This window comes from Apus apus, chromosome 14, assembly GCF_020740795.1.
Source record: "Apus apus isolate bApuApu2 chromosome 14, bApuApu2.pri.cur, whole genome shotgun sequence".
NCBI lineage: Eukaryota > Metazoa > Chordata > Aves > Apodiformes > Apodidae > Apus > Apus apus.
The window spans coordinates 6279099-6350602 of NC_067295.1; the positions used below are offsets into that span (position 1 = coordinate 6279099).

Below are 71504 nucleotides of genomic sequence, written 5' to 3' on the forward strand. Positions count from 1 at the left end.
TTAGATGAGAAAGGGCTGTTATTTAAATCACAATGAGTTCAGGGAGATGTCAGGGTGCAGCAGGCACCTTGTGCCAATCTGCGCTGGGGAAAAGGGGGCATGTTCCCTCCGGGGCGGCTGGGAGGGAAGGAGGATGCGAAAGGACAGCGAGCTGCCACCGCCCGGCTCCGGCACCGATGCTCGGCGGGCTGGCTGCGGGGGTGAGGCGGGGGTACCCGGGACAGGCTGCGGGGCGGACCGGGACCGGCTGCGGAGGGAGAACCGGGACCGGCTGCGGGGCGAAGGGGGGGGGAACTGGGGCGCCGCGTCTCCGCGGCCGCGGTGGGGAGCCCCGCACCCGCGCATGCCGCAGCCAGGTGCCGCAGGGCGGAGGGCGCCGCTGCCCGCCCCGCACCTCTCCCCCATCCCCCCGCACCTCTTTCCTACCCCCCCGCTGCTTTTTATTGAGTGTGTGTGTGGGTATTTCTTACGGGGAGGGCTTTTCTCCTTTGCAATGAAGGCTGCGCTGCAACAGCGGCGAAGAAGCTACGTTAAAAACACCCTAACACAACCCATCGCCACCCTCCCCTTCTGCCAAAAAAACGACCCATAATAAATAATAATAATAACAGCGATTAAAAAACAAAACAAAACCCAAAAAAACCCCCAAACACCCAAACCGTCCATGGTGATGGCGATCTCTTTCGCCTTATATAAAAGGCAGGGGCACAAGGTGGATCCCGTAAGGTTACACGGCGGCTGTGGCGCAGCAGCTCCCAGCCCTTCCCAGTGCCGCAGAGGGCCCCGGCCCCCCTGCCCCGCTCCTCCCCGGCCCTCTGCCTCTTTTATTTTTTTTTTCCTCTTAGCTATGGGCAGAGCCTCTCTCGCCCCACGAGCAGGGGCTGCAGCTGCCGGCAGCCCCCACTACTTGTTGTTTGTGGGTTTGGTGCCGGGAGTACCGGGAGGAGGGACGGGGGAGGCGCATGGCAGGGAGGGGAGCGGTATATGCTGCTCCTCGCCGGAGACACGCTCCAGACAGGCCACCGCTTCGGAGCGAGCCCGGGAATCCTCCCTCCGCCAGGAGTTGCAGTCCGTCTCCGATCCCCTTGGGATTTAAACCTTCTTGCATATATATATGACATATAATTTTTTCTTTCTTCCTCCCTCTCTGTTTTTTTTTTTCCTCCCTTGCAAAGTGGAGAGGTAACTGCACCAAGGCAGCCCGTGAGATCTTGCAATATTGCTCCGATTTTCTCACTGCTGTTATTCGTAATTAATTATTATTTTTAACCTCACCCCTGCCGGGGAGAGAAGTGGGACCATTCTCAGCAAGAGAAACATTTCGATCCGTGTCAATAAAGATTTTTTTTTTTTTTTTTTCTCTTCCCTTTCTGAGAAAGGGTGAGAGGGTGGAGGGCAAGCGTAGCGGGGTGGGGGAGCAGCCGGCAAATCGAGCAATCCTCCCTCCCTGAGTCCCGGCGCGGAGCGGGAGGCCGTGGCGGCGGGGGGAGGCGGGCCCCAGCGCCGCCCGCCGCCAGGGGGGCCAGCCGCCCCAGACAGGTGATGGGCGTTTCGGCTGCGCTCCGGATCGACTCCTTGGGTTTCACTTTGGTCTGATCTAAGCAAATATGCAGAAGTACCGGCTGGTCTAGTCCCAAGAGCCAAGAGGAGCGAGCGAGAGCAGCAGAAAGGAGAGCAGCCACGCTCCCGTAGCGAAGGGAACATACAAACAGCGGCAGCGCCGTAATTAAACCACCGCCGCCCCGAGGCAGCCCCGACCCACCCTGGATGCGGAGGACCCCCGAGCCACCCCGCTGCCTTTCCCCTGAGGGATGGTACTGAATTTCTGCGCGGCAGGAGCCGGCCTGCAGCTCCTCTCCATCAGCGTTGCCTTCCCTCTGTGTCTAAAGTGCACTAGACCGCGATGAGGACCTGGGCTTGCTTTTTGCTGATAGGTTTTGGCTACCTGTCCTTTACCTTCTCCGAGGTAGGTGAGCGCGGCTTCTAGCGTCCTCGGTCCCCGGGGCACGCCGCAGCCGGGGGTGGTTGCGAGCCGGCGGCGGAGGGCACGGGGGAGCGGGCTGCCCACCTGGGCTCCGCGGGCATCTGCGCGGCCCGGCCTGACCGGGACCGCCCGCCCTGACCCAGCCGCTGCGCGGCCGAGGCAAAAAGCAAGTTGCCATTTCATGCATGCCAGAGGCGAAGAGGAATGACCGTGCATTCCGCTCCGCGGCTGCTAGCTGCCCTTAATATTTATATATATTTCACACACACACATATTCAACGTACATATATTCACGCCCCGCGGGTGCAAACGGGCTGCGGCTGTTTGCAAGCAGAGGGAAGCGCGGAGCCGCCTGGCAGCGGCCGCCCCCGCGGCGCACGGCGCTGCTCACCCGCGGCCGCGGGCACCGTTAGTGCCGCGGGCAGAAGTTGGTTGAATAACCGCCCTAAAACCTCCCTCCCCGCTTTTTGAAGCTCGCTTGGCTCAGAGCGGGCGAGGGTCGGAGCCAGCGGGGACGGAGTGGGGCGCGGAGCCGCGTCTAGGGGGTTGCTACAGGTGGCCCTGTTCGGCGCGGTGCTCGGCGCTGCACGGCGACTGTAACTTTTCCCCGGATCAGGGGGTTCTCCTTGTCACTGGGAACCGCGACGTGGGAGGTGGTAGGATGGCAGTGGTCCCGTGGGATACGGTTCCTCCTCCTCCCCGGCCCGGGGGAGCCCGCGCCCACGGAGCACTTCACTCCCACTTGGGCGAACTTCAGCAGCCGGCTGCCCAGGGTGGGTTCTCCGGCTGCCCGGGGTGGGTTTTCATCCGTCGAGTCGGGCTCGGAGGCGCAGCCCTACCGGGCACAGGCTACGCCAGGACGGAGCCGTGGGGAGCTCCCGCCCGGACCAGCCGTGGCGCAGTTGGGCGGGCGGCGCGCAGCGCCCGCGGGCGCGCAGGCGGGGAGCGCTCCAGCGCCCGGCGGAGCTGGAGAAGGCGGGGGGTGAGGGGAGTGTGGATTTCTTCCCCTGCTTCATCTGGCAAACACCCTGCACCCTCCATAAAATCCCAACCCCCCCGTACCGAAGCACTCAATCCCAGGTGCAGTGGGGGAGTGCTGCGCGGGGCTGCGCGGTGACCCGCGGTGTGTGTGTCTTTGAAGGAGGCCGAGATCCCGCAGGAGCTGATCGAGCGGCTGGCGCACAGCGAGATCCACAGCATCCGCGACTTGCAGCGCCTCCTGGAGATTGACTCCGTAGGTAAATTAGTCCAGTCCTCCTTCCTTCCGCGCCTTCGGCCGCCGCCGCTCCGGGGGGGGAGGCACCGCGGGCGGCCGCGGCGCAGCGCCCCGCACGCCTCTCGCTGCTTCGGGCTGCCTCGCCCCGGGGACGAGACCCATGCAGGGACCCAGCCTCAAGAGCCAGGCTGCCCTGGGCAAGGGAGCTTTATTTCAAAGGGAGGCGGCGGCCAGGGGGCCGATGGGGAATTAAAACTTCGGGGGTCCAGGGGGTAGAGGGACCTAGTGACCCTCTGTGTTTTCAGACCTCTCTGTCTCTCAGCGGAGAAGAATTTCCATAAGGTTTGTTGTTGGTCTTGCATTGCTCTGTTATCTTTAAACTACTGTCCTAGAGGTATTTAAAATATTTGAAACAATATTTATGAATGAAGTAATGTCTCTTCAAGCACTGGGCTTTATTAAAAAGAAAATAAACCGTCCACACTGATTTTAAACAGGAACCTGCATATGAAGCTTACCCTTAAAAATACACTTTCTTTCCAAAAGAAAATAGTGCAGGGTTATTTTCTGCATCATTAGGCATGCAAATGGGTGTAGTGAGAACGTGCAGTTCAAGCAGATCGTTGCAGCTGTAAATCAGGTCTAGAAGCACTGTGTTACCCTGTTTCTTATCGTTTGGTTTCACTTGCTGCACTTTGTTCCTCCTGATTTCTTCCCTTAGTTGAGAGAGAATAAGCCCGGCACCTTTGATGTGCCCAGGGGAAACCTGCATCTTTCTGAAGAGCAAACATGGAGAAAAATGAATGAGTCCTTGCTTGCATTGGTACTGGGCCATCTCCTTTTAAACCATATGCTGTGTATTTTTGTAAAGTCTGTGCCAGGTTCAATCACCTTCATTCAGTGTTGCAGGAGCCTTCTAGAGTTTAACTGCTTTTTGTGTGGTGCTGTATTAATGAACAGGACGCACTAGGAATGTGTTTTACAGACATAGCTTTCAATTTCCATTTGATTAGGGAGCAAAGGGTTTCCCACTACACTGAAAATGGGAATATTTCTCTCTTGCACAATACTTTACCGTAGAGGCTAATTACTAATTACCAGATCTGCTGGCATCGGTTTAATATTTTTTGGAGAGCAGTGCTTCATCATTATTGCTTATCACTGCAATTAAAGGAGCTTTCACAACAGGGAAGGGGTATGCAATACATATTTCCCCACTGAAGGCTGTTTTGGACCAGACAAGTGCACTGCTGCTCGAATCTTTTTCTCAGTGAACTCGGTGGAAGGCTTGGCTGTTGTTGTGGAAGGGCTGGATCTGAGTCCTAGCATTTTAAAATACTGCCTGTCTCTTCTGTGTTTGAGGCAGTGTTCTGTAGCTACCACAAGACATTATTTTTTCAAACACCCCAGTGTAACAAGCACATGCTTCATTTTTAAATACCACTGACAAGGAGAGCAAAAGTTCACACGGCTCCATTGCAAGAGAATCAAGCAGACAAGTGGAGCAACGGCAGGAGCTGAATAAATTAGCAAATGTAGCAGAGGTGGGAAATTTTTTTTCAGAAAATAATTCTTTAACTCGTGGCAAATATTAACCAGAGCATGCATGATCAAAAAATGAAGAGGTCAGCCACAAGTTTACCATTTAGTTTTGCTGTTTTCATGCAATTTGTCAGTTTAGAAACCATGAGAGAAGCAAGGCGCATAAATATTTTACTATTTCAACATGAAACAGTGATGCCTTCAGACAGGAACTCAAACTATTAAAAAATAAAAACAAAATATTCAGCCTTTCACCCTGTTTTTGCTCATGTTCTCCTTTTCTAAGCCACACAGAAAGGACTGGATCTTCATCAAGAGTAGCCTGTCTTTACATTTTCTGGGCACAGACCTGCAGTCTGTACTGTCATGAGTAATTCTTATTAAGGGTTTATCAGAGAGACAAATTGAACATTGAAATTACCATGTTTTCTTCAGTAAACAGGATCGGACCTGTTCACTATATTTAGTATTAGCTTGGCTTAGCAAATCAAATGTTTTCTTCTTGTCACTGGTAAGAAGATATATCTGAAATTTATTTCCCTAGGGCTGTAATTGTGTTTAGGGCAGGACTAGTTCAGTGAAGGCTTGTACAGTAGGTGTATTTCTATTTTATAGCATATACTGATTTAAACTGAGGGTCAGAATAAAAACTCTCCAGTGATTATTTTCTCCCTTATTCTAGTGCATGGTATTGCCAGTCCTGCATGTGAGTAGCCCTGTTTAAACTCAGTGGGTGGATTCGAGAATGAAGAATGATCTTGTAGGGGAAGAGTTTGCAGAATCAGGCATGCATGCAGAAAATGTCTGATATTCCTGAGTAAGAAGGCAGAATGTGTGGAAAATGAAGGAAGAACAGTCATTTTATCTCCTGCAATGCGAAGCATACATTTTTAATTGGAAAAGTAAGTTTTGTAAGTCAGAGTGGGCAGGTTTTTCTTCTATTCTGACAGATTTGGTCTCTATATTGTAGCGCAGAGATGACTGATAACCCCCTTCATAAAATTAGAAACCACACCCCCAGACCATCTGGCATATTACTTAAAGAAAAACACTACCCAACATGCAGCTTATCATTGTATTCAAAAAAGAAAATCCAGGCCAATTTGTCCGAGCCCAGTGCTGCATGACCGATTCAAAGAGAAATCCCTGTGAACACAACATGAACATTCTCAGTTTCTATCAAAAAACAAGGTGTTACGTTAATTTGCTGTGATTGGGATCCATAGTCAGCGACGGGAGTCTCACTGGCATGACAGAGAGCAGAGTCTGACCCTATTTAAAGCAGAAAGCATGCCTGATCCCAGGAAGTAGGCAGCTGTAGCGTGCAGAGTACAGTTTTACTACTAACAGACTAAGTCACCCAAACGGGGGCATTTCCTCTATTCCGCCTGTGAAGTTCTCTTTGGCTTAGCGCTGCCGTTTTTTCTCCTCGCGCTTCACCTCTCCCATCTGTCCTGTGGGAGGTAGAGTTCATTTCATCACCTATTATGTTTGCCTCCTGCTGGGAACAGATTTTCCCTCAGTCATCTCCCTGCGTGGGGAAATGCAGGGCTGAGTGTGCTGCATTGCATGGTTTAAGGGCATCAACCACAGGGTCACCTTAGGCCATGTGAATTTAATGGCCTGTGATTAAGAACTAGCAGAGCAGCTTTTGTTGAGGGGAGAAACGTTCTCAATTCACAGTATACTTTCATGGAAAAGTGTTAAGATTGTTGTAGAGCTCAATCTATTGGAAAATCTCCTGTTGACTTTTGTGGGTTTTGGAGTGGCTTGCAAATTAAGGATGTTCCAAGGCAATGTATTAGCTTTCCTTGCACCTCTTAAACAACAGGAGAGGCGGGCATCTGCCATATGTGTCCTGTGGTTTCCCTAAGACAGAAAGAGGGAATACTCCGCCTTTATACTTGGTTGTTCACATCTAGGTAAAGGGAAAAAAACTCCAACAAAACAGGGTCTTGCAGGCTGCTACATATAGTTTCTTTAATAGATCAAAGTTGAAAACTTAATGGCATCTATCTCTGCAGTTGGATGTCAGAAGGGCATATTTTGCAGCAGCCTGAAAGAAGATCAAACAAACAGATTGATGTTGCCTTGGGCTTTCTGGCTCAAGGACCGATTTGTAAGACAGACCATTTCAGTTTATTGCACCTTACACTGAATTCCTGAAAGAGATAATGAGAATTTCCTAAACTGCTGCTGTTGGTACTAGAAGACTTGGACATATGCTTTTTGGATGCACATCAAAGTGACATCTAGAAAGGTCTGTGTCAAAACTGCAGGTATTGGGGGACTGTAGCTCACATCAAATTGTTTGGGAAGGAGATGGCAACACAGAAGTGTAAATTGATAAATAAAAAATAACAGTCATCTTCGGGTGCCTTCCACATGCTTATTTAGAGAGAACAGTATTTAGAGAGAAGAGTATTTAGAGAGAAGAGTAATGACATATTGGCAGAATGTGACAGGAACTCTGTGATTTATATTCCATGACCCAGTGGAAAAAAGCCAATCTGACAAAAAAGAACAATTTCAGCTACACTAATGGACTGACCAAGGCTAATTGCAAAAGTTTCTCTAGCCATCATTGATATGTTGTCAGTACATAAAAGATTACAGAGAAATTTCTTGATCAGCTGCCACAAAAACATTTTTTTTATTATTATAATGTTAAAAGAAAGCTGCATTACTCTGGCTCTGTGCAGCATCCTCCATCTTCGCTTAGTGACAAGCAGTGTTCAATTTCTAAACTAAGATCCACCCATCTCTAAGCTTTCTGCTCTAAGCCTCATTTTGTGAGGCACTAAGCACCCATAAACTCCCATTTCCTTTGTTAAGAGCTGAAACACCTTATCCAGCAACTTCATGCTTCTAAGTGAGTCCATCAGGGAGAAAAACTGACGCAAATTAGGCATTAGGCTTCTTTAAAGCCAAATTAGAGAGTGCTGCTTGTAATCACTGTAGCATTGTTGGTTTAATGAAATAAAGTCTTCTGGCCACGCATCTAGTCCCAAGTGTGGGTTTCAAAGCAGATTTTCTGATTTCTCAGTCCTGCTTGGGCAAAATTCCTGTTGACTTACAGATGGCTGAAGTGCAAAGATTTTCCCATTGACTTCACTGGGAAATGGAATTCCTCCCACATGTCTGTGGGGATCAGGGGGACACCAAGTGCCTTTAGCATTATAGTGTCTTCTAGTTCCAGCCATGTGCTCCATAATTCTGTTTATTAAAAACAATATGTTGATAGAAATAATACAATTTGTGTTGCATAATGCACTGAGGTTTGACTAGAACTTGTGTTGCAGTCTGCTGTGCTAGCTGTGCAGATCTTTTTTTTGTAACCCCCACAAGAAGACATGAACTTCTGAAATTATATACATGCCTAAGATATGTAGTGAGACAGTGAGATATAGTGTGCGCCAGAGCCCTTCTTCACCTTAGAAATCATCTTAGAACAACACATGCTCTTCAACATGTCATTTTGCTTTATAAACATGGTGATAGCTAATTGCAGCCGAGTTGAGCAGTTATATATAAGCACATGGCTTAACATATTGGTTAGCTGATCATACTATTCCTTTAGTCTTACCAGTTTCTTTAAACAAGAGAGTAAGTAATCAGGCATGTCAAAGGGAGCTATGCCAGCATGTTGAACGTGGGATTAGGACCTGTGGCTCAGGCCTGCCGTACAGCTGGCATCAGCCACGCTTTCTCCTTTCAGCAAGATGTCTGTGCCCACCAAGCAGTTCGGATTAGAGGCATTAGTTCTCTGTTTAATCTTTTTTAAACAGTGTTTGCATGTGGACAGAGATGCTTCTTGCTCTGAGCCTCGCTTGGATCTTACACTGAGCAGAATTCATGCTGCTTTCTTTTGAGTATCACTTCATTGCCTCAAATTGAGGGAGAGGTTGTGACAACTCAAAGCTGCCAAAAAGGAGGTTGGTATTGAGGTTTTGGGTGGCTGAGTGCTAGGAAGCAGGATAGGGCTGGAAGAACATCAGAACGGATCCTCATTTTGCATAACACCATTTGGGGTCAGGTGGATGGCCTGGTGCCATTGGAATGGGATGCAGGAGACCTGGCTCTGCTCCACGGCTCAGTCGCAGACTTCCTGTGGATTCTCAGACAAGCCGTTTTATTTACCCCACTGATGAGTTTTCTGGAGTATGGGGTCCAATAAAAGAATAATAAAATCCATTAATTGTTGCTGTGTTATGCTTCAGGACTGGGACTGCAAGTAAGGCCCACTATCAGCTAATCAGTAGGTTCCAAAATTTCCCATTGAAATAAATGGGAAACAAGAACTTTAGGATGTAGGAGCCAACTTATTTGGGTAAAATGAGAGTCTGGATTTCACACTGACTTAATTCAGACAAGGATCTGTTCAGCTGATAAGTTAAATAGACAGGAGCAGTGGGTGATCCTGGCACTACCTCTTGGACCTCCTATTTAATCTTCTTTTAGCTAAATACCATAGTATTTTTTAAGAAGTGAAGATAAACCTTGAAGCACAGAGCTCCTTGTGAGGTGCTGAAGATACCACTGTCCTCATGTCTAACCAGGCTCTGCAGGTGATTTCACAAGCTGCATGCTCTTCAGGGCAGGATTGCTTGGAGGGAGGAGAAAAGGAGCTGGTATGTAGAGCAGACCCTTGTGATGTGTAGAACTAATAAAGTTGAGAATAGAACAGGTTCAAGAGCCACTGTCACAGAGAGGATAAATGAGTACTGTGAAACAGCCATTTACATTTTTTAGTACACATCACAGTTTTCTTTTGAGCCAGCAGTGAAACCCTGAAACTCTCCAGTGATGTTACAGAGGACACTCCAAGTAGCAGAGTGCTAAAAATCTTAGTTTCAATGTACTGGATCTATATGCAGTTCTCAGTTCCATCTTCCTGATCCCCTCTGTGCGGATTGTGCTTGTCATTTTCAGAACCCCACCACACAGGACATGACCTGGGATGTTTCACTTAACAAAACCAAATAGCTGGAGCAGTTATTTTGTTATGGTTTTTTTTTTTTTGGTTGGTTTGTGGGGTTTTGTTTTGTTTTGTATGTGTTTTTGTTTGTTGGTGTTTTTTTTATGATAAATGAAATGCCAAGTTTTCCATCTTTGCTTTTTCTCATGGCCCTTTAACCCATGTGGTAGGCTTATTTAAGGAACAAGACAAGCCTGGATACAGTCCCAGAGTTTGCAGTAGCTTCAGATGCCCCTCCAAAGGTTAGCATACTTCACAGGGGATTTGTTCTGCAACAGAGAGGCTAAAAGGAAACGCATGCTAGTTACTTTTTGCTTTTGATTCTGTCCTAGTACTGCCCTGAAAAGCAAGCAAGAGAAAATTTACAGAGGCAGCATTGTTGCTGTTGGGTGTGTAATACCATGTTTTCTACTGTAGCCTCATGCCAGAACTTCAAAAAACTTAGAAGAAATGTTTCATGCGATGTAGGATTGTTCTTATTTCTACACCTTTCTCGTAAGAAAAGCTGCATTATGCCTTTCACATAGAAATGCTACTGTTCTGTTTTAGATACCGTTCTGTGCCATGGAGTTTCTGGGGGTCTTTCAGTAATACAGATGCTTTTTAAAATTGCGCATGCTTATACATGACATTTAATGCCTGTGTCTTCCCTGCCTTATGCCCTTGCAATTGCATTGACAGGAGTTACATTAGACTTACTGCAGCAGGATTTGGTCTTGTGCATATGTACAGAACAGATTTATATGTGTGAAACAGCACTGTAGCAACATGGATGCGAATAACATAGCTGAGGTTTAATATTTTGTTTCCTGTTCTAGGATATGATGATGTTTCAGAAACAAACTTGAAATCTTATAGTATTCATTCTGCTAAACATGTGCAAGAGAATCGTCCTGTGCCCATTCGCAGAAAAAGAAGCATTGGTAAGAAACAAGCTACTTGTACTTAGGGAGTAAAAACAGAGGGGGTGCTTTCGGTCAGCCAAGCAGGACATTTCACTGGAAAAATGTGACACGCACGAAGGAAAAAGGCCATTTCTAGTTTCTGCCTTTCTTTTTGCACAAAACAAGCCATTGCCTGAGAAGCTGCCTTCTGGAGGATGTCCATAAGAGACAGACAAGCACAAATTCTTTACATTCACTTTCTTGTTGCAGCATGTTAGAAAGCTAGACCTTGGTTAGAAAATGCTGTGATATTCAATGTATAATTCATAGTGTGGGGAACAACTACAGCAGTGTGCTTTAAAAAACATCAACAGTTGGTAGAGTTTTCAGTACAGAAGCTCCACAAAAGGAAACAGCTTGACTCTTTATTCACAAGGAAAAAACAGTTTATCCAAAAAATTAAAAGCCATTGATGGGAATGCTGGGGCATTGATTTCCATCATTGCACAGGGCACCAGGCATGTTTACAGGAGACTTTGTTCTTACTAAACAATAACGATGGTGATCCAACAAAGCACAAATACAAATTTAAAGAGATGCTAGCGAATTTTAGAATAGGACTTGTATGCAGCAATTTTTCATCTGATCAGATCTGTGTTTTACCATTCCGTTTGACTGTGGAAAAACATCCATGGTCTTACCCCTTGGAGGTAATTCAGAGTCAATGTACTTGCACTTGAGGCTGTGGTGGATAGCACAGCATGCTGCCAGCCTGGATTTGCAGTGTGAATTGGCAAGAGTGCTCATCACACTGAATGCCTCTAGAGAACAGCGGTTCTGAAACAGTCTGCTACACTTGGCACCTTGCTCTGCAAGGTGTTGAATGCCTCCCCACAAAAGTCAGTGGGAACTGGGTATGCTCAATAGCTTGTGGGAGATGCCTGCTATCTTGCAGTATTGGATCCATTAATTTTCTTGAGTTCAGGGCGTTGGGGATTGAGAAGAATAATTTTCACTCTATTTAGCTGACTGAAGTGCATCTCAGACCTGAACTTCTTGTACTTCACAAGTAACTGAAGAAGAGCAGGCAGTATTCCAGTTCCCTGACACATCTAACCCAAAGCTATCACTGCTTCTACTGTAAGGCAAAAAAAATTCCAAGCTGCCTTTGGAGAACTTATCATCAAACAAGTTGTCTCTGAAGTTGCTCTTATTTTCTGGACAGTTTTGAATTACCAGTTTGACTTCTTAGGCAGTCACTAGGTTGAGAATGATACATGGCTTGGGATTTTCATGGCAGCATCATGTAGCAGCACTGAGCTACTTTTTATGATCTGTATGTGGCTGAAGCTGTTGTCTACAAGCTTACCCCACCTGAGCCCAGCAGGTTATTGCTTTAGCTGCAGGTTTTTCGGTCATGCTAGTCTTGTGGTTTTGCCTCATTCAAGAAATAATAAATTAAATAAAACCCACTATGTACAAAGCATCAATAAGTTCATTCAGAAAAAAAGGCACTTGCCCTTTGGGATGGTGGATGGACCAGACTCCCTGATGTGGGGATGTTAAACTTTTGAAAGTGGAAACCCAAGACTAGAAAGTTTCAAGCTGGTGCAGGTTGTTGCCCAGCTCAGCCAGTTTGGGTGCGATATAAATATCCTCAATGCAACTTCTGTGGTGGTATTTGCCAGGTATTTCATATTTGTGTGATATGTGTGTGCAGTGGTCTCCCCAGTGTTGTAAAGTAACAGCTGCTGTTACACAGTCACTATGAGGCTGTATTACAGGATCATCTAATCTGGAGATGCCCCTGGCTTGCCATCAGTTCTAAAGAGCCAGGATTGTCTTATCTAATGGTATGTGCTCCAAGCTATGTTGGCAGCCAGGCCATTGTAAACCCTCATTTTAGGGCTGGGCTTTTGGGAGTGAGTCAAGCTTCTCCCTAGGGCAGCACACACAGTTTAGGAGCAGGCAAACAGTACTCAGCACCGACTTGTCAGTAAGCAGTGGGAACTGAGGGCACCATCTCAACCAGCCAGCTAAGGGTGCCACTTGTAAATCAATGGTGTAAAGTATCTGGGTGCTCTGAGGTGAGAGCAGTTGCTCACCTGGAAGTGTGAATTTCTTGTGTTTGCAGAGGAAGCCATCCCGGCTGTCTGCAAAACACGGACGGTTATATACGAGATACCTCGGAGTCAGATTGATCCCACCTCGGCCAACTTCCTGATATGGCCGCCCTGCGTGGAGGTGAAACGTTGCACTGGCTGTTGCAACACCAGCAGCGTGAAGTGCCAACCATCACGGATACACCACAGAAGTGTCAAGGTGAGCAAACAGTGGCTGCAGAGCCCTAAGAGGGTCCTCTTCACTCTGAGAACTCCAGGTATTTCTGTAGCTCTTCTGTACAACCTCGATCTTTATTATCCACCCTCCTAGCTGCAGGATCAAGTGATCACGCTCCTCGCCACTTTGAGTGAGCAGATGGCCTTTTCCATGATCACTGGAATATCCTGGGTTTGGATTTGATTTTCACAGGATTCCCTTTAGTTTTTTTTGCTTTTGTTTTGTGGTTTTTTTTTTCTTTTGTAATAAAAAGAAAGTTGATTGTGACTTCCCCATGATCTTACATGTACAAATCATAAAGTTAAGAAGATAGTATGACTCAAGGGGCAGTGGACTTAAATAAATAAATAAATCACAGTATGGAATGCTGTTTTTGTAATTAAATATTAGGCAGCCTAAATTGCGCTTTTATATTTGACAACATAACACTTTTGATCTGAAAAAAATGTGTTTCAAATTATCTTACCCCAGGGATAGAAGACTCAATGGCTTCATGCTGTATTTACTCATTAGACAAAATCCCTGTTGCAATTTTCCAGCAAATACTACGTGAAATATTTCTTATGTTCATTTGGCTTCACTGTGTTCTAATTTTTATCAGTATTTAAACAAGTAATGTTGATCTACATCTGCATATGTTGGAGATTAGACTTACACTTACCGTTTATATTGTTAAGACTGAGTTTTTGTTGCCTTGAGTATTTTAAGAGCAGAATTTAAAAAAAAAAAACAACCAACAAAACAAACAACCCACGTTCTTGAACATAAAAATGCCTACCACAACACAATGATCATTATTTGCAATGGATTTCTTATTTGAGAAAGGTGCTGCTAACGTAGTGCTGTATGTCCTAAACACAAAATAAGGCATCTAAGCCATTGAATTGTTTTCCATACACACAGGCATGAATTTGAACAGGATTTCTTTTCCATTTCTGAATGTCTGAAAAATGTTTTCACCCCTAAATTAGCTGGAGAAACATCTGAACAGACTCCTTCAGCCTTTCAGAAAATAATTACACTCCATGCTTGCTTGCTGCCCTTCCTTTATGGGACATGCTTTGCAGAAGTAATTAAAAATGAGGAAAAAAATTGGATCAGTAATTATTTGAGGGCTAAGAACAGAAGTTGAAGAAGTCTGGGGAAGTTGAAGAACTACAATTGTGAGTCATTCAGAACAGGAGAAGTTAATTTTGTGTAGTAACTAACACCTACAAAGCAGCTGGAGTGGCCCAGCAAAGAGCTGTGTGTTGTGAACTTGCTGTTGGTACTTGTGTCATTGTGTGCTTGTTTCCTACCTCTGCAGTGATGGTGGAGATTTCAGAGAGGTTTGGCTGTCTTAAGTCTCCTCTTTCCCTGAAGTCCTCCTGAAGTCTTAGTTTCTCATTCAATCCACTGATACAGTTGTAGTGCTTTTAGATTTGAATTTGTTTTAGTCCGGTGCAAGCTAAAAGTAGGCCCAGCTGAGCAGCTGCTTTCTGTGGCTGTGTAAATATATTGCCACCAGCAATATCAATATACGTCAGCCAGCTCTTGATTACATTTTTTTTTTCCAAGCTCCAAGACTGTTCCAAACAGTCATTAAGTAGAAGGGGAAAAAAAAGGACAAGAGGTCAAGCAGTAACAGGATGTTCATTGTAAAGGTTGTAGCTGACCCCACTGTCACACCAGCAGTCTCTGAACAGAATCCATATTTATGCCCTCCAGAGTCAGATCCTCTTGTAGCTTTGATATAATTGATGGTTTTATGAGCCTTTTGCCAATGCTATGTTCAGAGCTGAATGTCTGCTCATGCCATTAAGTAGCTGGCCCAGAATGAGGGTCGCTGGAAAGGTAGGGGGAGCAGTTTTGGAGAGCCTTCTCAGCTGTTCTGCAGTGCGGCTGGAAAGCCGTCTTGTGTTTTCCCCTGATGTCAGACTGCATAAAAGCCCTCTTTTGATTAAACATTGAAAAGGCTTTCCCCACTTCCTCCTCATTGACAAGGTAGTGAGATCATAGCTGGCCCATTCACACTAGAAAAATGTTCACCCAGAAAGGTCAGCAAGTGGGTTTGCATCATCCAACAGGCGAAAGCAAAGGGTGTTTTCTTTGTCTTACTGAGGGCCACTGTAGTCAAGGTTAAGAGATGGCTGTGGCAGCGTGGGAGGAGCAGTGGAGGTGCTTGTGTTGGGGCATTCCTTTCTTGGGAACACGATCCAAAGGCTCTAGAGTTTGGGGATGTCCTTACTTCGCCTTCACTGAGCTTTGGTCAGTGAAGTACCATTAATGGGCTTGTGAAATTGGAGCTGTAGGGACGCTCCAAGCCAGGGGTGCTGGTGGAATGACTTCCCCAAAATGGCTGCTCTCAGGTTTCCCCTTCATAGGGTAGATAAATAGAAGGTAGGTTTCCCCTGCACTGTAGCACAGTGAGCTCATGAGAGCCCAGCTGCCTGGTCCCAAAGACATACCTATCCAGCAAGCTGTAGCTGTACAGCACTGCAAAAATCGGGATGAATTAAAGCAGCTTGTTGGGAGTTGCTCTTTGATAGAACAGAAAGGCTTGCATGTCTCTCTTCATAAAAAAACATGGTGGATTGGTGAATTAGGGATGCTGGTGTCTCTTACAGATATATTTCCTCCCTTGTCAGCAAAAGCATTTCAGTAGCATCTGCAGATTCTGTTGCTTCTGCACATCGAGATCAAGTATTTACCAAGTAACAGACCATTATTTATTTGAGAGGTTTCTGAACCAAGTCTTCCCATGAGGTTTCTTGTCACGATGTTCTTAGTGTATGTGGTCATGGCAGCAAAAACCAGTTAATATTATAGAGCAAATCCTGCCTGTACTGCTAATTTTGAATAGCCAAGCTCAGTATTACAGTTGTTTGTAGCAATGCTCACTTCCAAGCTAAGAAACAAGAGTTAAATCACTCTATCTACTCAGCTTTGCCTTCTGCTTGGCCTTGAGCCATAGCCATACCAGCTTTTGTCACTTCTGAATAATCTGTGTAGAGCTGATTTGGGGAAATTTAACCTTGTATATTCTTACAGTAAATGAATATGAGGGAAACACTTAAAAGGAGCTGGGAAGGCAGGAACACAGGAGTAGCTCCTCAGCTGTCATCTGGGAGTTGCTCAGAGAGGTTCTGAAGAGATGGAAAAAATGCAGGAATTCCAAAGTTCTTCAACAGAGCTACCCAGCCTCTGAAGAGGGTAAAAAGGCCTTGCAGGACTAGTTGCGTGTGTAGGTACAGCAGCTGTATGTAATTTTTCTTCATCTTTCCTGTCATTAGAATAAACAGCAGTTTTAGTTGCAATTTAACTGGATGTTACTACCAGCACCTGGTGGGACTTGCAGGCAGACCAGCTGACGAGTATCAAAAGTATTTAGAAATGAGAGAAACAAAGGAAAGCCCGTCAGAGATAAGACGGAGGGCACCAGAGCGAGGTGCCCCCAGGGCACGAGAGGAACCCTGCCACGGCAAGTGGCCCGACAGAGGGCAAGGCTTGGCTGCTCCCTCCTGCCGAAAGAGGATGTGACACGGCACCCCTTCCCCCCGGGCGCGGGGGGGGCAGCGGGTTGATGGCAGCACCGGGCAGCGCTACCCCCGGACCCTTCCCCAGCGCGGCTCCCGCTGCTGCGCCAACAAATGGCGCCCGCGGCCCCGGCCCCTTCCCAGCCTGCCCCGCGGCCGCCTCAGCTGCCCGCGCGGCGCAGACTGCTTTTCCCAGCGTGCCCCGCGGCCGTGACAGGGCTGCCCGGTGCCCGGGGCCGTGACAGGGCTGCCCGGTGCCCGGTGCCCGGCCTTCCCGGGGCCGTGACAGGGCTGCCCGGTGCCCGGTGCCCGGCCTTCCCGGGGCCGTGACAGGGCTGCCCGGCCTTCCCGGGGCCGTGACAGGGCTGCCCGGTGTCCGGGGCCGTGACAGGGCTGCCCGGTGCCCGGCCTTCTCGGGGCCGTGACAGGGCTGCCCGGTGCCCGGCCTTCCCGCAGCCGTGACAGGGCTTCTTGCTGCCCCGAGCGCTGAGAGGGCAGCCCCTTGTCCCCAGAGCTCTGACAGAGCCGCCCCTCTTGACAGGACAGTGCACCCCTGAAGGGAAAGCCTCTGTATCCTGTCATAATAACCGTATAGGAGGCTTTTCTGAGGTCGGGATTTTGCCGGAGTGCCCTGTAAGTGGCTTTGGTGGGTGTGCTGGGATGGGTGGCTGCCAGGCTCTGAGGCAGCTGGCCTTGGCGCTGCTTCCCGCCCTGCCTGCGCTGAGGAGCCATGTACAGCTGGCGCGGTGTGTCCTGGAAGGCACCGTGCCAGTCCTGCTGCCCCGTCCCTGCAGCAGCGACTGGCCCTGCAAACACTGACTTGCCAGGCCCCGCAGGATCCCTGATCCCTGCTCAGGCCTTTATTCCCTCTTGATTTATGTCTTCCTCGCAGACCCAAGATCTTTCAAAACCACAGTTGCAAGGGAAAGATGGCTTTCTCTCCATCGTGCCAGCATGCATTTATTTTAATAGAGAAGTAATGGAGACTTCCAAAAAGCATCATTCAATTGTGTGGGGTTTTTTTATTTTCCGTCCAGTTTTGAGCTATCAGACACATAAGCTTTACTGTTTTGAGGAATTTTCTGCACCAAAATTTATTTTGCAAGCTCCAGTCCATTAGAAACTTTGGTTTTGTGTAGAGATGTTTTGGACACTTCTGCTTATAGTCTTGTTTTTTCCTCTCTGTTCCTCCCTTATTTCATATCTCCTGGAGAAGGTGTTTCCGTGATGTTTCTGCGAGGCCACGTATTTTTATCAGATTTTATTTTCATTTTTACTTGGCTACCACAAGATAATACATAGAGACCACAGTGCTATAAGTGTGCCACTGATTGTATGCCATTTACCTAAGCTAGTAAATTATTTCACTGTCTTTCTCTCAGATTTTATACAGTGATATTTTTTGGTTTTGGAGGATTTGAGGTTGTCACGGTGTTTAGTTCTGTTGCGTTAGAGATGATTAAAAGAAGCTGATGTTGGTTTGTTGAGGATTGAACATCGCAAAGCATTTGGTAACACACTTGAGAAGAGCACAAAAGAAGAAAAAAGATGCCAACACAAGCCCAAATCCCATGCTGTTAGCACAGCTATCCCTGTTTATACCCACTGAAAATCTAACTTGCAGCCTTTGTCATTTTAGCTGAGCATCCAGGGTGGCAGCAGGTGTTAACAGATGATACAAGCACAACAATTTATCTGGTTTGTGCTGCTTCGGTTTTGTAGCATTTACATCTTACAAAACGGCATTCCTTTAACTTGTGTAGCATAAAGTAGGGCAGTGGAATGTATGCTGGATTGTATTTTAACTACAGTGCAGTAAAAAACATCTTTAAATTGCTGCATAAATTTGTTATGATCCTATGCTTAAAAGGTTTTTTTATTATTTTTTTTTTACTGTTGTTTAATACCAAATAGCCATAGAAACTACATATATCTTTTACTTTGGAATACAAAGCCAAACAAGGACAGACTTTAAAAAGCTTGATTATAGTTTATTTTTGTTGTCTGTAATTTTCAATAAGACCAGTTTATTCTAACAGCTGTAATAAGCATGGCAGATCTGAAAGCTGTTTTCATGATGGCTGGGTCTCTTTCTTTGTCTCTGATGACGGAGGTGTCTTAATTACTGCTTGTTTTTGTAAATTTTAAGGATTAGTCATCCTTTGATGCCAGATGACTCAGTTGTAGCCTACATTTTCAAATCTTTGTGTTCAAAGGCTCGGTGGAGTTGGGTTCTGATAGAAGATTTTGAAAGATGCTGCTTTGACCCATAGCTAGTCTTTCAGCATTTGTGGATGTAATGACCAGCTTTTAACCTGTTTATATGGAGATCTGACAGTTTTGGAATATACCTTTGAATGTGGACGCTTCACCTATTGCATCTGTCTTATTGCAACTTTTGTTTGCTGGGTAAATGCAAATCGTCTCCAGCTCCTGTTGACAGAAGAGGCGGTGACTAAAATGTGGATTGGAACTGTTCACTCCACGAAAAATGGCAGCCCTCCCACTGACTTTAATAAAGCCAGGATTTTGCTCTAGCTTCTGTTCCTGCCATGCAGAGGTCCTTGGTAGTTTGTGTCCACAGAGCCAGAAGGGTGTGTTTTGTGAGCTGGTATTGTGAGAATGTTTTTCCAGCCACCACTCTAAATTTTGTGACACTGTTGTTCCAGTTTGGGGGGGAGCAGAGAATGATTTTCATAGTGTGAAGATTGATTTGGAGCATTAAGACACCACCAAACACACAAGTAAACCATTGCCAGGAGATTCTAGTGTAACTGTGGATGCTTTATTTGGTAGTAACTAGAGCTTCTGGTTTGATAAGACTTTATGGCTTTGTTGTATAGCTTTTCTAGAGGCAACCAGTCTCATGTCCTGCTCCCTCATCTGTCTCATTTATAATGCATACCTGTACGATGTAGTCTTCTTGTTAGCTGGGACAGCCCCATTGCAGCTCCTTTTTGTCAAATGGTCAATAAATGGTTACTGGTAGGACTGAGAAGCCCTGATTTCATTTCAGCAATTTCCATTTAAACCAAATGATTATCACCTGTTCGTGCAATCTTTAACACAATTGTAAACTAACCATTGGACACTCTCTAGCACTCTCTTTGCCTGCATTGGGCTGTATTCCCTTGCATGGCCGTGACCATGGTGCCTGGTACTCTTAGCACAAGTCAGTGCCCAGCATCTCACAGCCCATTTTGGGGCTCCAGCACAGCAGTGTTCCTGCCCCTTGTGCCATTCCTCCTCTCCTTGCTGCCAGCACCAAGTTAGTCAGGATGTCCTCATGTTCAGTATCCCCTCACCCCAACATCCTTCTCTTCTGGTTTCCTTTAGATAAGAGATCTGCACATAGCCAGAGCTTCTCCAGCATGCTCCTTCCTCCAACCTCATCTTGCCCTCCAGGCTTTTTTTCTTTTAGGATGCCAGTGCTTTGGCCCAAAGTGCAGTTGGAAGCAATTGCATGGACTGGAGAGAAGTAGTGTACCTGCCAGCTACCCACAATAAAGCCAAAGGCAGCATCCAGTTTGTGAGTGGACCTAGAAGCAGTGCATGGGAGCTCTTGTAAACAAGTCCCAGGTCATTGCAAGAGTCGTGTGGGACTGAGATTGCTGCTTTCTAAGCTGATACTCAGATCCTCTTTCTGGAAAGAGTTGGGCACTTGATGTTCAGAGAGCTCTGGAGACACTAACTTGTAAATTATTAAATGTATTACAAACCAACCTAATGCCTTCACTGTTAGTCTTCAGCTTAAGGAAGTGGTCAACAAGTACAGCAGATCAAGCTAAAAGTGTCAGTCTACAAGAACAACCACTGATGTGGATCCCTATAGAAGTTTATTGTGACTTATGTGAAGACTGAGCTGCTTAAAACTTCAAACCGCAATGAATGGGAAATTGTTTTATCTCTTGGGGGAAAATAAAATTGTTTCAAACTGCTGAACTTGAAGAAACAAATAGTCTGTGCAATAAATAGCTACACGATGCACAATTAAGATAAAATATGATTAGTATGCTAACATTTTATATGGGTTTGGCTATGTTAAAAATAGAGGTATAGAGTTATCTGTCTTCAGTTCTGAACTATAACTATGTTACTGTATCTCAGCACATACCTCATCATATTTTATAGGTGGCAAAAGTGGAATATGTTAGAAAAAAGCCAAAATTAAAAGAAGTTCTGGTGAGATTAGAAGAGCATATGGAATGCACCTGTACATCATCAAATACTAATTCAGATTATAGAGAAGAAGAAACTGGTATGTTTTCCTTTTATTTTTGCATTAATGCTGATTTCATATGGACCTCATTTTTCTATGAGTAAAAAATGTAAAGCAAACTTTGCTTCCAGTGAACTCAGCAGAGGAGCTCCCAGCTGCTTCTCTGTGTGTTGAGGATGCAAAATTAGGGACAGTTTGTACTGGATAAAGAGTTTGGATTTGAATTTTAAAGTGTATGAGTTCTCATTAGGTTAGCCTTTAAGTAAACATAAATGCCCAATAGTATTCAGGTCTTGCTTAACTAAGTTAAAGGTTGTCATGTTGCAGCTTATTGGTGAACTCTGTTGCCTAATTTCTTTAGACTTTGTGGAGACAGAGCTAAGGCTGAGATTTACTTGACCTCGGGGAAAATATTAATAAAATGAATGTAAAGCACTTAGTAATATATTTAGTATTTAAAATTACGGAGTTTTGAAACAGCGTTGCACATTCTTGTTTTTTTCTTACTTTTTTATAGTCAATAATTTATTGTCAGTTGTCGTGTTAAGCCTAAGTTTGCCTTATCAAGACAACCTTTAAGTTACTGTGTAGAAAGATTTTGTGAGGACAAATATTTACGTTCAGTTTTTTAATAAAAACACCTGAAATCATTAGCTCAGATCCTTTGACTCGGGTGCAATCAATGCAGAGCTTGACATATACTGAGGAAACCTACTACAGTAGGAAGGACATCTCCCCTCCTGACTTTGGTTGAAGGCAGCCTCAAAAGGTTGCTTTCACCTCTGCCAGGCATTTAGGGGTGCAGAAGACCCAGCTCCAAATAGAGTCAGTGAAGGGCAGGTAAATATAGGAAGGAAGGCTGCCTAAAGGTGATGGATTTCATATGTGGCTGGGTGAAGAAGGTTTTCTGTAGTGTCTCCATCCTGCATGGAGACATAAATCTGGCCTAAGTGGTTGTGTACTCCAGTTGCTACATACAGAGCAGAAGAATCAGAATTTGTATGAAAGCAAACTTAGGCCTCCACTGGGATTTTATTGGACAATCAATTCATAATCTGAGCTGAGTGTTCTAGTGAAACTAGGTTGAATTATGAGTAGGAAACAAACACTTTTAACTGGATATTTTTATGTGTGTATGGTTTGATATTTTTTCTATGTCTTCTATTTGGAAAAAAACCAAACCAAACCAATCCAAAACAAAAAAAAAAAAAACAAAAAACCACTTTAATTAGATCAATTTCAGTTTTCCAAAATCTCTGTAATTGCTCAAGACTAAGCAGTCAAGATTTTGAGAGGAAAACTTTTTGTTTTACTGTGTGTGAAGAACGGGGTAGAAATGTCATGGAAGAATATAGATTTCTAGGATTTAATTACTGATAGGAACAAAACTTGCACCAGCAAGTGGATGATGAGCTGAAAATAGCGTAAGTACAGAGCTGAAAGCAAATGTTGAATACTGCATGGGGACAGGAATTATAGATGGATCTTGGAAATGACATGTGCAGTGCCAACTTCATTTATTATTTCTTTACTTTTGTGTAATTGCATTGTAAACAGGACGTCAAATCCGATGCTATAAAGTTATTACTTTAATGCAAAAGGGTAATGAGATTTCTTTGAAATGTAAACGGTTTGAGTGCTTATGACTTCAGTGTTCAACAAAATGCATTACCTTTGGGCTTTTTACCAGCCCTGCCCTTATGTTAACAGGAAGACCTAGGGAATCAGGTAAAAAATGGAAACGAAAAAAGTTAAAACCAACATAAAACCTACTGGAACTATTTGATATTCAGGTAGGACCTATATGCTGAACATCCTAATAGCACAAGTACTGGAAAACTTAATCAAATATCATCACTTCAACTTAATCACTGTTCAAAATCTTGACACTTGCTACCTCAAGGCTGCAAAGAGATTAGATTTGATTGGCTTTGATAATTCTACCTGCTGGTATTTTTCCTTTAAGCTCCACATCACCATCAGCATCTTACATTCTTGAGCTACTTCCTTTTCTTGGCTTTTTTGTTGGAGGGTGCTTATACTTCAGCTTCTGAAATCTCAAGTTCCATTGCCTCTGCTTTCTTTTCATTATTATTGATTTCTGAAGTCAAAGCATCACATATTAATGCATGAATGAATTGCCAGGTTACAAATTGTTGTGCTCCCAGTCATTGGCTGTAAAACATTGAGTGTACATAGAGAAAATACTATTCTATGCATGACCATCACACCTACGTTCTGGCATGAACTGGGTTTGATTGTACATGCACCTGAGATGGTCTGATGATCTGCCCGCCTGACCAGGAAAATGCTTAGGAGGAAGATGCTTAAGGCCCTGTGTTACTTACACCAGAAAATTAAGATCTTTATTTTTTTTGTCTGTTCAGTCTCAGTAGGATGATGGCAGTCAGTCATTCCATTAAATATGGAATTTATGTTCCTTAATGACTTGAAATTGTTTGAACTGCAGCACTTGCAATTGGTTCTAGTGTTTGGAGTGGGGATGATTTGGATTTTGCAGTGTATGTGCCTAATGCTTGGATGATGATGAATTTAATGTCAAGCACCTATTCTTGCCCCAAAACTCCCACTGGCAGTTTTAATTTATAGTGATGTATTGTTTCTCAAAAATGCTAAACTTGATATCCTGTTTCAGATTAACAGGTATTTATTGGGAGTAGTATGATAGAAGCAAAGATTTTCTAAAATTCAACTTTAAAAGTGAGCATGTAAACTCAATCAAAACAGCATTTAGAACTTCTTGTCCCAGGTTAGTGACTCTTCATGCAGAACAGTTTTTTTTTAAAGTCATCTACTTAGAGGATAGGACCTTTGATTCTAATCATAGAGTTATTGTATCTTTTTTCTCTCCTGCAGATGTAAGGTGAAAATAAGCTAGAAAAAAAACTTCTCTCTGGGACATGGATGTACATGGTTTGTTACATTCCTGAACCTACTATGTATGGTGCTTATTGACTGTATACTTTATTTGTTCTCCTGTGTGAAAAAACTGGCTCAAAAGAACACTTAATGAGAACAAAGAGACAATGTACATTTGTTTAATGTGACATCAAAGCAAGTATTGTAGCACTCTGTGAAACAATAGGAAGCTTCCCTGTCCAAAAAAGAAAAAAAAAATTGAAAGCAAAGAAAAGCAGAAAAGAAAAACAGACAGTTGAATGAATGGAGGATACCAAAAGTACTCAAAAAACATGACAAAAATCTAAGTGAATAGTGGATTTCTGTCAGAGCAGTCAACGGTGCTTTACGTCAAGAAATATGCCTGCGTTCTTGATGAAGATGGATGGACACTGATGGACTTCAGGCACAAAAAAGCAGGAATGTATGAAATGATCAAATGCCACGCAAACTCTAGAGAACAATACATCCTTGCTTGGTGGTATTTTAAAAATCTATACAAAAAAAAAAACCAACAAAACAACAAACCTTCTGGGGAGCCTTAAGTGGAATTTTTTTTTTAATTTTATTTTTTTTTTTACACCATAAAGTGATTATTAAGTTTTCTTTTTACTCTTTGCCTAGCTTTTTATTATCTCTTGGACTACATTTGCCAATAACACATATAAAAGACTGGTATAACAATAAGCAGAACACAAAACATTATGGTATTTCTCCTAGTGGGATGCAAACTAATGAGATGTATTAAAATAAAAATGGTATACCTATGCATAATTTTCTAGACGTTTCTTGGTTTATGTTCCCCAACCTCCCCTGTAATTTAAAGCATTACATAAAAAGAAAAACAAAAAAAAAAGAGAGAGAGAAAAAAATGTGCGTAAACAAATCATAGGATATCATACAAAAATCCTTCTTTTTTATTTTTCCTTTAAGACTTACTCCAGTTGCCTACTAGTGATATTGTGTTAGCAGTTGTCATTCTTATCAGTATACAGATACTTTAATTTCACATGTTGGAGCTGTGTGAAATGTACAAATTCTTGTATCTGCATTGTACAATGTCATGGTGGCATGGGAACTACCTTGCTGCAAATATTTGAACAAAACCTAAAATTCTTTATTTTTGGTAAAATGTTATGCTTTATGTGTATTCAACAGAAATATGTGTTTTTGTAAAGGTGAAGTTTGTATTTTTATCTAAAAATTAACAGTTTTATATACCTGAGAAAGCCTGCTATGTTTTCTTGAACCAAAAAAAAAAAAAAGAAGAAAAAAAAAAAAGAAAAAAAACCAAAACATTTTGTGGTCATATTTTTGTAGTAGAATAGCCCAAATAACATCAAAATCTATTTTAAGTATAGCAGGGCAGATTAAATACTCTGGCACCAGCTCCTGTGTTTTCAAAGTGCCAAAGGATTAAATGTTCAGTTCCCTGTGGATTGCAGTGGGAGCCACATGGCTAAATCCTTCTGCACTGCTTTGGAAATGTAGGGCTGTGCCAGATATGACATGGCTACTCACTTGGCCAAAATCACTGCCCCACCCCAGCAGTTTGGATTATGTACCCTTTGTTTTATTTGGATTAACACATTGGATATGTAAAATGAACTACTGGATCTTTATTTTTTATTTGTGTAACATCTACAAAGAGATGAAAGAGTTTTCTTAGTTTGGAACGACAAAAAAGTTTGTCTTGAAGACAGTCTTTCCACTCAAATAATAATAATAAAAAAATCTTCAAATGTGAATCAACTGCAGAAACTTAAAACAACAAAAGAGAGATTTTTAACCTTTCCATTTCTTTAAATAGAGTTCAAACATTCCCCTCCTGTTCCTGTAGCTCTGTCCAATTTCAGCCTCCCAAAGCCATGTTAGCTAACAGGCATTATTGGCTTCAGATGCTAATGCAGAGATAGACTTAGTCACCGTTCTATTTTGTGATCATTTTCCCAGTGTATTTGTTGAGCACCAAAACTGGAAATACATTTAACTAAGATTGTCTGTGCTTGTTTTCCACTAAGTGTACTGTTCACAATGTTATGCACATGAATGTATGTGTCTGCGTTTAAAAAAGTGTATAAAATGTAATTTATATATTTATGTTTCAGTGGGATGCCAATAATGTTGCTCCGTTCCTTTTTTCTTTTTCTTTTTTTTTTTTTGTCTAAAAAGATATCTAATGAAAAAAAACCAACACCCACAAACATATATACATTCAAATCATGTAGATGAAAAGCATTATGTGACCCACTGTGCAGGTATGAAAGGATGTCAAAGTCACTTAAGTGGAATCATTTGCAAAAGAACTTCTTGAGAGTCCTAAGGTTGTGCTGGCGTAGAACCTTGCGTTCAGATCAGTGGGCCAGCTCCCCTGGGGTAGCTCCATTGGGTACAATGGAGCTCTGCTGATTTACATCACCAGTGGGTCTGGCCTTACATTATTAAAGTCTTGAAAAAAAACAAAAAAAAGAGCAAACTGAGAATCATGCATTTTCGTGGTGCCAGCAAACAAATGTGTTATGCCAAATTCAGAAAACCAGGAGAGAATGAAGACTGAACGGAGTCTTTTCCAGTAGTCGTTTGTTTGAGACTTGTAGTCTCGAGTTAATTTTGTTACCGGGAATGAAACGCACATGAGTCTTTGTTCTCAAGCACAGTGTTTATACAGCAGGCAGCAGCAAACACAAAAATCTCAGGGCTATATTCTCAGCTAGTATAAATTGGCAAATGTTTTTGATTTCAGCCGCCCTTAAGCTAATTTACATCAGATGAGGATCCAGTCCATGGTTTCTAAATTACAAGGAGTAGTGTCATGACATGAGCATCACTTACTGCAGTCCAGCTGAGATATTACCCACCTGCCTTTCCAGCATTACAGGCTATGGTTTTAGTCCTCCTTCTTCTAAGTGACCGATACAAGCAGAAGGAACAGTAACATTAAAGGCTGCGACACAGGAGACATTAATTCAAAGTTAAGTTGGACATTTCAAGGGCCATATCCTCAGCTGGTGTAAATCACCATCACTCCATTGACTGCAATGGAGCTGTACCAGCTTACACCACTTGAGGGGCTGGTCCCTCATTCTTGCTCATCCCTTTCACTACTTGGTCCTGCAGGGATCTCAGATTGTTGTGTACTGTTAATGTAATCCTGTGTTCTCTAATACTTAAGCACAATAAGTGAATATAAGAATGAGTGTCAGACTTAACTTTGAATGTCCAAGCTCTGAAATGGTTTGTTTCACCATTGTGGCTGTAAATTAAACAGTTCTCTGTGCATTTGTGAATGCCGTGTCATATCTTATTCCGCTGTCTACTGGAGGTGGACTCCATCTGGACTTTTAAATTGCAACATTTGGAGTGTTACAGGGAAGAGTGTGAGCAATTGGAGCCACGCGATATCTGACTGACAGCTCTGTTATTTGTGGGGTGGGGGGACAGTAGGGGGCTGCGTGAAGGAGCTGGAGATGATAGTTGTAAGTCATGTTTCCATGCAATCCTTTAACACCTTGTCGTTTTTGTCCTTGCAAATACTAGGTAGAGATTTGTGGGTAAAATGTTTCTCTGTCCTACATTCTGCAGTCATTTCCTCTGTCCAGAGATTCAACACTTGTTGGTCTGATTTCATCTTTTTTGAGGTCTTTCGTGGTCAGAAAATTGACACGTAGGGGACTGCCTCAAAACAATCCCAGTGTTATGGTGCATGTTCAGTGTTTCTCTAGTCAGTTCATTACATTTAATTCTGTGCTTTGTCTTTCCAGATCTGCCCTTCCGTTGCTTTTGTTGAGTGGAATCAAGGATTACGTGCCAGTTTGCTTTCCTTTTCTTCTCTCCTCTGTCCTGATTGGCATCTGCTTTATTAGGCAGTGCATGGTGGCTAGAGGGAGTTGCTCCTCTCCAGCCCTGATGGTTTTTAGGCAGCTCCAGCACTTCTGTGTCTTTGAGCCTAGGCTTTTCACTCTGCCTGGAGCAGCATCTCTTGGGTCTCCTCCCTCCAACAGGCTTCAGGATTCCAGCTGTGACGTTCTCTTGGCTGTCCTCCTTGGGTCCATGTTGCCTTTCTGTGGTCTGCTTTCCAGCTATTCTCTGCCTGACTCTCCCATCACTCTGTTTCTGTTTATAAAAAAATAATTTTCCCTTCCTAGGGTCTGTCTCACCACGTATCTCTTCTCTCTTCTCCTGCTTGACAAAACAGCCCTTGATCAGTTTATCTCCAAACAATTTGCTTTATCTCACATGTGCCCCAAGATCTTGTCTCCCAGGCCTACAGGCCCATAACTGAAATCCTGTGAAAGACAAATGCTGTTACATAGACGTGTTGGTGGAGAGAAATAAGATGCATCTTTGCATTTGGAAAAATACTCATTACTGAAGCCTCCCTGCTAAAGCTCTGCCCAATTCCAGAAACAGTGTAACTCTGGAATAGTGGCATCAAAGCTATTCCAGACACATGACAGCTCAGTTAAGATCATTGGCCCGGTTTATAATGTATTGTAAGTGTGCCAAAAAGCAAAGATGAAGTTTCAAAGCTACCTCAGATTTGCGTGCTCATATTTTACTGTAATTTGAAGGAAATAATGTTCGTAGACCCGTTCCATGGCTTTGAAAAAATCTTACCCTGAATATTTATCCAACCTTCTCTTGGGCTGGAAGTTGTGGTTGCTTTAAAACAGTGACAATGAGTAGCTTTTCAAGGAAGCAATTTTCTTGGTGTTTCTGCTCGACAGCTTCTAGTAGTAGCAGATCTCAGAAACAGAGCCAGGTAAAACATTGTTTACACCCCTAAGAATCCCACTTAAGTTTGCTTTAGTTTCAGGTGACAGAGGGAAGCCTGTCAGTGTTGCATTCCTCAGAAATCAGCCTATGTTTTGTATTCATTATTTCATTTAATTACAATTAATTGTGTGTTCCTACGTTTTAGTAGCAAGGTGTTTATCCCATGTCTGAGCTTTTCTGTGCTGCTCTTTGCTGTAGCATCTCAGTGGCACAGCCTTGAACTGGTTTGTACTCGTATCTCCTCTGAAATAAAGAACTATTGTTATCCCATTTTAGGCGGGACCGAAGCATGGAGAAGTGACTGTGCAAGGTCACACAACAAGGCTATGGCAGAACCAGGGATAGGACTCAGATCTGAGTGCTCATCCAGTGCCCTAAATCACACGACCATCTTCCCTTTCCAAGAATGAATCCTTGCACCCTTAGACCTAAATACTGAAAAGATTGAGGGTAAGTCATTTTGCCTAATTATTGTGCATTGGATACATGATCAAAAGCCGCTGCCATATTGTCAGAGAATGTAGGGACTGATGAAAATCCAGCTTTCTGTCCATGCAGTTATGCAGCCTTTTATGCTATCATGACCTAGTCATTTCCTGCACCTTTAAGGAGTCAGCCTTTCGTGACTTAGAGTGAAAATTATGCACATAGAACAAATCAAGACTCAGATTTTATGGGAATTTACAAAAATTCAGTAGACAGTTTCCATTGTGCTGCCCTTCAGTTCAGTGTCATTCATTCCTTTTATGGCGTGTGTAACATTTCCTAAGGGAACTGTTTTTATCATGGGCCCGATCCTGATTTTTTTTTCCCAGGCCCTAATGTGGAAAAGCACTTTAAGAGTGCCTGTGTTTGCCCTTCTTCAAACTAGTGCCTAAGCATGCTTGTAACTTTGGACAAACATCCCAGTGACCTCAGGCAAATGGAGCAGAGTTGATGCTTTATTACTCTTTTTGAGTAGGGTGTGCCTTCCTGACACAGGATGCTGGTTGTGGGATGGGGGTCTTCGTGCTGTTGAACTGTGTTGTAAGCAACGCCAAAGATGAAGTAACAAGACTAGAAAAACAGCTGGGAGAATTGCACTCTCTTCTACTTCCATAGAGGTTGCCATTTTGAAATACATAATTGTTCTTTTTTGTTTGGGAAAGTACTTTCCTGGCATGGGTGGATTCAGGACTGCAGATACTAATGGCAGTGTTACTCAGTTATCTGTTTGGGTACCTCAGAGAACAGGATTTGAAAACTCACAGTCATCTGTGTAACAGACAAATTTGAGATAGGAAAAAATAATGAGAGCAAATTTCAGGTCAAATGTGGCCATTTTTAGTTTAGGAAAAAAAAAAAAGGCATTAGAAAATAAAATTAACAAGATGGAAAGTTCAGTCATTCATTTTTCAGCTGTGGAATGTTACCTGTCCCTTTAGTCATTCCAATTATTTGCTGCATCAGGCTAAATTGATGCGCTGAGGGAGCCCTACATCATGGAAAAAGTTATGGCTGGTTCTCATTGAACTGCTACCTGCTGTCGTGGCATATGACTGTGAGGTGGGGCCTGCAATCACAGTTGTAAATCAAAGAACAAGTCATAGGTTAGGTACTGTTTTCCTTAGATATTGTCTCCAAGTTTGTTTTCTCTATGCTGGTCTCTCAAGTGGTGTTTGGTGAGCTTTGCAGTTGGGTGTAAAGCAATGAATACGTAGTTCCTAATATGCAACCAAGGAAGTGCCAACTCTTAGTCTTGTTCATAATCAATAGGTGAAATTCCTGGCAACATTCTGGTGATAGGATGTCTGTCACTGAAGGTTTCAGTGTCACATTCTTCCTGTGTTACTTCTTCCCCTAGAGGGGAATCCAATCATCATTATATTTGACTCATTATCAAGCCATCAAATCTGACTCGGTTTGAGTTTTTAGCATCTAAAACTTCATGTTGGGACTGTGTATACCAAATGTCTTGCAGAATCTTAGGTAAAAATACACAAAGAAAGTCTGACTTATGTGCTTCAGCAGAAAAGAAATCCACATATGAAGGATGGAGTAGTCCTCAAACAGGGAAATAAGGAGCCAAGTTTGTAACAAGTGTTGTACATTCAGCTTCCCAAGGTCAGACTTGGTGTTTTGGCTCTCTATACTATCTTTGATCTTGCATAATGAAGGCAACTGGTTTTACTGTCCATCGTTGAAACTGACAGTAACTGTTAAGATCAGGTATGTGAAAACCTGAAGCACTCAGAGATGTAGCTGAGCACATAGGACTTGAAATCCCCTGGGGATTTTGAAAACATCTTGATTCTTGAAAGCAATCACAAATTAGGAGAAGAAAAGCATTTTAAACGCTTGTGAAAAATCCCACCCTGGTTTATTTGGCAGGTGAAAAAAGAACCCAGGAAATATACTACACAGAAGGATCATTCAGTGACAAAGTAGGTGTTCAGAGAAAATGCTCATGCTTAAATTTTTCAGCAGTTAATGATCATCTTTACAGACCATAATACCGGAATACCTCACTTATCGATACATCAGGGCTTGGATGAACTTTGAGATGTATGAAAATGGGACACTCCTTAGGCCAATGGCAGCTCTATGCTCTAGTAACTGATCAACCAATTACATAATTGGCCAGATCAGGAACTCACAGAAGCAGAAACAACTCTGTTGACTTCACTGGGGATGACAGTTACCTGAGAATTGACCTGAAACTCTTGCCACGAAGCAGATACTGGTTTCTTATTTTTCTGGTCTGTGTTGTAAAAATAGACGCATTTCCTGGAGCAGTTAAAACAAGAAAATCTAGAAAAGCAATTTCCCACAGAGACTCATCCACACTGGAATTTGCTGAGGTTCCCGGATGTGAGCATGTGCTGTTAGAAAATGTAAAACAGCAACTTTGTTTAGTTGCCTCTGACCTGTCAAAAATGCAAAGCATTCGTTACCAGACTTTTCCTTGGCAATTAGCGGGTAGAATTACTCATAGAAATTGTTTTCTTTGCTCACAAAGGGAGAAGCAAGACATAAATTCAAGATATCCCCTGTTAGACCACAAGAAAGAAGACTCGGTTGACAGAGGGCCTGTGGGTGAAGTGCTGAGTGACCTCAGCTCCCTTTGGGAATGAACTCAAACTTGTAGAACTCAGTGAAGTATCAAGAGCCCTCCAGAATTGCTGGACATCCCTAGCAGTTCAGTTTTAATTCATTGTTATAAGACTTTCAATAAACCTCAGTTGACTTCAGGATGTCTTGGTTCTGCAGAGAGACTAGTTTTGACCCAGGGATGTCACCATGAGTGTTGCCTTTCTTCTCTAGGCAGCAGCACTCAAACTTTACGTTTGCTTTCTGCTATTTGGTGTAGGTGTTTCCCAGCAGTGACTTCTCAAGTGCCTGTTGCATGACCCTTCACTGCTGGGTAAGCCTGACCTTTCAAAAGGAGAGTCCTCCTTACTCCAGCCACGCTTCACCTTTTCCTTAGCACTTTGGCTCAACTTGTCTCTTCTATATAAAGGTGGTGCTGGTTAAAGCTGAAGACCAGGGAAGTTTCAAGAGGCCAGGTTTTCTGCTATGGGCCCCATTCCACTGGAGCCTGTTGTGTGGGGCCCAAGACTAACACCACTGGTGTGGTGTTAGTTTCAGAAATCTCTGCAGTCTTTCACTAAACTATTCCATAATATTGAGGGAAAGCTTTAGCTATTTGGTGGCTTCCTACCAGCAAGCTGAGCTACACTAGAAGCCCATAGCAATGCTTGCCTTCTCTGGGCCTCTAAGGTCTCTTCCCTCCTTATTTTCTTCAGCATGTTTCTTTACTAAGGCAAGAGAAAAAAAAAACATATCTTAAAATAGTACCTCAGAAAGGTGGGAAATTAAGTAGATTATATCATCTTGATTCCTTTATCTCGCTTAATTAAGAAGTTTGCCAGTGGTGATCTGGTATTTCTTAAAAGACATACACATGAAGAACACTTTGAGCAACTTCAAAAGAATTTTCAGGCTAGATCAGAAAAAGATAAAACCAGAAGTGGAAACTTCTAATACACTTTATAGCTCATTACTTACAGGAAGTACATTGTTGCATAGGATATTAATGAATTCTGCAGGATGAAGTTTCCAAAAGAAGAAAAAAAAAAGAAATGGCACCTTCTGTATCTTAGAGGGAAGGTCTCAGGCTTCTGCAATTATGGTAGAGACACAGAGGATGTGAATGGTCATATCACCTGGGAAGAAGCTACTTCTGGGAAAAGGATTTTTAGTGATTCAAGTGTGTTCACTGTTGAATTTCTGGAGCAACTTCCTGGTCTAGCTACAAAAAGAGATAAAGGGAATGGCAAAAGTCTATCTTGTTTTCAGTGGCCCTGTTCTCCACTCTAGAAGGCAGAAACACTGCACTGCCTCTGTCTAGCTGCTGGGAGGGCAGTGGGAGCACGACTGAATGACTGAGGATGAACACAGAGAAGTTGGTGCTGATGTTCTCAATTGGGTAGTGAGGCCAGCAAAGTGAGACTAGCAAAATGGATACTCAGAGTTACCAGTGACACTTGCGGGAAAAGAATTTTTTACAGACTCTCAGTTCAGCTGAAGAAGTAATCCTAAAATCCTGGCTTTGGACAAGGAAGCTACTCGATTTTGGATAATCCCAAGCTACTCTATTTACTATTAGTGAGTTGATGTTCTCAGAAGTGCTGTGAAGCAGGAATATTTCATATTCCTTAATCGCCCAGAGATCCTACAGATGACAACTAACAGTTTTCTGCTGCTTCAAGAGTTCTCTAGTGTGAGCAGTCTTGATGGTGACTAGAGAGGTGAGGGTTTCAGCTCCTGGTTTCAAGTCCAGATGTCCTGTCCCCAGGTTAGCACCAGCCAGTGTTAGGAGCACCTGTGTCATGTGCAGAGCTTTGCACACATGCCTATCACCTTGCTGTCCTTCACCACCAGGTATATGTCCACCTGCCAGCTCTTGTATTTCACTCTGGCTGCAAGGATAGCTTGGCTGTGTGTAAGAACATATTTTATGCAGCAAGGCTTTTCCCTCAGGACTGAAGCACACAGGTAGTCAAGATCAAATGTTTTTTTTTTCTTTTTAGAAAATACAAGCAAGATATTTAAATATTGGGTTGGTTGCTCTTTGTATCTTTAGGCACCCAGGCTTGTGCTCACTGGGAGTCATTCTGACTGAAAATCAAGAGGTGTTTGCCCTGGTGAAAGTTTCTACTCCAGCTTGAAAGTGAGATGTGGACTCCTAAGTCACAAAGATGCTTTTGCAAACGTATCTGCCTTCCTGCTTCCCTAGAAATCAAACTGCTTGGCCTGAACTGAATGTTTAAATAATAAATAACTGAAGGACAGTCTGATTGCTTCTTTCTCTGTGTTTCCCTTATGGAGCCCTTGTGCTCTCATGGCATCTGCTCTGACCTTAAGGACCTGCTTTCTGGAGGCTTTTTTACGATGCTAACAAATGCCACATTTTAACTAGCCATTAAATAAGCCAGTCAGCAGTAACTATTCAGGACAAGGATTAGGAGAGTATTCTTGCTGGCATACAAGATGGCTCTGTCCATATACTGGCCAGGGATGAAGGGCTGGAAAACTGTGTGATGGAAGAGACTATTAATGTGATTTTCCACAACTTTCCTTGCAGCTGCATTTTTGAGGAGAGAGAGAGAGGTGGCTAGGCTTGCAGTAACATGTTGTGCCGTCAGAAATGCTACAGCCACCATCTGTTTCCAGCCCACGACTTGAAAGAAAACTGAGCAGTAATCTCATAATTCACATGAACATTTTACACTTGTGAACCTTTCCCAACCTTTGTCTAATAATGTGGGGAGTGCATGGTGCTAAGGTTTGTATTTTTCCTGCAAGTATTAGTGTGTATTTGTATGTCTCTTTCTGTTTTGTTGGGGTTTGTTGTTTGTTTTTGTTATGTTGTTTGTTTTTTTTCCATGGGCCCATAAAAAAATTCTCGCTGGAAGGAACATCAGGCCAGTTCCACAGTCAAAAGAAACATAATGAAGGCAAAATCCCAATTCCATTGACCTTGCTGGCAAAAATCTCCAGGAGGAGGTGCATTTAACATTCCTCCCTGTGTCTGTTTTAACTACTTGATTAAAAGAAAGAAAGAAAGACATTAGAAAGTGAAGAGGCAGGTTGCTGAACTGCCCTTTCCCTGCAGGAACAGAGCTGCTGGCATAGCTGGACATGTGCATTTTAAACCCGCGCCATCAGATAGGATGATAATGGTAGGTTGGATTTTAATGAAAACAAATTCTTCTGCTAATCTTTGCTCGGGGCTGGCCCTCTGTGGGATTAAGGATACCACCTGCTGTGCCAAAGACATGCTCAGGTTCAGGGCTGCTGGTGGGTGGGAAGAACAGAAACATCTGAGAGTGACTTTGGTGAGCGATCGCAGTCTGTCCTGTTGCAATGCCCTCAGGGAAGCCAAAGAGTTGAGATCATTTAGTTGATGGAAATACTGCTCCCCTCCAGCCTGCAAAGCAAGGCTGACATCATTAAGGATTTCTTTTTGACTGTTCTGCAAAGCCAAGGGCTGCTGTTTCTCTGGGCCTCCTCTCGTCTTTGGACGCAACTTCCACACCTCCTCCGAGCACAGCCGAACTGGCTGAATGAACTCCTGCTCTCCTCTGGCCTTACAAACAATGACTTTTATAATCTCAACCAGACCACAGAGCAGTTTAAGGATAAAAGGGCTTCTCATTTCACATATCCCTCTGCTGCTAGAACTATAAATCCTTGATGGACTGAGTTTATAGCATACTGCTACTGCAAACAAGTGAAATTTATTTTGTGTTGTCATATGTATGGTCGAACTGTCTGAGAAGTTGCCAAAGAACTGAGCTGCTGATGGGCAACAATTCAGTCTCTTCTGATTTTATTTAAAAAATAATAAATAAATGTAAATCAAAGGAACTTTTTTTGACATGTGCTGCCTGTTGGGTGATCCTCAGTATCTCCAAGATGTGTCTGTAAGTGGAAGAAAGCTGCTAGCTGTGGCCACGTCCAGCAGACACGACATGAAGTTCCACCAAGAAAAGGTTTGTGGGCTGATTAGGGTTGGGGACAGGTTAAGGGACACTTCCTTTTTTAGCACTAACTGCTGTTCTGGATGTCTTTGTTCAGGTAACAAGAGTGGACAGAGACCACATCCAACCACAATGACCTCTGCTTGAATCAATTGCAAAGCTTCATTGACCCCTATCTGGCAGTGGTCATTTTTCTGCTTTGCAGTTTGTTCAAAGGTGGATTGATGATGAATCTTTGGGGTCTGGAAAGCTGGCCCATGTCTATTTTGGTGCCACATGACAGTTGATGATCTAAACAGAAGACAGTAGAAACTGTTAAAGCTGATGGGGTCTGAATCACATATATTTCTGTATCATTTTCTTACAGAGTGAATGAGCCTGAGAGGTTACCTTATTTTTATTTTTTATCTAATTAATTATTTCTGGGGATGTTGGAATCTGTCCCATTAAATGGCCATTCCTCACATACTCCTGTTGTCCTGCTAGATTCAATTCCTGCAACCTCCCACCCCCTCACCTGCAGTTTACGGCCATATCTGGAGTGTCTACCCCTCACACATGCTGGTAGGAACCTTCTCCCAGCCTGCACACACATTGTGGCTTTGGTGTCCCTAGAGTTATCAGCTTCTTTCCCAACACTTTTTTCTGTGTGAGAGGGAAAGAGAGAAGGGGCATGGGAAGGGCAATGGCAGGGAGGGCCTCTGGTATGAAATTCCCAGGAACAGGATTTGCACATTTTATGACCGTTCAGATGGAAATGCAATGGAGCTGAATTATTACTCCTTAATCCTGCTTTCTCACTTTCCTCCCAGCAGCCTCCTCCCCTCCAGCTTAGGTAATACAGAAGCTTATAAACAAATCTCACCGCATGAAAAATAGCAAAAGGGAGGCAAAAAAAAAAAAGGACCTGGGTTGGGGCTGTGATGGATAGACAGGTGGAAGGCAGGCACCAGAAGGGAGGATGAATGGTAAAAGCCTTTGATGGAAACACTAAAGGGCTATTGAAAATCCAAAGGCTGGGGGGAGGGAGGAGAAAGAATAGCAGGAGGAGGGAAAGCAAGGGAGTCGTGCTCCCCTTCCCCCCCGCCCTCTTTCTCAGGATGTTGAAAGTATTTGTCCTTGGTTACAAAATGATTGAACTGCCGCCAGGCCAGGCCACCCTTCCAGCCATTGCACTGGGAAACTGGCACTTCTGAAAGCCTCGTTGCCTCTCAAATTTTATAGCTTTCCCTTTTTGTGGGAGTTTTTGTGTTGTGCTACTTGCAGGTTTGTTTTCAGATTTGCTGTGTATCAAAAGAACTATATTTTTTTTCTCTCTGACAAACACAGAATCCAGGTAATGAAAGGAAGAATTAAAAAATAAAGGCCCATTTTTATCAGAATACCCAGCTGTCTGCCTTTTATTGAGTCAGAATTTCACGCATTTGATATTCAAGATATTGCATTAATATTCCTTTGGTTTATCTCTAGTGGTTTTTGAAGGAGGAATTTCATCCTGTAAATAAAGCTTCTGCTTTAATGATGCCTCTGTGTGCACAAAAGCGGTACCTGTTCTTCATAGTCAGAGTAGTGAGGATGATCCTGTTATATCATAATTAAAATGGGTTTTGCATCAAGCAAATGCAGACAACAGTGGGAAAAGATAATCTTTCCCCTTTTCAGAATGGTCCCTGAAGTTCTGCAGTGTCTTTTGTCTCACAAGATCTACAGATGGGAAGAAGTATTGAAGATTTGCACATGAGACTGTTATTGCTGCCAGAGGCTGTATTTATATCGTGTATTTATAAGTGTGTGTATTTATATAAGCCTGATGCTTGGGAAGAGATGAAGCTGTGTGGATTCTCAAGAATTAGATCTGGGTGTCTGCAGATGTGTCCTCCACCCAGGCTCCTGATAACTGGGGAAGGACCCAGGGCCTTTGCGGCCAGGGAGGCTGATGAGCTTGAAATGCCCTGGCCAGGTGGGGTGAGCCAGGTCCTGGCTGTTCCCTGGGCAGGTACCTGCTCTGTGTGCTGGGTGCGTCCATGTCCTCCCTTCCCATCGGCTGCATGGCCCTCAACGTGGCCCCAAGGACACTCCTCCAAGCAAACAGTGCAGACAGTCAGCTGTCTATTGCCTCCAAGATTAGATCCTGGGATTAGGTCTCTGATGGGCTGGCCATGCTATATAATTAAAATAGGCCTAGGAGAGCCGACAGGCAATATCCAACCCATACACAGCTGAATACTTGGGAAGGGGGGGTGATGCTGTCCTTGCTCACAGACCCACTGCAGCTGAAAGCAAAGCTCTCCACAAAGCTAACTTTGGAATAGCACTTCCCACCTGAACATCTCTAGTTCCTGGTTATGATCATTAATGCTTGCAATGCCCCATGAGAGGTAATGCTGCCTTTATCCCCACTTCCAAAAGAAGAGAAAGGGTAAGTGATTTCCTCAAGGTTAGACAGGGAGTGGCTGGAGATGGTGCTGCAGTCTCCTGCCTTCAAAGGAATTTGCTGCAGTGACCCAAGCAAACAGCCCCTGCTGGTACGAAGCCGGCCCGTGGTGTGTCATTCGCACTTTGTATCTGAGATGCTGTGTCTGGGGAGATACTGCCAGTCTTCTCAAACTGACTTTTTGTTCTTGAGCGTGGGTGAAGACTTGTCATTGTGCCAGAATGACACAAAGTCTAGAAATTATGATGGCAATTCAGGTCATGGTATAACACGAGAAAAATGCTGCCTCAGAAGTGTCCCCATCTGGTGTCACTGCTTGTGATTATTTAAGCTGCCTGACATGGCCGTGGCAAAGATCAGGTTGTAGCTGATATGAATCATGCCTTGAAATAACACTTTCCTTCTTACATTGTGAAAACTGCAGAGGTATGGGAAGTGAGGGAAAATGGGATTTCCCTGGAGGTTAAAGATTTTCCTTTAATCAGCTTTCATAATGTTAATTAAACGTTTGGAACAATAGCTGGGTCCTGGGATCCGCCTGCTCTTGCATAACTATCTCACAATACCATTTTCACTTTCATGTTTATTTGCCAACACAATTCAAAGCGAGAGCTGAGCAAGACTCCCGCACCAAGGAACTACTTGGGTTTGGGGAAAACTCAACCTCTCTTACCTCTCCTAGAGAGAGAAGTCCCAAACTCTCCCCTCCTGAGAAGGAGCAGCCTCGAGGGATCACAGCACTTTGTCATCATTGCCCCATCTGCAAATGGTGCTAATAAATACTCACTGGTATTTTGAGACTGGTACATATAAATATATACACACCCATATGGAGAAATGGGTGTGTTTATAGAGATCAGTACATGGATAGATATATTCCAGGTAGGTAAGGTGTATTACAGTGCCACTTGTTCCCTGAATTATTCACTCCTTCTGTAGTGTAGCTGCTATGTGCCCATGAGCCATCGTTTCTGGGCCTTTGAACCATGGGCTTAATATAACCCAGGCTTGTATCACACACACATGGAGCACTCAGGGGAAGAAAAAATTTGGGGGACAGTTCACAGGCAGGGGATGACACTGATTCCCCCTGTGACTGCACGCTGCGGGAGCAGGAGCTGTGCTGGGCAGATTTCCACAGCCCAGGAGGTCCTCTTGGTGCCCCACAGGAGTGTCTCTGCTGGTGGTCTGAGATGTGTCGGTATGTCCCAGAGCTGGTCTAGCAACGTGCTCAGAGCACTCTCACAGGCACACTTTTCTTTTTTCAAAAATAAGGTATTAAAATTTACAAATGTCAGGCACTATCAGGAAAAAAAAAAAAAAAAAAAAAAAAAAAAAAAAAAAAAAAAAAGAATGAAGCTATTATATTTTAGGTCAAAGTGTTATCTACCCCAAGATTTTTAAATATGCACAAAATGCAGTTTCTGCAGATGGACCATTAATCAGCTGCTGGAAGAACTGCCTTTTCTAAGCTGCAAAGGTGAAAACAAAAGGTTTCATTTTCCCATTGTATGGACAGAGTGTCTGGGTGCAGGAGGGCACCTCTATCTGTACAGGCTCCTGCTCCCCTAGCAACATGTTAACATTTTTGCAAAAGCTGTTTAAATACAGGGAGCCACTTGCCACGCAAGCTCTCCATGGCAGTTGCCCTGTTGACACATGCTTTTGTCTGCTTAGAGGAGGTGCTCTGTAAACATTAATGTTAGTCGGTTTTTATGTTACTTATTTCTGATTCATTGGTTCTAAATTAGTAGCTCAGAGGCACATACCTTTCCTACAGGCAGGGAAGGGATTGCCTTTCTTCTCTCCACCTTTGGAAACTTTGACCTGCTAAGATCACAAACTGTAGGAAATCTTGGAGGCGAAGTCCCAGGTACTGCCAGCAGTAAAAGCTTGGAGTAAACAGATTAGGTGTGTTTGAAAGATGTTTTAAGGGAGCTTGGACTCTCTGGCTCAGTTTCCATTTACCAGAGGCAAGATTAATTCCAGGACTGAAATTGATAGCGTGGAGGCTTCTTCCTTAATAGAGGAATTGGCTATGTAATTTATATATGTATGCTATGTTTTTTTCTGTTTGGCAGTGCGGGACATGAAGAATCGAAACTTCTCTCCACACCCCTTTGATTAGCACAGGAGTGGCAGAAGGAATTTTTTCTCTCTTGGTCATTCTGAGCAACCTTTAAGCCCAGGTTTTCCACCCTGTTCCCATTAGGAAGATGCAGAGGCCAGGAGAGCGAGCCCCCAGCCAGCTGGGAGCCGTCAGCTGCCTTCAGTGCCTCAGCCAGCCCTTCTGGGATAAATCTATGGTGAGGTGTGTAATGTGCGTGGGATCAGCCCTGTATCCCACACAGTTCCTATCCCTGTAGGCAAAACTTTTAATAAAAAAATTGGAGAACAAAAGGGAAAACCCATTTCTTGAACTTTGAAATCACTTTTTTGAGCAGTCAAGGCTATTGGGGTTGCGTCTTTTCAGACTCACCTTTAAACCAAGAGCTGCTGGCTGTAGGTTTTTCCAGTCTTTTGCAGGAGTGGGGTGGCAAAGCCCTGAAAGATGAATAGATACCTCCTGGATCCTGCCTTGAGGATGGCAAAGGACATTGTCAATTTACACACAAAAGAAATGCCAAATTTTGTCTGCACATTTTGGGCTAAGACAAATTAAAATTTTGTTGTCAGTCTGGCTTGGCATCACCTTTCCAATTTTCTTTTGTTTTCTCTGCCCATGAATCATCTCTCCACTTCACTTCTCTTTTGTTTGTTCCATAATTGCTGGCTTAACCTGGAGGCACGAGGCTTCCTTGTGGAAACATCCCCGCGCTGTCAATCAGTGAAGGAGAGGTGGTACAGCTGGTACAGTCCTTCCTCCCTCTCAGGAGTGAATGAATCATCCCTTGAATATGCAATATCATCCAGGACAGGAGCCAGGATCCTCAACAGGCACATGAATTCCAGCATCTCTGGAAAAATTATTTCCACATTTTGGGCAGACTAAGAGACAGTAAGTAAATAAGCAAGCTGTGGCATTTGCAATCCCTGTAGCTTTATTTAAAGTGACTGCCTGTGCCCTAAATGGGTATTAAAAATACAAAGAGAAAAGCATATATCCTTGAGCTGATACTGCCCAAGGCAGCTTCACAGTATGGCCCATTTAATGCCATTGAGCGGTTTGTTGCACAATTAAGAACCCACCAGAAACAGTAGCTGCCTGCTTTTCTCCTCAACGCTCACACTCATCCCAAACCCTCTCTGCTGCTGGCCTCGGTATCTCTCCTTTGGAGCAGTGTCAGTGCTGTGTCTTGGTCCTGCATGGAGATGTTCCACACGGCCCTCGCACGGATTCTCGTTCAAAAGCATTCCCCCTCCAAGGAAAAGGCCAATTTCCCGTGGTTGCTTCTGGGATGCTGGTGGGATATGGCTGGGGAATCAGGGAAGATTGACTGTGCAATTAGGTAGTACAGGATACAGCATTTTATGACATTAACTGGTTTTCCTAAGCTCTCGTGTGCTGGCCTCATGACTTCAATAAAAGTGCCCCTGAATGATTAGATTTCATTGCTGAATGGGTGAGAAATACAATGGGAGAGGAACACTGATCTGATTGAGCAGAGAAACACTGGTCAGCAGGGCCATGATATTGCTTTCTCTACCTTGTTATTCATACCAATATCTGATACTTTTTCTGCTTTGTTTTCAGGCCAAGATTATAGCTACATGTTAACCTTCATCAGTCCTGCTGACAATAAATGTTAAAGTGAAATACCATGAAAATAATCTTCCTATATATTTAAACCACTCTAGCACTTTTCCAGGCAGCATTTGTGCCCCTGTTTGTGCTGCAGACCCTGGTGACCCTAGAATACTTTTATTTATGACAGCATAAGCATAATTTCCATGGCAACATGCTTTTCAAGCTGCAGATTGAGGATTGCAATTTCCTAAGCAATAGAAGAAGCAATGGTGGATTATTTTTTTTTTCCCAGCCAGCTAGTAGCAACTTTCATGTGCAGAACGATCAGCCATGACAAATAATTTAAAAGCTACATTATAATCAAGGCAATTTTAAAGCTCAGCATGGTTAGCCTAAAAATAAAAAGAGTTAGATCCAGTTGTTTACTGGAAATGAAGATCATGCGATGATATCCTCACTGCTGCTCTAGTAAATCAGCTTCAACTTGCTGTGCCATGCAGCCTAATGGGGAGGAGAGCAGTTTACTTCACCAGAACCACACATTATTTACAGCAAGACAACGACTTAGTTATAATCCTTTATGGTTTTGGACAATGCTTTCCCATATTGGAGGAGACAACAAAGCCTGTTTGAAAACGGTCCAAGCTATCAACAAAGGAATGTTGTTAACAGATACGTTGGTTAGTGGCTCATGTGAAATTGCACTTGGTGCTTTCTGCCTTCAGAGAGCACTGGGGTGGAGCTGATCCCTGTGAGGGAAAAGTCTCCTGTGCATGCACAGAGGCCAGCAGGGCCCTTCCTGGTGTTGTGGACAGAAAGACAGAACTGAGCCTATGGGGAAGCGTCCCTCAGCAGTGCCACGGCCTTGCCTCCCTCCCCAAAATCAATTTTCAAAGTGTTGTGACTCCACAAATAAGGAAGCTGTGGTGCAGAAAGATGCAATGATGTGTCCAAGGTTGCCCTGGCTGACAGAGGTGTTCCCTGGGGTCCCAGGACACCAGCCTGCCTTTCTGGGGCCATGACACTTTTATCAGAGTTTGGTGTTTGAGGGCTTGAGCTGTCTTCTGTTCTGCCAGCTTGGTGCCTGACACCCTGCTGGAGGACAGCACTCCTCACAGCTGCTCTTCTCACCATCTCTCACTGGCAGAAAGTTTGCATTAAAAATACCACTTTAAGGAATTAAAAAAAAACAAACTCTGACGATTTTTTTTTTTCTTCCTGTTGGATTGTCCTTGAGACCAGTGAAAACTCCCTTCATATCCAGGCAGGATTTGCTGCTCACCTGGCCAAGCCCAGGAAACTGCTCCATGTTCTCAGAAGAACTGACGCAAACCTCTCTGTATTATCAGTTGCTCATGTCTCTGATTTCCAAGTTAGTCCTTCATGGTGAGTATGTCACTATAGAATTATCTGAGATAAATTGTCTAAGTCATGCTAGAAGTTATTTCAAAGAAAATAGGAGTTGCTGTTGTTTTTTTCCCCTCAGAATTATTTGGAATCACAAGTGCAGAAATATTAAACCACATTCTGTAATGATGGAGAAATATTCCTACTTGATAAAAAACATGTTCATATGGGTTTGCTTTCGGTCTCCAATATTTTTGGGGGCAAACCTTCCACTGGTTGTGAAAGCATTAGGACAGCAGAGGGGACCTCCAGGTTTAGGGGACTCCCGTGCCTTGGGAGTTCATTAACACTCCTGAGTGAAGCTAAGTACTGTTTTTAAACAACAAATTTTCCATACCAGGGACTGGTTAATTTAGCTCTCTGGGGTGTTGAATATTGCACCAAGCATGCCAGAGACCTCAAAGTCAGAAGCTTTCAGGACATCAAAACTACAAGAAGCCCTTGACTAAAGCCACTACACACTGATGTGTGAGGCCACCCTTAGCTCCCCAGCGTCCTCCTCCCTTTGAAGGTGGTTGTCAGGCTTGATCTGGAGTCTGAGCACCTGGGTTAGGAAATGAGGGAACCACTGAATATGTTCTGCCCCAGGGAAAGTGCTCACCCTCACGTTGGCTGGCGATGGAAGGGGAGGACGGTTTTTCAACGTGCTCTTATGGTTTCAGACTTGAACTTGGAACTGTTTGTTTTTGCTACGCCACCCCTTCCGCCCTGGTTAATAGTCAACTTTGAAACCCAGCTTTATGCCCCATGTGTTTGATTTGCATTTCAAATGCAGGGCCAGCAGGGCAGGCTGTCTAAATCACTTGTCAGCACAAGGGAAGGAGGTGACACAGTGGGAGGAAAAAGTGAGAGGCAGCTGTGGACCAGTGTAAACGCTCTGGCATCTGGGCAATGCTGTTACTGGGAGAGTACCCAGCAAGAGACAACTGCTCACCTTGCTCAAAGCGTGAGGTCTAACCCAGGCAACACACAGGGACCAGCTTGTCTCCTTTCATTTGCACTCTATTCCTCCAGCTCTACAACCCTGCATCCTGTTTTCCTTATCCACTGCAGCTGTATGTGGAGGTGAGGGCTTGAAAAGACCCAGCGAGGGGAGTTTCTTTTGAAACCAAAAACAGCCCATCATGATTTTACTATTTTTCTTTCGGTCAGCATGTTGCAGTCTTAAATTTATCACCCATCTGTAGCTGAATTGACATACAGGAAACCTATCTCATTGCCAGTTGGAGGGCATGGGGCAGAGTGAGTTCACTGGCCACTCTTAAAAAGTGGCTGGCTAGAAATATCATTTTCAGCTGCTCTTTAATGAGGTAACATCAAGGAGCAACGCGACTGCACACACCACACACAAACCAATGCCAAATAGTTGGCAAGGCCACTCAATGCTGCATTGAGGAAAGCGAAAACATTTGCAAAACTGGTAAAAAGTGAATTAGATGTGTTTTAAAGCTATTACTTTCCAGACTGTTTACTGTGAGTGACACAAAAATGATTGGCTCGTCCTTAGAGACCTTCATGAAATTGACCTGGTGGATGTGGTGGAACCTCATCCTGCCCTCACTGTTGCTGCCTGGAGTCACGAGTGTGTGTTTGGAGCAGTCTTGCTGGCTGCCCTGAGCTGCCCTGAGCTGCCCTGATGCGTTTGTACCACAGGATGACCTCTTCCTTTCACCTTTCTAAATTAAACAGGACCTTGGGGCTGCAGGGGAAGCAACCCCTGACTGGGGGACCCAACATGGAGCCATGAGCCCCACACTGTCAGAGGCTGGTGTGAGGACACTGTGCCTTGCCAGCCAGCCTGCACCACAACTTCCCCAGATCTTACTGGAAATAGCCACGTCTGCTTCTTGCGAGCACGATAAAAATTACCTGCCAGGCTCAGCTGACGTAAATCCCCATAAATTCGTTCACCAGCCTTATTCCTGGAGAACTACGGCTTAATGCTCTGTTTCTCCATAGCTGCAATTTCTCTCAGTTTATTTTAACGACGGTGTCTTGCTCTCAGTTTCAACACACACGTCCTCTCTTGCTGAAAAGGTGCTGATGAACATGAACTGTGTTACCAGAAATCACATTCCTGTTCCTGTTCCTTGGCTCATTTCTCCCTCATTTCCCATTACCTTCCTATTTTAAGACTGCATGCATGACATACCTGTCAGCTAGATCCACTCAAATATTTATCCAGCAATTTAATCAGTGAATTTCATGGCAGGTTGCTAACACCATTGATGATTTTCTCCTCATTCACATAGCTTGGGTTGCAGTGTGCTAGGGAGATGGAAGGTTTCAGGTTCGTGGGGATGTATGAACTTCATAAAGTTCATAAACTGTAAAGAATTTATCTTTTTTTTCTTGCAGCCCTGAGGCCTGTGAGGTGCCTCAGCTGTGTGCTGCACTGAAGGGGATGGGGAAAATACAAGAGATTGCCAACACCTGGGTATCAACCTGACCTTGTGTTGATCTTAGCTGTTGGTCAACCTCTGGCACATGTGGAGGGAAAAGTGAACAAAAGAGGGGCAGAGTTCACTGACACAGTGAAGAGTTTTAGCTTTAAATTTCAGAGGACACTCCCTTTTTCCCCTCCTCCTAACCCCCAACCTGTCTAATGCCAGTTATTCAGGAGAGAGGAACCATAGTCTTTCGTAGGAGAGTGTTCTCCCCCAAACAAGCTCTTTCTTAAGTCAATCTCAGCTGCCAAGCTAGAACAACTTTAGGAGACACACCAAGCTTCCAGCCTATGCTCTTGATGCCCACCATGATCCCAGGCTGGAGCACTCCCAGCCAGAGTGAGCTCCCCAGATACAGGCAACCAAAGCACCTCCCTGTGTGCTCCGGGGCTGATAAGCCCCAAGGTCTGGCGGTTTGGCCAGTCGGCCCTTTCTTCACCTTCAAAAGGGGCCTCAAATAAAGGGAGAAGCGAGAAGTGGCACCTTTTATAGTGTGAGTAACAGCTCAGCAATATGTTCCCCCGGGGCAAGGTATGCTCCACACTCAGTGATTTCAAAAGAAGTCTAAAAAAAAAGAAAAAGAAGGAATGAGGAACTAACTCAACACACCCTGCAGGAAGGTTCTGGCTTCCCTGGGGAGAATGATAATATAAACCTCCAAACAGTATCTGTTCAATGTGTTATAAACAGCCTTTCCTTTTTCTTCTTCCCCCTCCTCAAACCTGAAAGCATTGCTTCTTCACCAGATAATTTTCTGCCTTGACAGGATGGGAGAGATGTTGTATATGTAGAGATATAGATATTCTATCATCTATTTCCATTAATAGGTATTAAGAACAGGGATACTAATGATAACTCGCTCTGTTGCATCCTGTGCCCAGTCTCCAAGAATCCTGTTACTTAATGTTTGAAACATCCTTTGGAGGTAGATGAGTATAGTCACCCCCACTCATTCCTGGCTCTGGAAACATGCTCCTCACAAGCCTGGCTGTGGCCACAGCAGTTCTGCACTCAGCATGTGTGTGCTTAAGGGCTTTGCTGGATGGGCTGAGCTAGTGTGCTTGATGTCTTGCAGGTTAGAGTAGGAAGGCAGAGAGAGATTAAGGATTTTATCATGTTCCCAGGGAAGTTCAGTACAGAGTTTCATTGATTTCTGTAGAAGAGAAGCCTTTCCTAAACAGTTTGCACATTTGGGAAAGAAGCCCAGGAGAATCTAATGTCCCAGCCTTTCCTCTAATCATTTGGCTTCACTTTTCCTCAAACAAAAATGGCACATGGGGGAGAATTTACACTCTCTTACAACCATGCAGGTTGCTCCATAAAGATGCAATATTCTTATCTAATAACTAATGTAAATCTATAATAATTGCATAATTATATAACTAACCCTGCAGAAAACCCTGCAGAAAGGCTGCAGTTAGTGTAAGTACAAAGATGGAGACTGTACCTTGCAGAGTACCCTGGCAGTTCTACCAAAACAGCAGATAAGTGGAGATTGATACAAGCTTGTCAAAAGTGTGGATTTTCTTTTTTCCCTGTAGTCCCCAGCCTTAGCTAGAATTCCAGAAGCAATTGCATTTTACTTGGGTATATCTCCTGCAGAAATGGCACGAGCTGTATTAGGAAATAGTTTCAAACTTATTGAAATTCAAAGCATTTTTAGTATATCAGTAACCTCAGGCAGTTCTTGTTAATTGCTGAAATTATTTCGCCTTCACTGTTCAAACAGCATCAGCTTATTTTAGCCAAGCTATGAATATGAAAAAAAACCTTCTAGGCTAGAACATCTCTCCTTAAGACTTCTGTAGAAGCAGTCAGACTAGATGGCTCAGCCCCTGGTTTTCTCAAAGCTTTCTGAAAAAATGGTAATAATAATTGCAGTATATTAGTTAGTCCTCAGGGATAGCTCCATTTTCCATGCATGTAACCTTTACTGCTTGGGGATGCAAGCTATTTGTTTTGGCAGCCTGAAAGAGCCTATAACTTCACCATGATAACCATTTTTAGTTTGGCCTGTTGATACTTTCTTTTTCGTTTTTCAAGTCCATCTGTCCTGAGAAGTCAAATTCCTGATTTTATCTTGCACCACCCACCCTCTTCACTTCCAAAGGGGACCTCAGAAAAATCCCTCATCCTCTTGCCTTGCTCTCTGGTTTTCCCTTGTTTCATTCTCAGAGAGAGTAATGTTGCTGTTTCTCTATGTCTGTGTTTAACACTTTTGTCTTGAAATTTCTGGACTCAGAGGTAGGAAGATTCCATATTTATTATCTTACCGTAACATCTGAAATACTTTTGTTGAATTTACAAGTTTTAAGAACAAGAAAAACAACCCAGAAATAATTTTCCTGCCTGCCAGTCCTGAGTACTACATGCAGGATTTGAATTGTTAGTTATTGCATCATTACTGGGAAGAGAGATCCTGTTCTTTGGACTTAACAAAGCTGTTGGTGAAAAGAAACCAGCTCTTCCCCCCGTCCTTTCCTATTTCTCTCAGAGGAGAAAATTGTGAAAACATCTCTGCAAGAAAAATCATCTGGTCTAGCTGGCAGTGGTTTGCCATTCAGCAGGTTCATTTAGGCTATTTTCATGGATGATTCTTTTTTCAGATGTCCAGCATCCAAATATAACAGATGCGGGTGTTTTCTGTCTTTGAAAAAAGAAATATTTTGACAAGGACACTGGGACTGATGCAGCATATAGGCCAAGTGCAGAGTGAGACATGAGTTATCTGGTGAGAGCTCTCCTTTGATTTTGATCTTTACATCATCCTGGAGGCAGCTTTGGGGAGGCTGTAATTAAATGATAGCACACCATGGGGCTATTCCATATTGCCAGTTCAGGCCAGAATCTCTATCTTTGCCCTGTTCCTTTGTAGTGTCCCCCCCATGAGCTACATGGCCTTTGCACTGTGTGCTTGCAGCAGCTGCTCAAGTCCAATTAGACCTGGGAGAACCCAGTGATGGGGAGGAAAAATTAAGTTGAATAATTGTTTTAGGAAGGCTGGGAAAGTAGCAAGGATTTGAAAGACACTGAAAAAAATGCCCCTGGTAAAATGTGTATTTCTTCATCAGCATTTTAGGTGTAGGAACAAAATGGTGTTGAGTGTTTCTTGCTTCCCATGGAGTGAGAAGCTGTTCCTTCAGGTTCATCCCAAGTAATCTGCATGACTAATTCCCTCTTGGAATTAGCAGGGAGAGATGCATTGGCCAGTTACGCAGAGAGTTAGCAGGGATTATGTGGTTTATCACAGTCAGCTTTCCTACACTCCATCCCAGCCAGATGTTCAGAGGTGGCATCTGTGTGGTGCTTCACCACACTCTCCGTGTCCTTGCTGACAAATACTTGCAAAATACTTTTTATCTGCTTGCTTTGTCATCGAGACCATACAGAACTGCCTGATGGGCTGGATTCAACTACTTGGACTCTGCCTTGGTGGGCAGACAGAGAATTTTCTGGATTTTGAACCTTTGCCTCCTTGAGGGACTCATGTAATTGCTCATTTTGATGACGATTAATATTGTTCAATAACTCTCCTGCTTTTGGGCAACTGGTGTATAGATACTCTTCAGTAAAAGTAGTGGGTTTACTTCTGTGATTAGGAACAGTTGACTGTTCAAATAATATTAATATACTAGTATTAATAGGGTTTTTTATTCTGTCAAAATACAGATATTAATGTGTAATGCTAATTTCTAGCTAATTAACAGAAGGTTTCTTTGGTTATGGGCTTTGCTCAGTTGAAAAATCCACAGCTTTTTTGAAATAGACTTGCAGGATCAAAACTTTTTTTTCTTGTAATTACTATTGTTTTCAACATCCCAGTCTGAGGAAGTGCTGGACCAATCTCTCCATAGCTGGAGAGTGTCCTGTCATTTGAGGGAGGGCTACTGGGTGAATACAAACACACCACATCACAGCCTTCCCTGTGTGTCCAGGGAATGGTTTCTACCACATGCACAATGGCAGAGTGGAAACTAGCCCAAGAAAAGCAGGAGAAAACACTCAATCCTCGTCCTGGCCACAGGGACATGCAGTGATGGAGGCCTCCAGCAGCTGATTCCTGCTCAGTGAGCAGCTGGCTTTGGGGCTGCCCTCCCACTGCCTCCATTCCCTACCTCCTGCCTCACAGCCTGCCCCTCCACTCCTCCCGTAACTCTTTTCTCTTAGGGAAAAGTATATCTTGCTCCTAATCTTTAAAAATGACCCTTTTATTTATTTTATTTTATTTTATTTTATTTTATTTTATTTTATTTTATTTTATTTTATTTATTTAAATCTGTCATTTCCTATCCCCATGGTTATTCCTAATTCAACACCGTAAAGAATTTGCCTCCTTGATGATGTCTAGGAAATGTCTTTGTTGAAACCTACTCTGCCAACCCAGTGACATAACCTAAGCTCCCAGAGATCTGTTTCCTTGCACACAGGTGTCATTCTTCTGGATCTGTTCAGTTCTGCTGCTAAACTGCATCCCATTTATTCTGGTTATCTAGAAATCCTCCCTTCCCCTCCAGCCCAGTCCACCTTTCATCCCGACCATCTGGAAAGCTGCTGTTAGGCAATGCTATCTTAGTCCAATTTGTAAGAAATAATTGATTTATTACTGCTACATACCTTTCCTGATTTTTCTGGGCATGACAGAAATAACAGGCTGTTCTAGTCTGAAAGAACTTCATATAAATGGCATTCACATACAACATATCTCAGCGATAAGGCGACCTGAGCTCAAAGGAAGCCGCATAATATCTTAACTCTCTGGAGTTTTCCAGGGTTTATTTTAATAATAACCTGACTTTAGCATATACAAGCCGCGGTATTTGCCAAGCTTAAAACAAGAGCCACAGGAGGATCCTGACCTAAGTTTTGCAACCAGTTCTCACATCAACAGAGCGCTGATCCTGCATGGAATTCATTCCACATTTTATTCATTATCTGAGTGAGTTATCAAGGCAGCTCTCTGCCTGGCTGGAGGTACCAACATAGTGCAGACAGATTTTTTCCCACAGAACTCTCCGAAGTGATACTGTCAGCATAGCTATATTTAATGGGCTCTACCCATGCAGTCAGTCTCTCAGTGCAGAAGAAATAGTTTACAATCTCTGAAACCCTACACTCCTCTCTGCCATGGAGCAGGAAAAAGTAACATCTACCGTCATTCCTTTTGCATGTGGCTGGATCCAGGGGGAAGGGAAAGCTAATAAGACAATGAGGACATTGAAAACAATATCCTAAGAGGCAGTGCAAGGCAAAAAAAGTAAAAATCAGTAGTCAACATCTGCAAGCAATCTTCAAACACAGCTAAAGACTGCCTTTAAATTCACGTGTCATGCCCTCCTTACCTTTGCTTTAGGCTTAGTATTAGTTTAGAAATAACTTGTGATCTTCTGTAGATCCCTGCTATTCCTGAGGGAAGAGTAAGAACTAAGACTGTTGCATGCAGAGAGGTGCCCCCCCAAGTTAAATGCCATTAGGCAGAAAATAACTGACATTTTGAGAAGATAACATAGGGCAGCTTTATGTGCCCTCTGAGTTTGCTCTGACGTCCTCCTGCAGCATGGCTGAAAGAGCTTTGTGCCACATGAGTTAAGGGAAAGGTCATCTGTCCTTAAGTGATTTCTACAAAATAAAATTGCCTGTGTCCCAATTTAAAAAAAAAGAAAATCTAATTGATGAACATGGCAGAGAAATGTCATTACATGCTGATTAGAGGACTCAGGAAATTGTTGGGTAATGGTGTGACCTTCAGGTAACGGTGTGACCTTCACTTCACATCTGAAATAAAAACCTCCCGAGGTGTGGAAGAGGAGTCGGTGAGTGACACCTGTGGAACCTGGGGCTGGAGTGTGGGTCTGCTCCACACTGCACATGACATGAGCACCACAGGGGGAAAACAGTCATTTTAGTGTGCTTTGGCTGGATTTAGCATTGGAACAATGGTCCTGGTGACAAATAAAATGATCAGATGACACAAGATAACACGGACAGGAGCAACAAGAGGGATGGAGAGTGCCTCACCTGGGAACGAGCAGATCATGATGGGAAACACAACACAATCATGGCAGGGAGAAGGCCAGGCTCTTATATGAGACATCTTCCATCTCTCTAAGTCCAAAACCTATTTCCAGTGTATTATTGTTAGAAATGTTACTGAGTTGGGAAGTATGAAGGTCTGGAAATCCAAACATGTAAAGACTACCTCATAGCTCAAAGCTTTAGGATCAGTGCTCATTACCTCCCATGCTGCACATGGTGTGCATGTACATCTCTTTTTAAAAGTCAGAAACTACATCAATTTTAATCACCCAGCTCAAGATTTGCCCTTCCACAAGGTATGGGTATAAAGTTGATTGCTCGTGTGACACAGTTTAATTCTTAGTTCTTCAGTTAGACTGGAAAAAATCCAGAGTCTTCTTGCCCACTATGTCCTCCTCCTCCCCCCGTTATAAAAAAAATACCAAATGTGCAGGTTATAAATAACACAAGTTATCTAACATTTCACCATATAAGGAATGAGCAGAACTGGAAATGCTGATTTCTTTTTTGCCTTTAACATTCAAATTAAATGGACATTCCAGCAAATTGAATATTCCCAGCAAAAATGGTTTATCTGTGGTTCTGGTGTTCTTATGTCTTGCTCTGAGTTTTGTTGCCATCCCTCCCCTCTACAAAAAGGATGGGGATCGGCTGGAGAGGGTCCAGGGAAGGGCCATGAGGATGATCAGAGGACTGAAGGACCTGCCATATGAGGAGAGATTGAGAAGACTGGGTTTGTTCAACTTTGAGAAAAGAAGGCTTAGGTGAGACTTCATTATCATGTTCCAGTACTTAAAGGGTGACACAAAGAAGATGGGGATTCCCTGTTCAAAGGGAGTCACATAGAAAAGACAAGGAGTAATGGGCACAAGTTGCTCCTAGGGAGATTCCAGTTGCACACAAGAAGTAAATTTTTCACCATAAGGACAGTCAAACATTGGAATAGTCTCCCAAGGGAAGTGGTAGATTCCCCCACATTGGACACTTTTAAGTCTTGGCTTGACAGGGTGCTGAACCATCTCATATAAACTATAGTAGTACCTAGAAAGGTTGGACCGGTTGATCCTTGAGGTCCCTTCCAGCCTCACATTCTATAATTCTATAATTCTATGATTTGCTTGTACTTCAACAGCCAAGAACCAGAAGTTTGACATTATATTGTTAAAATATACTGGTCTCTCACCAACTTGAAAGAAAGGGAAATAGGGCTCCTCCACTCTTGTGTTACATCCTGTGTAAGGAGCACTTAGGAAGGGACTTGTTGTTAAAGCTTGTGGAACATGTATCTGCTCACCACAGACTGTAATGAGCTCAGTGGCACCATCTTCATTGCTGTCTTTAGCCAGAGAACAGATGTTCTGAGGACAAGCACAGTCAGTTAGCTCTGTTGTCATATAGATTAATCCTGAGGTAAGGACTGAAGCTAATCTAGGGCTAAAATTAGAGTCTGAAGTTATTGGTGGGTTTACAACATTTTTTTCTTTTTTTAAATAACAAGTATCCCTCCAGACCCCTTTTCCCTATGAACAGGAGCTGATTCAGTTCTGGCAAGCAGTCCCCTTCCTTCTGCACTACTCCTCTGAGGCTTGAACTGGCCTTCAGTTAATTCATATGGAATTTAAGAAGAGGATAAAGATATGAAGCTGTTCTGAGTCTCTCTCTCCCTCATACAGAGGGATATCAGTTACTGAAAAGCAATTTTGTATCCCCTGGTAACACCAGGCTCAAGAAACATTGCACAAATAATGACTACCTGGTTATTAACAGCCCAGCACTCGCTTCCAGTTATCTCCTACCCTATTTGTTCACAACCAAGTATGAAAATCTGTCTGCAAGTAACTGGAAAAAATGGAAAAATTCACTGCTTGTGGAAGCAGAGTTGAAGCAGTGAACCACAGTACATGTTCTTTATGCATGTACAGCAGCATAAGGAAACTGTGGGAAGCTAATTTGCAAGCCTGTTTACTGAATACCTGGAACAACTCCCATTTCCCATTTAAATTAGCTACAGGAAGCCAAGTGTCTAATTTACTTCTCCAGTACCTGCTTGTTCCACTCATTTATGCCCTTACCCTCCTGCATTTTAGTAGACCATCTCTCCTGCCATTTCAGATGTTTATTGCTGCATCTATAGGCTAGAGTAGCCTCTCCAGGGAAAAATAACTGCAGACTGCTAGCACACTGGGCTGGCTGCCTTTGTGCTGCTCTGCACTTCGTGGGCACAAATAGTTATTTGGAGTTCAGGAGAACAGCAAGTCAGGTTTACAACATTCAACAAATCCCCGGGCCAAGGCCAGTGCACAGCTCTTGCAAAAGCAGAGACTTTGAGGAACAGCCTTTTTGTGGTCAGTGTTAAACCTGTTCTGCATTCAGAGGTGTCTGGCCAGCCAGCGTTTGAGCAAATGATACCTAAACAGTGTAATGGTAATACTTAAAAGAATCCTTTCCACAAACAACAGCATCTCAAAGCTTCTTTCTAACCTCACCAGCTCAGGGCTAACCCATGCTGTGAAGAAAGCCTCCTGTGTCACTGATTTTTGGACTCTTCTTGGAAAAAGAGGGGACATGGCTTTGGATGTGAGAACTGCTCATGGAAAATGTCCTGGTTTTAGTCCCTGCACTCTGGTCTCCAGAGCCTGTGAGCTTGAAAGCTCAGTTGTGTGTCTCCAACCAGTTATGGACTATGTTACCATTGCTGCTTGGTCTTCTAGAGGTTGGTTTCTCAGTGGAACATTGTGAGAAAAGTCAATAAATGACAGCTTTGAGAACACTGGGCCAAGGTTTCATCTCGCCTATGGACATTGTTCTATAATAGTTCTTCATCCCCTGGGGCCTTTTCTTAACAAAAAGTCAGCTTGGAATATGCTGGTAATGTAGGCAGTGGAAGGTAAAGGCCTCTTGTTTAGCAGTTGAAAACTCTTATGTACTCAGGAGTAAGATTTGCAATAGCACAAAGCATGTGGAGCAGTATTTCAAATGCCTTCTCCAACCAATGCTGATTTGGTACCTTCACCAGCCAGCCTGCCCCTCTGATCAGAGGTTTTCTGTTCAATAAAACAATAAATACCAGCTCACTCTCATGCATATTCTGCATTTCTTTGTTTGCTATTGACAGGAGAAGAAAATTCCTTTATTTCTCTCCTCACCCTCCAGAGAGGTCAGGATTTATCCCTGAAAGATTACACGATCTGTTTCATGCTAATTAAATAGAAAGTGAGTAAGAACTATCTTTTATGGAGTCCTTAAGCCCAAAGGTCTTATTTCACATTTCAGTACAAGACTGAAGGAAATTGAAAACATTATTCCTTAGAGAACTGAGATATAAAAACACTGGGAAATATTCATGTAAGCACAGCACACAGAAATATCTTTCATTCATGTTCCCATTTGTTAAAACAAAACGGCACTTTTTTAAGCAAATGATGAAAATTTAATCTTTCCTCACAGTAGGAATATTGCTGGTATCAGTCTTATAGCCAGAATGACCATCTGCCCCTGGGCCCTGGAAAACCTCCCTTACAATACAGTGGAGTCAGAATTTGTCCAGTAGGTGACCTGTCTTAAAGCCATTGTCATTTGCTCAGTGTTCTTCTTGAAAACTAAAATTTAAGGCAGGTTTGGAAAAAAGAACTGTCATTCTTCAAGTATCAACATTTGATCCACTGTTTTGACTCTTCTAAGCACGGATCATTATGTCTCCCTCAAATACCATGCATAGTGAATGAAATGCCTAACTAGTAGTTCAGAATGGCATATTTTAAAATCAATGTTGAAAACAAAGTAGCTCAATGGAGCTACTAAAAAAATAACAAAACCCAAGCCCCAAAAAATTCAGCAGTCAGCAACCTGGAACCTGCATCTGCTTCTTTTGCGTCCTTGATGATTTACGATTAATTTTACAGGCTTCATTAAATTACATGATTTCACCCTCTCCCTTCTCCAGGTGGATGAAAACATTGAAATGATCTTTCACTGAAGCCACAGAACTCAAGTTTGGTAGAGGAAGAACAGAACAAAGGTTGTAAATGTTTCTGGGACTGAATCACCTAGCTCTTGATACTACTGCTAAATTAAATTATAGCTCCTATAGAACCTGCCTAGAGAGAACAATTTTAAAGCAACTCTCATGGTAAGACAGGCAACCCCTGAAGGAAAGCTTGGGATCAATCAAAATACTGCTGGAGAAGATGAATTATGGAAAGACTATCTTTAATTGGCTTTGGATACAGTTATAGGTAAAATTCACTTCTTACCTGAGGTCTTGACTGACACAGGGATTCAGTGGAAGGTGGATGGGGAAAGCAGCAACGGTCATTAATGAAAGACTGGAAAGTTCCTGTCTCCAGTGGATGGTCTCAGTCAGCTTTGGAATATCAGTGCAGTCACCCATGTCAACCCTGCAGAGCAAACCAAGGGTGTTTTTAGCAATAACACAGAATGAAGCCATTACTGAGAAATTTCACAGGGTTTGGAAAACAAGACTGCATGAATGCCCTCCCTCCAAATGTGGGAAACACTAGCTCAGCCATCCTATCCTCCATGGCACCTTCTTGGAGGATTGTGAATGTACCTATCAAAATCCTTTCGATTTCATGGTTTTTCACTGGCTACTGATACCAATGAAGTGCTTCAGGAATCCTTCCATGCCCAAAGCAGCTGTTTTGCACCTGGTTTTATGGGAAACTGTGAAATGAGATTTTCTCAAGATTTTTGGGGGCTTGAGGGTGGGACAAGACCTGATGCATTGAAAACAACAATATGAAGCTTTATTACTCAAGGAAAAGAACAAATTCTGGAAGAGCTCATTACTAGAAGTCTAATGAACTATCAGGACCTCATGTTTCATGTTTTGATTTTTTTACTGATTCCCAATAAATATTTTTAATCTGGAAGGCTGACTACGGTGACTAATCTTGGAAAAATCTTTCATCCCAAGAGTAAGTCACAAAAGATTTTCTTTTCTGTACATAAATAACTCACAGAAAATAGACATAATGCTATAAACTGATTTTCAGTTACAAAAAATACTGTGCTAAGGCTGCTGGAAGTTTTTCCATCAAGATGGAAACTGAATTGTTCGTTGAACATTTTTATTAGTATCTGCTTTAGTTACATTTCCATTTTCTGCTAGAAAACTGATATTTTTTTGGCTGAAAGTTCTTCCCTCCTCCAGTTCCCACTGCAAAAATCTCCAACCATTTTCTACTAAGCAGTTTTTTGGCTTTCAGGTTTCCAAGAAACAGGGCAAATATATCCACCGTATCCCTTCTCTAAGCCACTTGATTTTACTACAGCAGTGGGTATGTTCACAGCTCAGCAGAACAATAGTGTGCCACACATGCCAGCAGATAGGCAGGAAAATCACATCTCTGCCCCCACAGCCTGCAGTGTACAGAGAAGGAAGGGAGAGGAAGGAGAGAGAAGGAAGATGTGCATAAGCAGACCTTTAGTTATATTTTATGAGCCTAGTTGTTCACTACTGCACAAGAGCTCCAGTGAGGAGGTTTGGGAGGCTTGGGAGGGTTTGGAAGAGTGTGATGTGGGTGAGGTAGGAGGGAAGAATGGTGGAAAAATAACGGTGGAAAGGAGAGAAGGAAAAGTGGGAGAAAACTGATCTAGAAAAGGGAGAGATCAGAAGACAGCAAAAATAGCCCACGTGAGAAAAGCGATGGTAGGTGGTGGGGGACCTGAACAGATAGGAAAGAGCAGGACAGAGGAGACCCTGCAGTCAGTGTCACTGCAAGCAAGGAGAGCAACGCCTGGGCTTTTGGAGCTGAGGAGGTGGCAGGAGACCCCAGCTGTGCCCCTCCCCATGGCTGCTGCTTCTCTGTGTGTGAGGTCTCCCCAGTTCTGTGTCCCAGCCAGGTTTCTCTAGAGAGACAGGTAGGAGCTAGGTGGTTGTGACTTGTCACACTGCCCATCTGCTGCTGGGACAGCAGTGTTGGCCCCAGGGTTTCTCTCCCTGCAGCAGATCAGCACAGGGTGGCTGGGAGCTCTGGGTGGGCTCCCTGTGGGGAGCTGTGTATATTGTGATGAAATGGTTGCTGCAGAGAAAGTTTGTGCTGCGCTGGAAAAAGATACACAGATGCACTTCATTCTTCTCCTCTTAAATGGTAACAGGGAGGGTGGCTGAGCCAGCCAGGCGATCCTATTACATTTCAAAAGGTGGCTCTAAGGATTCATCTTCCCCACACTCCGTGCTCCCATATGTTGTGTGAATGAGATGGCTTCACTGCAGCTACTAGCTCCTATTGGTAGGATGTGTGTATTCCAGGGAAGCTATTAAGTGAAATGTCTAAGTCTGATGCTGATGGTATTTTTCCTCCTCTCCCGCCCCCAAAAGCAAACTAACTTTCTTCTCTCTGGTTGGCTTGTGTATTAGCACACATGAAATTTGTACTGGTATGAATTATATAAACCCACCAGAGAGGCTGTTTTGCAGTAGCACAGAATAGGGAAGCTCTGTTGTAACACAAAAGCATATCATGGATGAATTAATATAACAGATGAATTAATGTAACAGGTCAACAGAAAATCATTAACAGTCCACAGGTCAGCTCAGTGTGCTGACCAGAATTTATTCCTGTTTGCCTTGGTTTCTTTTCTGATTCTGACTAGACATAAACCAGAAAACCTGTTCAGCCATATCATGGATCCCAGGGAGAAATGCACCTTAAAAATGATGACAGAAGTGCTTCTCTTTAGCAGTCCCCACTGGCTTCAGGAGGGTGATGGATATCTTTTGGTGAATTGCATCCAGGTGAGGCAAGAAGTTGCCGCCTCTCTGGTAGGAGAAGGTAGAACCATTGGTCAAATACTCCCCAAACCTCCAGGGCCTCCTTCATCACCTTTTTCCTACTGAGAAGGCTGAGACATGGTGGAGCAGTGGAGTGAGGAAGGAAGAGGATGAAGGGAAAACCCTCACCTGGCCAGTCCTGGGGTGCTTGAAGTCTAGAGGTTAGGGCCCAGATCTTCAGCATTCCCTGTCAGAGCATAGGCAGCTTAAAAGACTTTCACAAGCAACAGTGGAGGAAAGTACCACCCCAGGTGGGTGTCTGGGCAGGGTGTCCCTGTGCTCCCTGCATATTCAGCCTGCAGGAAGATGCAGAAATGCCAGGAATGTTCCTCAGAGTAACACTTGGTTTTAAACCATCTCCTTGAAGCAGGTTATGAGGAAAGGAGCAGCCCTGGCTCTCACCCACACTCCCTGGTAAGTCATCGAGTTGTTCCCCAGCTGTCCTCAAGTCATGTTCACTCAAACACCTCTTAGACAAACCATTAAGGTCCGTTCCTCAAGAAACATTTCTCTCTCTGGGAGGAATCAGAGCCCACCCAAGTCTGGCCAGACATTGAAAATTTGCTCTGTGCTTGGCTGTCTGAGTCAGAAAAAAAACAAAAAAACAAATTGTATGCATGAAAGTCCTTTTTGTCTTGTGGGTGGGGGGCCCTGCTGGCATTTCGATGAGCTCTTCTGTTTTCTTGCTGAAGTTCTCATTCAGGTGCCATACTCTGTTGATAAGCTGAGAAGCCTCATATGGAGACAGTCCCAATAATTTCCTGCAGCATGGCCAGACACAAGTTAAAAGGTGCACCATCAGCCTTTGCAGAAGACCTCCTGCTTCCAGACGATTTTGCAATTTGGTTCCAAATCTCACTAAAACAACCAATCCCTTCTTCCCCCAAAAGGAGAGATCAACACAGATCAGTGAGGAAAGGTGTCACTGGCTCACAGAGCTCCATGGGGGAAGGAGATGCATTTCATATTCATGGTCTTTCCCCTGTATAGAAGGACAGCTGTGGCATTTGAGTGATAAACATGCCATTAGTTCTAGGTCTTGAAAATCAAAATTCAAATCTACTTTTTCTGGATGTAGGGTGCCTTTCCAGGGCCTTTTTTTGTTCAATGGGTACTTAAGTTAGTTGGGCAGGACCACTGAGGAAAACCTGGCTTATATTTTAGGTGAACATGCTGCCACAAAAACTTTTAATGTTATCTTCAGCTTTCTAACTGAAAACCCTCCACATCTGCTGGAAGAAACAAGCGGAGCATGTGTGAGGGAAGAACCAAAGTGAAATGTGAGCTGAGTCACCAAGTGGTTTATGGTCATCTTCCCCTCTGCTGAGGTGGTCAGAGCAGGATGTTAGTGTCAGTGACACTTTCCAGTTAAACCTCTGCTCCTTTCTCTGGACCAAAGACAAAGGCAGAAAGCGAAAACCAAAAGGCCATCACTGCTACAGCCGTGCCACCAGCCATGTAGCTGCACACAGGCAGGAGACCAGGAGATGTGATGGACAAAGAATACATGTTGGCAACAAGCACTTTATTCATATCTTAAACAAAATGCAGCAGGCAAGTTTCCAAATGGGTTCAAGGCTTGGTCAGGGATTAGGAGCTCCTATAAACATATTTGTAGTTACACTAGTGAGTAAGTCAACCCACTCCTCCATCAGCAGAGGGACAGCCAGCTTGGGCTGTTCTCAGAGCAGCTTTGCCAAAAGGAAGAAGAGGATCCCCCAGAGGGTGCAGGTCAACAGCTGCCTCTGCCAGGATGAGGCCAAGGCAAGGGAATAAGAGATGCCATCAAGATAAAACTTGGATGATGAGGTTGCTTTGGTGATAAGTGGCATGTAGGGTCCTAATTGCTTTAGGTGACTGATGACATGATTCAGAGGGGCACAGGTAGTCAGCAGCCTGGTTCTCACGGACTTTGAAATCTGAGCCATGACACAAAGAGTTGGGCTGTTCTCAGCCCCTGATCATCTTTTCAGCAAGGCAGTCCTGATTTCCAGTCCTTTTTGGAAAATAGGTCTTGAGATCTGAGATTAACATTTCCCAAGACATCTAAATAACCTTGGGGCCTATTTTCTAGTATTAACATTTTTTAGCAATACATAGTTGTAGCTTGGATGATAGATTATTGCTTTTGATTAAAAAAACCCTCCAAAAAGGCCTGCAACTATTGTTCCAAACTACTACTGGATTTCCAAGGATTTCTGTCACTCTACCCTCCATGTAGGATCTGTGGTTCTCTGTCCCTAGGAAGCAAGAAACCACCCTTCTTTTCATGATGGCTACATGGATAAAGTCCCAAACTTTTCTCCCTTGAAGTATGGTACAGAAAAGTCTGAGAACCACTAGTCCATATTTATAATTTCCTATTTTGTGCCAATCCTGTTATCATTCTCCTAATATGCAGCACTTTCATCTTCCCAGGGGTCTGCTTCCTTGGAAATATTTTAATGGTCTTTTTTTTCTTCATCTTCTTTTTTGCACTGACATAATCTGATTGAAAATTAACATTTTCTATTTTGTTTTGTATAAAAATGGCATTTTGGAAGAAAGTTATTGCTACAGTTCCTAGGACTTAATTGTATTTAGGTCTGATTGTTCTTCATTGAAAATCCATGTCTAGACTCCTGTTGATCCAGTAAGTGCAAGTTCAATAAAGAAAAAAAATGTATAGGATTATGAAAAAAATAGATTATTGCACAGGCTTTTTCTAAAATTCAAAGAGGTAATTAACCAATTGGATTGGGTTTGCATGGCCTATTTATCAGGTATTGTGAATGTTTCAATATGTTTCTCTTTTTCATTTCTAATTCCCTGCTGAGCCAATATTTCCAAAAATACTAGGGCAGAAGGTGAATTCATTGGTGTCCTACTAAATGGTGGCTTGCCTATATTTTCATGATCCAGTAACAGTAGGAAAGTTAGCATCATTAAAAAAAAACAACACACACACACACACAAAAAGCTGAAATCTATGTGCTTGTTCCCCTGCAATAAATAGGTCAGAGAGTGCAAGTCACACGATCCAGAAACCTCCTGGGAGAGTCAGGTGGAGGAGCAGGAAACCAAAGCTCAGCAGTGCTGAGCTGTGCCCGCAGCCCTGTTGGTACTGACAAGCATTATCAGAGGCTGCGAGGACCTCTGATACCACCAGTCACTCCCAAAAAATGCAGTTAATAAATCTATTAGGAAATTATTGCTGAGTCACTGTATAAATACATCCCCTTTCACCTCATTGGGGAAAATAGGTGCTGACCTGCTGTGCAGGTTTCGGTCTAAACCAGTTTACCACAAGGCAGGTTGTCATAAATGAGTTTGCTGGGAAAGGGCACTCAGAGATGAATTTTGGCTTCAGTGACTATGTTAGACATTAACTCTGTGGCTGGAGGTGCAGTTGGCTGGTTTGTTGCCTAACAGCCAGAGCAGGATTAGAGATAATAAAAAAACCCCACACAACTCTTTGGAAAATGGCTGGATGGGGAATAAGTATCAACTTACTGTTACAGAGGAATTAATTAGGAGACCATGATAAACCCCCTCTCTTGGCCACTCTACTTGTCATTCTGGAACTTGATCTTTGGGTGAAGATCTGTCACTTCCAAGGCGTTTCAGCTGCACGGTGGGTCCCTGCCTCTGTGCCTGGTCCCCTGGTGCCACCCTGGCACAATGACAGCAGCCAGCAGGCTGAAAATGGCTGCGGCCTGAAACTCAGCCTTTGCGCGAGAGCCCCTGTGTTGCAAAGGGGACACCACGTTACTCAACATCCTCAGTGACCTCCAACTTTGGGAGAGTTGTTGCAACAATCAGTGTTTGGGGCCTGGGCTGGCAGCTTTGCCCTTCTGTCCTGGTTCGGGCCCAACGCGACAACAAAGGAACAGGCCCAAGGCCGCTCACTCAACTCCCCCCCCCCCACGCTCTGGGATGAGGAGGACAAAGCTCAGGGGCTGAGACAAGGGACAAGGAGGGTTCTTCACTGATTAAGGTCCTGGGCAAAACGGACTCAATTTGGGGAAAGAACAGTAATTTAATTTCACACTAATCAAACACCCACAGGACACAGACACCACAAGGAGCGGGGCTTGCATATGTTACCCCAGCCCTCTCTTCTTCCCACCCAAATCACTCTGTTCCCAGTTTCTCTCCCTCCTTCCCCCTAGTGGCGCAGGGGATGGGGATGGGGTTTAGAGTCAGTTAACAGGCTGGTGGTTCCTGCTACTCCTTCCTCCTCAGGAAGGAGGATTCCTTACAGTCCTTCCCTGCTTCCTCACAGGATCCCTCCCATGGCAGAGATTCCTCCATGAACATCTCCTCCATGAGTGCTTCCCAGGAGGGGCAGCCGCCCCTCAGGAGGTGCACCCGCCCCTCAGGGGCTGCTCCAGTGCGGGCTCCTCACAGGGTCACGAGCTGTTCGGGAACATTCCCGGTCCCTGGTGCGGGGGCTTCCACAGCTGCATCATCAGAGTCCACAGGCAGCAAATGAGTCCACTGGCCACAAAATCCAAGCCCGCTAGCCAAATTATCCCCTCCTGGTGCCTTCAGGGAATGTTCTGCCACGTTCCTCCACGAGTGCAGGGGCACAGCTGCCATCTCGCCATGGGCTGCAGGGAAACTTCTGCTTCGTCACCTTCTTCCCCTTCTTCCTCACCAACCACCAGCTCTGCCCCTCCAGCTCAGCTCTTCTCCTTTAAGCACCTCTCTGCTCAGCTCTTATCTCAGTTCTTTCCTATGTTAATGGCAGAGGCACATCTATTGTCCCTCTAATGGCACCTTGGCTGGGTTTGGAGCAGGGGGAGCTTCTCAGCTTCCCGCCAGAGCCACGCCTGGGCCCTTCCCCCACTACCAAAAAACCCACCAAACCAAACCAGAACACTCTTTCTATGTGTGGGGACACCTCTGCTTGTGTCTTCTGTTCTAAACTTCCATTTTTCTCCAGTAGTGTCAGAAACATTTGGATTATCAGGACACAGTGTTACTTTGTAGCTCAAAGGACGGAGCTGGCTGTGACCCAGCTCTGAGCATTTCTGTTTTTGTTTTATTTTCTCCAGGAGTGATGCTGTAGGAAGTTAGTATCAAAACAAAGTCATGTCACTGGTTCGCTGAATTCCCCAGTAAGTCCTTCAAGCAGGCTTTGTTTATTCCTCACGGAGGCTCTCACACACTCAAGACCAGTAACTTTTGGTGTCCCTGCCCATGGCAGGGGGATTGGAACTAGATGATCTTTAAGGCCTCTTCCAACCCTAACAATTCTGTGATTCTATTCTATAACTCTACAATTTCAAGATGCCAACACTGAAACAACCTTTCCAAAGCATCTGTACATAGGCCATCCTTTTGTTCTCCTCTCTTCTCCCACCCCTCACAATTCCTTAAGCCTCCAGAGAAACAACACTAGGAAAGATTGCAGGGAAAATAAGAGAGGAGCTGTAAAGATGGCTTTCACCTGCTGTGAGGTGCACAATAGCCAGAGACTGAAAAGCCTTTCTTCATTCTTCTAGGGGGAAAGTCTCATGTGAGCTCTCAAAATAGGACCTCAGCAAGCCAGAGCTGAATTTCATCCCAGTCCCACTCTGGGCTGGAGAAGGAAAAACTTGATATTATGAAAGTAAGAGGTGAGGTTAGCTCAGGAATCTGTGCCAGAAGAGGCTGAAATCCCTGCTGTACAGTTTGGAGAACTGGAGGACAATGGTTACAGGATGGGGTAGGTGCCCAATTCTGTTGAGTTTCAGCTGGAACCAAACATCTAATGTGCCCTTGCAAATCCCAGCCTGCAATTCCTCCCTGCTGCAGTTCCAGCAGCACAAAGGCAATGTGGTCATGTCTGCTGCCTTACAGAACTGCTTTATTTGGGGGGAAAAAAAAGAAAAAAAGTCCCGTCAGATTAATCAGGGAATTAGCAGCATTACAAAAGTGCTCCTCACAAATGCTAAAATGCAGACATGACTCAGATTAATTTTCAGATCAGGAAACTTATCTTTCTGGTGTGCAGCACTAGCCTGTAAGAGAGGTTTCTGGCTTTGATATGGATTTGTTTGGTGGCAGTTGGCAGAGAAACAAAAGGCTTTTTTTTTTAAATTATTATTATTATTTCAAAATCTACTGGAAAGGATTTAGCAGCCTTTTGGAAACATTGCATTTTCTCTATTTTGAGGAGGTTTTTGACCTTTCTTAAAGACTTGAATTGTCAAGGATTGTCACATCTGATTTCTTTGAATACTCGTAAGAGGAAAAACTCACAAAGCAAATGAAAGGTTAGTGAACTTTGCTTTATTTTGCTCACAATGAGAACTTTCAAACGATTGGAAAATAATTTCCTTCTATTTTGAATGATAGAAGTTAAAGATAGGAATGACCTATTAGATCACTGTGAGCATTGCCTTGACAATGCAGTTCTGTTTCACTAATGGGAAGAAAGGAACACACATTTTGGAGGCTGAGCAGTTCCAAGGGCCAATAGTGGTGTGTGGAGACCCTCATGGCGAGGAAGACCTGAGCCAACTCAGCAGGGACCGGATGCCTTTGCCACCCAGCTTCTGTTTGGTGGCCTTATGAAATGAATGAGTTGCGTCTGTCCGATGTGGAGTGACCGCGGATGAATAGCACAAAAAGCACAACTATGACTGCTCCATTTATTGGCCTTTTTTTGGCAGAGTGGCTGAATAGCAAGTGGATGTGGAAGCTGCTCAGAAACTCCCAAACAGGGTCCTAGCTATGTGGAGGAACCTGCACTTCCTTCGCCCTTTGACATTTTATTATTAACTACTAATTTTGAAATACATAGTCCATTTGATGAGCACAAAGAGAGCTAGCTTAGCACAACAATCATCTTGTTGGTTATAAACATCCATGTTCCAGTGCTCACAGGACAAAATTTGTTTTCCACAGTGTTTCCTGGGCGTGGCTTAGCCAAAGGATAATTTTTTTAGTAGGGTTATTTTTTTCTTCCCCAGCTCCCCCCCCAAACAGTATTACACTAATAGAACCTATTTCAAATGGCAGGAAAAGACTTGTTCTTGTCTGGTTTGGAAGTAATCATGAAAAAATTTCTTAGCATATCTCAAAACTGGAACAAATTGTTGCTCTGCAGGGTGCAGCTGCTGGTCACTGGCTCTTCAGCAGCTCTATGGAACAATCTCATTCAATTTGAGGATTTTCTGTGGCCAGTCTGCCCTGCAGTTTAAAGCTGTTTAAACAGTATCAGAGAGATTTGCTTTCTCTACATCTCCAGAGGGTGACAGACACAATTACTGTTATTCCGGTTAAATTTTATCCTGAGTCTTCATGGCACTTTATTGACTTTGGCTGAGGCTGGCCCAGTGCTACCAGGTTGTAGGGGTGATGTGTAAGGCCTTGCATGATGTGTGAGGCTGTCAGTTCAATGCACTGCAGAGGTGATGATGGCATCTCCTCAGTGAATCCTCATAAAGCTGAGCTGTACCCCATAAACACCAGCACAGACCTCTCTCTTCTCATGAATCCAGAATAAAATCCTCATTCTTTTGGTGACGGGAGAGTGGTCAGATACTTTACCAAGTGTTCCAAGGGTAGAGAGAAATGAGTGGGAGCCAAACTGTCATAAGGTACTGGTTACAGCCAACTGCAGGAGTTGCAGAAGTAGCTGTTTGCTTCTCAGAAACATGAGTGTGATATACAGAACTGGGTATGTAATTCAGATGTAGAGGATCACATCTGAAATGTAGTCAGGTCTAAAGAGTCTGAGGTTGTTTGGATGTTGTAATATCACCGGGAATGTCCCACTGGGTTAAATCCAGACCTGTGGGACATGATGCATCTGCAGCCACTAAAGAGTGAAGTAGAAAAGAGAAGGACGTCTGCCAAGGGGTGGGCAAGGTGGAGGGTGGTGCCCAGTGGCAGGTGGCCCTCAGGATGGGATGTGGGCATGGTGACTCCACACCTCCCTCACCTAGCCTTCACCATGGGGTTTTGATATCACTGCTTGCCCTAAGGACAATGGGGCATTTCCCCAGGCTGTATAAGACACAGCTGCTGTAGAGCTTTTCCCAGCAGCTTGAAATGAGAGTTAACTTCAGTGCTTGTCCTGGGTTCTTCTTTGTGACCAAGTCCAGCTCCAGCTTGTTGAAAGAAGAAACAGATCCACAGGTGCTGAGCCCCATAAGAAATGCAAGGCTACAGGAATTCAGAAACACGGGGCTGGGAAGTCCATCCCCCTGCTGTCTTGAGTATCATGCCCAGTCCCCACACTGATTTGAGAAATTAGTTTCTCTCTGTCCCCTCACCCTCTGTCTCTCTTGAGTGTGACACCAGGGGTGTTGGCCCAGATCTGTTCTGAGGCTGGCATGGCATCTCCATCTGTCATCTGGTGCATCTGACAGTCTTTGCTGGTAGCCCCCCATGTTGTGGGGTAAGTGCCACACAGATGAAGATTTATTTCCCTGTCTATAACTCCTCCTTAGAAGACTCAGATGGAAGAAACAAACATAATGTCAGAAAAAAGCCCTTTTAGCCTGTGCATGCCCATTTATATGCCTGAACAGAAGTGCCCAGTGACTTTGAGATGCCTTTGGAAACTTTGGCCAAACCATTTCTTAAAAGGCTTTTAAAGAATCCAGTTTGACTTGGAGTTTTCCCAGCATGGTCTTAGCTGCAGAGCATTTAATTCCCTTGATTTAAGTAGAGTTTGTTTAGTCCTCCTGTATTTGTGGAGTTTTGCATGTCCTGGAGAAACACCTCTACTTCCTAGGTTTTAAAAATGCTGTTCTCTAATAAATTCTGATATATTTATATCATAATTTGTATTTTCTCCTTGTTGGTCTTTGCCCTGACACGAGTTGCTTTTGAATGGGTCAGCCCTTTGAGCTCTCTTGCTTTTCCTCTGTTTCCCAGTGTTTCTTTTGAAAGAATTCACAAGAACACACATTTCACCTTGGCATTTCACAGCCCCTTCCTCTCTTATCTTGTATTCACGAGCTTTCAGAAATGTCCTGCAGTAGCCTTGCCTGACTGCTGGGTGTCTAAGGCTTTTAATAGTTCTGCTAAGTTTAATTTTGCTTGATTTTGCTGCTTCACTTTTATATGCATACCAGACAGCTCATCCCCTCAAGAATGTCCTGAAGGCATCCTCTGCCATAATAAATAACAGAAGTGATAGTTAAAGTATACATATATAAATAATGTTGGTGCTAGTGTGTGAGTTTGCCTTTCAAATGTGAAAATGTGACTGAAGGTCTGCACCTCTGCCTTCAAATCCTTGCTGTACAGTGAAATGAACTGGAATGTGCTACAGCGATTTTCTTTGATAATGTCTGGCTTATAATTTACTTTTTGGCCAGAGCAATCAGGGAGGGAAATCCATTTGAATAGCTTTGTAAGAACACTTTCTTTTTCTGGTGCTGCAGGCTGCTAGTTTCACACTCTGAGACTAAATCCCTTTCGTATCGGCCAGGTCCTGGGGAGAGACATTTATTTAAAAGTAGCTGAAATGAAGCACAGAAACAAACTAAGTGATTTTTGGCATTAGAAGTGCAGTGACTGTAAAGCAGTGGCTCAGCTCCATATTTTAATAGGCTTTAACGTATCAATTATAGTGCTGAGTAGTAATTAGGGCTGTACAGCAAAATGCAGAGTGACCTCTAAACCATTCCAAAGCTGTGGGAGCTGGTGGGAAGTGGGATTTGGGAGCAGACTGAACTCTGGTAATCATACCACAGGGTATGAGAAAGAAAATGTGACTATTAAAAGACTAATTTTGTTTCAGCATGGCAGGCAAGCCTTGCCTACACTCTGAAGGTGAATTCTCCCTGCAGCTTGAAGCTAAGTAAATAGGCTGAGCAGTGGACAACTCTTTGGGGAGCACCAGGCTTGTCCTACCAGCCTGCACAGCCTCTGCCTGCTTCATTAAATGAGATGCATCTAAAAATCCTGCATGGCTCAACCCTGCTCAGCTGCTTGGGAAGCCTCTAGGGAGAGAAGGTGAAAGCTGAGAGCTGGGGAATGCTGCTTCTCATTTCAGCATGGCCTAACGACACCTCTAAAATTCCGTGGAAAAAAAAAAAGGGATGCCCAGCCTCCAGATCTGCTCCTTCCATGCTGCACTCAGCTGGTGAAACCCCACAGGTTCTGGGTCAGGAAGGGCACAGCAAAATTGTGGAGGACAAGGGCACTGCAGCTTCCTAATAATAATTATGATAAGAGCATTGCAAACCACAAAACTACAAGGGTTTTTTCCCTTGCTGGTTGTTTTCTGCTCAGACTGCCCTGGAAACAGAGCGAAATGTCCATCTGTACTGTAGATGTTTGGTCATAGGGATGGCAGCCTATGTCCACGTGAGGCTGCCTGGTCAGTCCTGTAATCCTGAAGGAGCCAAGCCCCAAACCTTCTTATGTTTCCAGGGTGCAGTCAAAGCCAGACAACAATTCTCCAATGTTTGTAGCCATTGATCAATTGTAAACTAAAGAAATGTTTATTTTAATGTGTAAACTGAGCAGTGTGAAATTTTTACCCAGGATATTCCTCTTAATGTTACTATTTTGAAACGCCTAAGTTCCTTGGTATAAATAGGGTGCAGTTGTCATCACATTTAACTAAAAAAAGCCCTCCTCAGTTGACAGCATAGGTATCACAGAGTCACGTCACCCCCTACTAAGTAATTATCACTGGGGCCACATGCAAACCTCTGAATGACAATTGTGATTTCTGGCCTTGGCTGGCATATAATTTAGGAGCAAGGGAAGGCTTCCAGAAGCAAAGATTTGTAGGCTTGACATAGAGCACCAGCAAATCATATACTCGAGAACTTTATCCACCATAGTCGAAAACAAAAATCACATACAAGCCAAAAATGCAAAGTGGGCCCCCTGGATGTGACATGGCTTGGCTCACCTCCAGGAGGCTTCAGCAATCTTCTAGCATGGTTGGAAACACGCCAACAAGTGTCCTTCATGAGGGTGGGTGGAATGAAACGTTCACAAAAAGTAATTTCTTCGTCTATGATCCCACAGAGAGAAATGGCTGTACTGTCCTCATGAAGAGGGGGATAAAAGTTTATCCCATTTTAGGACTCAGTCTTGTCTATCCAGCAACTTCTATGGGCTCCATTACTGTCCTACCTGAGCTTGTTGTAGTTTTTAATTAATTTCTGTTAGTGGGTAGGAAAGGCTGATATTTGTGCTTCAGATGGTGAAGACATGAATGGGAATGCAGTATTACACCCCAGACAAGGAGCAAGGCTATTAGAATTCCTAGTCTCAGAAGCAGACTTAATTCAGGAGAAGTTGTATTTGAGTGTATCTGAACATAAAAATCTAAAAGAGAGGAGAGTTGGTCTGTGTGAGGGTGGAGAGAACTGCCAAGACTCCACTGGGTAAGTAACACATAGTAAATGCTTAAAGTCACCTTGCCAGACAAATATTTGCCTTTCACTTTGCATGAAGACCAAATCATGTTCTAACTAGTAGGACCAAGAAATTCCATGCATTTTAGTAAGTTGAGTGTCCTACAGAAACTCCCATGGTAAGTGTATGAGGGCAGACTTTGGGGGCTTGCTGGATGGACAGAAGAAAAAAACTAAACAAAACACAACAACAACTCAGGAGGATATTTTAGTGTAGGAAAAAAATGGGAGGGAATACTGGAAGCTGGGAACAGGGTGGAAAAAAGCTTTGTAAATGAGTGTGGCTAACACACCACTACACTTGGCGGAAAGACTTCATTTTTCATGATGGTTGGAGGGGTGGAATCCAGGAGCTGAAGAGGTCAAAGTCTCTGAGGAAGCACTGCAAAGGAGCTATGTCTCCTTCCTAAGTCAGATTAGCTCTGAAAAATATATTATGCAAAGAATTAAAATCTAGTGGACATTTCTAGTGATTTCTAACAGCCATGTGAATTTCTTTCTCTTGTTCAGTGAACCAAATGCAGAAGACCATGGTAAACAAAGGACAGCAGTAGAACTGTGCTTTTTTGTGACAGATGTGACCTTGGTGTCATTATTTAAGGACTACACTTAAGGGCACTACTCATTGTTCTTGGGTCATTTGCTCTGTCTGCTGCAATAGCCTTTTATGGCCAATTTTTGGAAATAAGTGATTTCATCAGTTGTTACTAGGTTGTTACTAGGTTGTTACTAGGTGATTAGCTCTAGTTGGACTTCAATGCAACTAACTCAGATTTCATGAAAATATGAAAAATAAAGGAGGAAGGCTGAGACAGGCCAGTTGCTTGATCACCGGGCTAAGCAAGAGCAAGATTCAGACACTGGTTGTGACCCCAGATCAGTGCAGACTTCTCCAGGTTTTTGTTGCTTTAAAATGAGCCAGAACTGACGCCTTCATGATTTCCCTTGGGAAACCTGGGATCCAGAGCTCTCTGCATTCAGTAGGAATCTTTCCATTGACTTTGATGGTCTTTGGACTAGACCCTGTATTTCCATGGCATTTCTGGGATGTGTGTCTGAAATTCACTTGCTTCCTTGAGCCTTCTCATGCATCATTCTGGCTAATACGTTTACTGCTATAAATACAGTGTGGTGCAGAGTTAAGAATTTCTCCAGTTTTTAGTCAGTAAGAAACACTGTCTCATAATCTGCCTAGTTTGCTTTTCCAGTTTCATCCTCTTAGACCTCTATATGCCCTTGGGCCCCTGTGATTCCTCTCCTTTCTAGCATCTATACAATCGTGTTTTGTTACCTTGTATCATGCATGTAAACATGGAAAAACTTCATTAAAATGAACAAATGTATCAAATTGTTTCACAATATACAGGCTAAGTACTTGCATACCCTTCAAAGGCACATGTGAACCACCTGAATAAGGCACTGTTTAGCAACTGTTAATTAAGTGATGTTTATACAATGCTTTGAGCATGTAAAATGGTGAGAGTTTCCAAGCGTGTCACGAACATTGTTATCACTGTGATACAAAACCCAGGAATGCACTGAGCTTCTGTGAATCCCTCCCAATTACCAAAGACTTCGTGAGCTGAAGAGAATCAGCCACAACAAACTAACAGTCTTTCTTCCAACCCACTTGATCTTTTGTCTCCAGAAAACGGTATAAAATGTAATTTTTTAACTTTTTTTTTTTTTTTTTGGCCATCTTGTTTATTTAAGCACATTTGTCAGAGCCTATGGCAGAATGGTTATTCTAGCTTGAAGAAATCCTTCCGGGTCAGAAAGTCCTTTGGATGGCTCAGATCCAACTGCTCTCCCTTCCCATTCCTCCCTTTTAAGTCCTGAAATCTGTCAAAGTCTGGGCTGAATTCCTGAAACCAGTTGGAGTGTAGCTCTTCTTTTGTTCCCCGCTGCCAACTGCAGAAAGCAACATTCACCCCATTT

General features: G+C 43.6%; 1 protein-coding gene across 10 annotated transcripts; it reads left to right on the top strand.

Annotated features, from left to right (window-relative positions):
- Window positions 1-1461: 1461 nt before the first annotated feature.
- Window positions 1462-35554, top strand: PDGFA (platelet derived growth factor subunit A). 10 transcript variants are annotated; one of them, XR_007890875.1, is made up of 8 exons: window positions 1462-1966; window positions 3126-3222; window positions 10539-10643; window positions 12739-12926; window positions 20591-20717; window positions 28650-28823; window positions 34000-34597; window positions 35324-35547. XR_007890875.1 is itself a non-coding variant. In XM_051632178.1 (7 exons), the coding sequence occupies exons 1-6, from the start codon at window positions 1904-1906 to the stop codon at window positions 28781-28783; spliced, it is 714 nt and encodes a 237-aa protein (XP_051488138.1). In that variant the 5' UTR covers window positions 1462-1903; the 3' UTR covers window positions 28784-28823; window positions 34000-35551. The 10 variants fall into 10 exon arrangements, 7 of the variants coding, with proteins under 7 accessions (XP_051488138.1, XP_051488141.1, XP_051488139.1 ...); XR_007890874.1 differs by having other exon boundaries at window positions 34000-35410; window positions 35496-35534; XR_007890876.1 differs by lacking the exons at window positions 28650-28823; window positions 34000-34597; window positions 35324-35547 and adding exons at window positions 22389-22471; window positions 23335-23448; window positions 23556-26884.
- Window positions 35555-71504: the final 35950 nt, after the last annotated feature.

Excerpts from the sequence above, each read along its gene's own strand:
- PDGFA (XM_051632178.1), top strand. The coding sequence starts at position 1,904 with ATGAGGACCTGGGCTTGCTTTTTGCTGATAGGTTTTGGCTACCTGTCC. Across the intron at positions 3,223-10,538 it reads CCTGGAGATTGACTCCGTAG|GATATGATGATGTTTCAGAA; the intron begins GTAAATTAGTCC and ends TTCCTGTTCTAG. Across the intron at positions 10,644-12,738 it reads TCGCAGAAAAAGAAGCATTG|AGGAAGCCATCCCGGCTGTC; the intron begins GTAAGAAACAAG and ends TTGTGTTTGCAG.